The 72,089-nt window shown below is 49.1% G+C and overlaps 2 protein-coding genes and 2 pseudogenes across 2 annotated transcripts; 2 read left to right on the top strand and 2 right to left on the bottom strand.

Annotated features, from left to right (window-relative positions):
• Positions 1–22,360: 22,360 nt before the first annotated feature.
• Positions 22,361–23,637, top strand: LOC123107183 (putative clathrin assembly protein At4g40080). Its single transcript, XM_044529186.1, has one exon. The coding sequence runs from the start codon at positions 22,416–22,418 to the stop codon at positions 23,415–23,417; it is 1,002 nt and encodes a 333-aa protein (XP_044385121.1). The 5' UTR covers positions 22,361–22,415; the 3' UTR covers positions 23,418–23,637.
• Positions 23,638–28,962: 5,325 nt separating this feature from the next.
• LOC123101390 (protein DETOXIFICATION 27-like) lies at positions 28,963–31,363 on the bottom strand (annotated as a pseudogene).
• A 1,297-nt stretch (positions 31,364–32,660) lies between these two features.
• Positions 32,661–52,782, bottom strand: LOC123101389 (uncharacterized). The gene is made up of 16 exons (XM_044522865.1): positions 52,534–52,782; positions 52,421–52,449; positions 52,285–52,292; positions 51,108–51,244; positions 49,283–50,939; positions 48,771–49,205; positions 48,621–48,698; positions 48,135–48,191; positions 47,579–47,793; positions 46,888–47,148; positions 34,479–35,020; positions 34,293–34,379; positions 34,127–34,183; positions 33,800–34,038; positions 33,544–33,662; positions 32,661–33,446 (listed from the first exon to the last, which is right to left on the bottom strand). The coding sequence occupies exons 1-16, from the start codon at positions 52,780–52,782 to the stop codon at positions 33,279–33,281; spliced, it is 4,338 nt and encodes a 1,445-aa protein (XP_044378800.1). The 3' UTR covers positions 32,661–33,278.
• A 5,380-nt stretch (positions 52,783–58,162) lies between these two features.
• LOC123104037 (protein NRT1/ PTR FAMILY 8.2-like) lies at positions 58,163–59,016 on the top strand (annotated as a pseudogene).
• Positions 59,017–72,089: the final 13,073 nt, after the last annotated feature.

Genomic DNA, 72,089 nt, shown 5'->3' with positions numbered 1-72,089 from the left:
CAATCTTAGCATCTCCGGCCGCCATATGGGATATGGAGGGTGCTCTATATGAATCTGGAGGCAGCGATAGTTGTGTGCAAAGACAATGTTATCATAATGTGACCTTCATAAATTTTCCTTTTAGTCATTTTATTCAATTTTATAGTAGCAATTTAAGCTCAAATGTATCTACCAAACACATGTATCAACACGATAACTTAACAACAACTATATTCAGTGGCAAAAATGCATGGCTTTTCACATGTAATTAGCGACTTGAAATGTCATTCAAAGATATTTTGAAATAAGGAATGTCGCTATTCGAGTGACATTGCTACCTAGTACTGCCTACACTAGTTGGTGCGGGCGTCGTCTAGTCGTCGCCCTACTCATCGTTGTCGTCCTCATCCTCGTCCTCGGAAAGACCGTCGAAGTAGGCATAGGGATCGTACTCGGAGGCGGTAGCCATGAGTTGCCATTGCTCCTTGTTGGTGAGTGCAGGGGCGTACTCTCATAGGATGCACTCCTCATTGTGAGTTTTGAGTGCGGAGAGACACAATTAGTAGTCGATCAGGTCCTCGGGTTCCGACATGGGCTTTGGCTGGGCCTTGACACGGACATATTTATTCACTAGGACGAGGGGACAGTGGGGCTAATGGGGACGACGTCCTTCACCTCTTAGCCCGATTGAGGGGGGTTGGATACACTGTGGTTGCGCTGACGCCAAGGGATCCACTATTGCAAGAGGAGGATTCAGCAACTGTCGTGACTAGTACACCGCAGGAAGAGTTCGCGCCAATGCGTGATGTTTTGGCCAGGAGGTTCCGCTCCACCACCAAGTTGAACCAATTGGTTATGTTCTTGCGCGGCGACATCGTGCCAGATGATGGAGGGGATGGGAGGAGAGGAGGCGGCAGGAAGAGGGGGGGGCTAGGGCTTTGGTGTTTGGGACGCCTCGCCGTCATATTTTTTAGCTAGTGATGAAGCCTCGTGTCCATTCGAATGGATGCCTTGGGAGTTGGGGGCGGTGGAGGCCATTAATGGGTAGGTGGTTACCGGTCACGTCGCCCCACTCGTAGTTGATTAATTGAAACACACAGGTTCGTGTGCGGGCGAAGGGTTGCTTCAAATGAAGGAAGAATACACTGAAACTTTCCTCCCACGTTGATGGCCGGGTATGGAGCTAGCTCCATAAATTATGCTGATTGGCATCCATATGGTGAATGTGCTAGAGTGTCATTTTGGCCCCAAATCCTCATATTCATAGTTATTATGGTGATCAGGGTCATATGATGACTCTCCTGGAGTTGCTCTAAGAGCTTGAGAAGAGCTCACATACACACACTCCTTCGTCGTCGTCCTCACCTAGCTTGTGTATTGTGTTTCATGAACGAGTCGGATTATGACTTATGCCATATGTGTACGCTGCCTTATTTTGTCATGCAAGAAAACAAGTTGAAACGTTATTTCACTAGTGATGGATGAATCCGAATCAACATGGATACGTTTAGTTTCTCCCGGTCTCCCTAGTGGAGCCGTTTCACTTTTATCCATTAGAGGCCGCTCCACTTTCATAGATGAAGTCACTTCCTCTCCTATTTGTCTGTCTTCTTGTTCTCAAGCCTTGTGTCGTCTATCGCTTTCCCATCTCTCTTCTAGGCGTGTGCATCGCTAAGTGAGAAAGCAGACCTTTGAGACACCGTCTCTTGTGATTCTGTACGGGGAGAAAGGCAATTAGGTATTTGGATAGCGGCCACGCTCCTCCACCGTGGTTGCGCATGATGACTTCCCCGAGGATGACCTCTTCCCCGACATCAACGACTGTCTCCTCTTGAATTCTCTCTTCTTTCACCGCACCATATGTCATGTGTGTCATTTCTCATTTTTTGTTGAGATGGTAATGAGTTGATTATGATATTGCGTGTGTGAATAATTTTATCTGCAGCCAGCGCGTGATAATGTTGCACAATAAGAGCATCTACAGTCGGGCGCTCTAAACCGGCCTAGAACGCCCGGGCCGTCCGCCCGGTCACGAATTTTTGACCAAGACGGACGCCTCAAACGGGCCTCAAACGTCCGGGATAACCGGCATACCCAACCCAAATATGGGGCGTATATGGGGTGGCCCGGGCACGCCCGAGCGCGTCCGCCTGACAAGGTCGGCCCACCACCGACCCAACGGATGTCCCACAAAAAACCCCATCCGGCTCATCACTCTGAAACCCTAGCCCACTCACTCTCCTCTCTCGCTCCGTCCTCTCCTCTCCCCACAGCGACTCCGATCGAATCCGGCGCAATGTCAAACTCCGGCAGCCGCTCCGACTCCGAGCTGGATCCAGACTATGAGCTTGCCCTCCACATCGCCTTGGAGCGGTCCAAGGTGGAGACCGGGGGCAGCTCCGGTTCTGCGGCCTCGCCGCAGCCGCAGCTTCCCCGTCGACGCAGCTCGAATGCCGGCGCTGGCCCTTCCTAGCCCGGGCACATCTCCGACAGGCGGCCTGCGCAATCCGCGCCTTCCCTACGCCGTCCCCTGCCCCCGCCGGCTACTGCTCCCCCACGTGGGTAGCGGTGGGTGCTTTCATAGATGGGCCAGTCCGGGCGGTGGCCGTCGTTCCTGTCGCGGACCTTCTCGGCGACGTGGGGGTCGAGGTCAACACGGAGGGCCGAGTCGGACGGGTCGAGCAAGGGCGAAAAGCCGGCCGGCGCCAGCGGCAAGTCAGTGGAGTGCAACGACCAGGCGTGCGCGGCTGGGCAACGTGTCTAGTTTGACCGGGCCGTGGTCAAACGGTGCGTGCTTGCGCGCCGCTTGCTGGGAATGGGAAGGAAACGGCCGTTGCTTTCCGTTTGCCCCGGTGGAAATTCTCTGCTCGGTGGTGGATTTTTTGTAGGGTCATTCATTTTTCTTTTTTCTTCTTCATTCAAGAAACATGTACATAAAATGGTGTTTGGTTAAATTAAAGTAGATATTATATCCACAAAAAAAGATGTTAAAGGAGACATTCCTGTCAATTTTATCTGGTTGTGGCACACAGTGCTATATTCGTCGAGAAAAGAGTAGACTAGTGCACAGTGGCGTAGCCAGCCCGATTTGTCAGGGTGGTCCGGTAATAGAAATATTTACACAAGTTTTGTTTTATTTTAAACGAAATGTTTTTTACTACACTATACATAAGCTATGGGGGAATTCCAGGGTGGTCCATGGACCACCCTGGCCACCCCCTAGCTACGCCACTGCTAGTGCATGTGGATCATATCATCACATGGTGCTTGCACTTTTGCTTTGTGCATCTGAGAATCATGTGACATGGACAAGAACCGGTGGACTAATCCAAGTCCACTCACACATGGTTTTCATATCATATTCACACGGTTGAGTTATTGTATCCTATCCTTTTTTTTCTTGGTGCGGGGCAGCATATGTGCGTGGCTTTGCATTTTGCATAGTGCGTCAGACGGTGCATCAGCAGATGCGACTAGCCAGTGGTTTATCACCAGACAGACCTATGAAGTGCCAACGTTGGATATTTTGATGTTGATATCTCTCCATCTGCATATGAGCAAGAATTCGACACGTTCCGGTTGGGCACACCACCGTCTCGGCCTGCCTTGCAAGCAAAAAACGACATATGGTGTTTGCTTCAGGAACAAGGCAAGGAAATGATATGCATGAACCATTGAGTGTCTAGATGAATCAAACATAGGCATGATTGAGAAACACAACTAAATTATGAAGTGCTAGTATAAACTCTGGTGATTTCACATGTTTTCTTTTCTGAATAATTTGGTGTGCGGATCATTCTGGTAGCCGGAAGCGCAATAAATGAACCGAAAACCCCAAATGTGAAGAATCTGGAAAATTTGTGAAGCCATCTTTTTGGAACCGTGGTTGTCGCCTCCGCTTGGTCACCGCTCACCACCGCCTTTCAGTTACAAGTTGCACTTTGGTCGCTCACACGTTGGGCGTCATCGTCGAAAGTGGAACACTTTTTTATTTTATTTAGCTTTATCTTGTTAAACCCCTCAAATTTCTACTGTTGCAAACAAGGTACTAATGATCAAGCAATGATCATTGATCAACCCTTGCTTAAAAAACACAAACAATTTTTTTAGGAGTTAAAAATACAAACAGTTTGGAATACTCTCATGGCGGCCTGGTGGGCCAGATGCACGATTAGAATATGCAACCCTATTTCAGGAACAAGTAACTAGTGGGAAAAAATTCTTCAGTAACAAAATCACCCCACCAACATTAGGTAAAGGACGCCCCATGGTAATCTTGAAAAGGAAGGCGAGCATTTTGCTTCCCCTTCACTCATGAAGGTGATTTACACTCTAATTCGCCTTCGAGCGATCATGCTCTGATCGTTGGCACATGAAACAACCATGAGACTTCCTATACAATGCCTTAAGCACGAGTTTTCTAAGGCACTGCTCATGCGCAAGGTCATTTGGGTCGGCCCATTAAGCACGACCAATCGCTTCCCTCAACAACAACAAAACTCGCTCGCTCGCTCGCAGCTACTATCTCAGTCCTCACTTGAGCATTGGACCATTGACACAAATTTAGGGTGTGCATCATGTACCAGTTGGCCGGAAGCATCCTATCTTTTCTTCTTGGTGCAGGGCAGCATATATGCGTTGCTTTGCATAGTGCGCCAGACGGTGCATCAGCAGACGCGACTGGTCAGTGGTTTATCACCAAACAGACCTATGAAGTGCCAGCGTTGGATATTTTGATGTTGGTATCTCTCCATTTGCATATGAGCAAGAATTTGACACGTTTGGGTTGGGACACCACCGTCTCGGCCTGCCTTGCAAGCAAAAAACGACATATGGTGTTTACTTCAGGAACAAGGCAAGGAAATAATATGCATGCACCATTGAGTGTCTAGATGAACAAACATAGGCATGATTGAGAAACACAACTAAATTATGAAGTGCTATTCTAAACTCTGGTGATTTCACATGTTTTCTTTCCTGAATAAGTTGGTGTGCGGATCATTCTGGTAGCCGGAAGTGCAATAAATGAACCAAAAACCCCAAATGTAGAGAATCTGGAAAATTTGTGAAGTCATCTTTTTGGAATAGTGGTTGTCGCCTCCACTTGGTCACCGCTCACCACCGCCTTTCAGTTACAAGTTGCACTTCGGTCGCTCACACACTGGGCACCATCGTCGAAAATGGAACACTCTTTTGTTATATTCAGTTTTATCTTTTTAAACCCTCAAATTTTTACTATCATAATCACCCCTTGCTTAAAAAATACAAGCGGATTGGAATACTGTCATGGTGGCCTGGTGGGCCAGGTGCATGATTCGAATGTGCAACCCTATTTCAGGAACAAGTAACCAACGGGAAGAAAATTTCTTCAGTAACAAAATCACCCCCACCAACGTGAGGTAAAAGATGGCCCCTGGTAATCTTGAAAAGGAAGGCGAGCCTTTTGCTTCCCCTTCACTCATGAAGGTGATTGACACTCTAATTCGCCTTCGAGCGACCATGCTATGGTCGTTGGCACATGAAACAACTAAGAGACTTCCTATACAGCGCCTTAAGCGCGAGTTTACCAAGGCACTGCTCCTGCACCAGGTCATTTGGGTTGGCCCATTAAGCACGACCAATCGCTTCCCTCAACAACAACAAAACTCGTTCGCTCGCTCGCAGCTACCATCTCGGTCCTCAGTTGACCATTGGACCATTGACCGCTAACCGTTGACCGTAGACTTCTAAAATTATGAAAAAGGTTTACGAACACAAAAAATATTCGTGAATTTGAAAAGAAAGTTCTTGACCCCCAAAAGTTCATGAATTTGAAGAAATCACGATTTCTTTAAAAAAAACAGATTTAAAAAAAATCACAAATTCTTATAAAAGTAATCGAATTAAAAAAATTTCACGTATTTAAAAAAAAGTTCGTGTATTTGAGAAGGTACAGAATTTGGAAAATGTTTAAGGATTTGAAAAGTTCACAAATTTAAGAAAAGTTCACAAATTCGAAAAGAAATAAATTTGAAAAAAGTTCATGCATTGGAAAAAAATAAAAACGAAAAGGAAAGGGAAAAGACAAAAAGAAAACCAGCAAAAAGGACAATAAACCTGTTTGGAAGCTTCTAAAACCATTTGGAAGCTTCCTATAACCAATTAGAGCTTATGTGCACTTCTGTATAAGGGCTACCTGATGGGGTCATATACCTAGGGTAGGGTCACAGACCTGATCTAGGTACCCTACCCAAGGACACCCTTAGAAGAGGACACCTTCCAGTCGACCAACGAGGGACTCACTCGACTGACATGAAGGACTCGACCACGAAGACTCACTCGACTACCAGGAGGTCAAAAGGCACTCTGCACTGCAACGGCCTGTAGTTAAGTAGACTTTATGATAGTAAAGACACTTCATGTGGGACGTTACCAGTAACGCCCCGGACTAAATACACCTTAAACCCTTAATTACGTGGGCTGGCTGGGGTCCTGGCGCACTCTATATAAGCCACCCCCCTGCACAGGCAGAAGGGTTCGGCATCCTGTAACTCATATACACATAATTCACTCGACCGCCTCCGGGCTCCGAGACGTAGGGCTTTTACTTCCTCCGAGAAGGGCCTGAACTCGTACATCTCTTGTGTTTACAACCTCTCCATAGCTAGGACCTTGCCTCTCCATACCTACCCCCACTCTACTGTCAGACTTAGAACCACGACAGTTGGCGCCCACCGTGGGGCCGGTGTTTTAGCGATTTTGTGGAGAAGTTGCGGTTCTTCCGAGTACTTTCATCATGATGACTGCTGGAGTTTTGGTTGAGGGTCGAGAGATCCGTCTCGGTGCTCTCACCTTCGTCGCCGACGACTCCGCCTGGCTCCAGGAGGCTCCACTCGACGTCGATGCGCTCCCCGTCCGCGGTGCGACACATTTTCGCGCATGTGTCCGCGGCGTTCTGCTGCGGCAACCGTCGACTTCGTATCGGTCGACTCCCCCATCGACCACCCTCCCGGTCTCCCACCAGCGCAAGTGCTCGGGCCGGTCAAGGCTTCAGCGGTGGGTGAGGCACGCGGTGGCTCGCCAGACGGCCACCACCCAAGTTGCGGCAATCGAGCCCGACGAATCTCTCTACGGCCTGTTCGATCTGTCGACTGGCTCCGTAGAGACTGCATCCGAGTGCGATAGCAGTGATCCAGCGGCGGAAATCCCGATGGTCGACGGGCCCCGCAGTCCCCCTGGCTTCGCCCGTGGTGGTGGGGCAGGCGACGGAGGCGACCCCGCACGAGATCACGAAGAGTACCAGCCCGAGCCACTCGACTCTCTGCAAAGAGAGGAACTTCGCCGCAGGAACGTGGATGTCCTGCGTACTCCCATCGCAGGAGAAACCCCCGAGGCTCGCGCCTTGGAGGAGGCTCGTTTAGCCAATTTGGCCGAACGCACTCGACTGGAGAATCTTCAGCGAGCACTCGACGAGCGCGCGCGGCAACGAGTTCCCGACACCAGTCGACGTCAACTCTTCCCGCCGACTCAGGTATATCGAACCCCAATCCAGAATTTAGCAGCTGCGACCCGTATAGCAGAGTCCATCCAACCCTCTCAGTCGGAAGCTGGCAGAGGCTTGATGCAGATCAGGGATCTGCTCCGGGCAGCAGGAGATCAGAATTCGGCCGTGTCGCAGTCGCGCAACAGAATTCACAGTCGATCCGTCGCTGCGAATACGGTTCAGTCGGCTCACAGCCCCAGATCGCCTCCCCGGCGTGAAGGGCGCAAGAATCGGCGAGACCAATATGGTGACCGACTCGACCGAGATGATAGGCGTCGAGTGCCCAATTCCCCTCCGAGGGGTGGGTCTTACGCTCCTCGGCAGCAAGATGACAGACGTTAGCTCAGTGCGGGGCAAAGAGTTCCAGTCGACCCCAGAGAACCAGGCTTTGACGCGCGATCCATTATCGTGCAAGTCTTAGTCGACCGAAACAGAGCCCATCGAGGTGGACTCGACAGAGATGCGCCCACAAGCAGTCGAGTGCATGTTTCTGGTCCTGAATGTTTCAGCAGAGCTATCAGAGCCGCAGTTATCCCTCCCAATTTCAGGTTGGCAACAGGAGTCAGCAAGTTCACTGGTGAGTCTAAGCCTGAAACTTGGCTTAAGGACTACCGAGTGGCGGTTCAGATTGGTGGTGGGAACGACGAGGTGGCCATGAAGCATTTGCCCCTCATGCTGGAAGGTTCTGCCAGGGCATGGTTGACTCAATTACCTCCTAGCAGCATTTACACTTGGGAAGATCTGTCCCGAGTGTTCATCAGAACGTTTGAAGGAACTTGCAAGCGACCAGCTGGATTGACGGAGCTGCAAGTCTGCGTGCAGAAGAACAATGAGACTCTCAGGGAGTATATTCAGAGATGGATCACTTTGCACCATACTGTGGAGAATGTGTCTGATCATCAGGCAGTCTGCGCCTTTAAGGATGGTGTCAAGAATAGAGAATTGAGTTTGAAATTTGGTCGAACCGGTGACATGACCTTGAGTTGGATGATGGAGATTGCTACCAAGTACGCCAACGGCGAAGAAGAAGACCGACTCCGAAGCGGCAAGCACAAGCCGAGTCAGTCGGAAAAGGGAAACACCAGTCGGAAACAGAAGCGGAAGGCTGAACCGGCAGCTCCTGGAGAGGCTCTGGCCGTGACTCAGGAAAAGTTTAAAGGGAAACCAAAAGGATCCTGGAACCCTAAGAAGGTAAAGGATAAGGAAGGGAACGACGTGATGGATATGCCGTGTCACATCCACACGAAGAAAGACGAAGAGGGGAATATCATCTACCCGAAGCATACCACTCGCCAATGTCGACTCCTGATCCAGCAGTTTCAGGGAAAACAGTCTAAGGACAAGGAGAAGGAGTCGGACAAGCCCGCAGACAAGGAGGACAGTGAGGAAGGATATCCACATATCAACTCCACTCTGATGATCTTTGCAGATGTGGAAAGCAAGAGTCGATTGAAAGTCATTAACCGAGAGGTGAACATGGTCGCCCCAACAAAAGCAAATTATCTGAGATGGTCCCAAACACCCATCACATTCGACCAATCTGATCACCCGACTCATATTGCCACCCCTGGGAGGCAAGCTTTGGTGGTCGATCCAGTTGTCGAAGGCACTCGACTGACAAAAGTGCTGATGGACGGTGGTAGTGGGCTGAATTTGTTGTATGCAGACACGCTGAAAGGAATGGGCATTCCGATGTCCCGACTGAGCACCAGTAACATGAGCTTTCATGGAGTTATACTAGGGAAGAAAGCCGAGTCACTCGGCCAAATAGCTCTAGACGTGGTGTTCGGTGATTCGAAACATTTTCGCAAAGAGAAGTTGACGTTTGAGGTCGTGGATTTTCAGAGTGCATATCATGACATTTTGGGGAGACCAGCTTATGCACGGTTCATGGCTCGACCATGTTACGTGTACCTCAAATTGAAGATGCCCGGCCCCAAAGGAGTGATCACTGTCACCGGTGATCGGAAAAAGGCAGAAGAGTGCTTTCAGAAGGGCTCAAAGATTGCCGATTCCCAGGTGACAGCGGTCGAGTTCGAAGAATACAAGCAAAACGCAGATCCGAGTGATTTGCTGCGATCCAAGAAACTCGCCACAGAATCTGCATTTCAGTCGTCCGGTGAGACAAAGCCTGTTCACATTCACCCGACCGACCCCGATGCAGCTCTGACCCACATCTCCACAACACTCGACCCGAAATAGGAAGAAACGCTCATCCAGTTCCTCCGTGAGAACCGGGACATTTTTGCATGGAAGCCCGCTGACATGCCAGGTGTTCCCAGGGGACTGGCCGAGCATCGCCTAAGAGTCGACTCATCTGCAAAACCAGTCAAAGAGCATCTTCGGCGGTCCGCCGTCCAGAAGAGAAAAGCCATTGGTGAGGAAGTGGCTCGACTGTTGACGGCAGGGTTTATCCGAGAGATATACCACTCCGAGTGGCTCGCTAATGTTGTCATGGTTCCTAAGAAGGACAAATCGCTCCGAATGTGCATTGATTTCAAGCACATCAACCGGGCCTGCCCAAAAGATCATTTTCCTCTCCCTCGCATAGATCAAATTGTTGACTCGACCGCGAGATGCGAGAGACTGTCTTTTCTAGACGCCTACTCCGGGTACCACCAGATCCGTCTGTACGGACCCGACAAGGTAAAAACAACTTTCATCACTCCATTCGGGTGCTTCTGCTATATCACCATGCCATTCGGCCTCAAGAATGCCGGAGCCACATTTATGCGAATGATTCAGAAGTGTCTTCTCACTCAAATCAGTCGGAATGTGGAAGCGTATATGGATGATATCGTCGTCAAGTCACGAAAAGGTTCCGACCTGCTCGCTGACCTCGCCGAAACATTTGCCAACCTCAGAAGGTATGATATCAAGCTCAATCCATCAAAGTGCACATTTGGAGTTCCTGGTGGCAAGTTACTCGGTTTTCTCGTTTCCGAGCGAGGAATCGACGCTAATCCAGAGAAGATCGGCACTATTCTCCGAATGAAACGCCCTGTGCGAGTGCACGATGTCCAGAAGCTTACTGGATGCTTGGCCGCATTAAGTCGATTCATCTCACGACTCGGTGAAAAGGCATTGCCTCTTTACCGACTGATGAAGAAGGCAGACAAGTTCGAGTGGACTCCAGAAGCTGATGCAGCGTTTGCCGAGCTAAAAGCTCTGCTCTCCACCCAGCCGGTGCTTGCTGCTCCAATCAGCAAAGAGCCTCTGCTGCTCTATATCGCAGCCACAGGAAAAGTCGTCAGTACTGTGCTTACGGTCGAGCGGGAAGAAGAAGGAAAAGCTCTCAAAGTTCAGCGCCCAGTGTATTATTTGTCTGAAGTCTTGACTCCATCCAAGCAGAGATATCCTCATTATCAGAAGCTTGTGTATGGAATATACATGACCACAAAGAAGGTTGCTCATTATTTCTCTGATCATTCCATCACAGTCGTCAGCGACGCTCCACTATCAGAGATTTTGCACAACAGAGATGCAACTGGTCGAGTGGCTAAATGGGCGATTGAACTTCTTCCCCTTGATATCAAGTTTGAGGCAAAGAAAGCCATTAAGTCCCAGGCAATAGCAGATTTCCTCGCCGAGTGGATTGAACAGCAGCAGCCGACTGAAGTTCACTCGGAGCATTGGACCATGTTCTTTGATGGCTCTAAGATGTTGAATGGTTCCGGTGCTGGGGTTGTCCTGGTTTCCCCCAGAGGAGATAAGCTCAGATATGTGCTCCAGATTCACTTTGATTCCTCCAACAATGAGGCAGAATATGAGGCCCTCTTATACGGATTGCGCATGGCCATTTCACTCGGCGTCCGTCGCCTGATGGTCTATGGCGACTCGGATTTAGTGGTCAACCAAGTGATGAAGGAGTGGGACGTGAGAAGCCCAGCCATGACTGGATATTGCAGTGTAGTGAGGAAGCTGGAGAAGAAGTTCGAGGGGTTGGAACTCCATCATATACCCCGACTGAAAAATCAAGCAGCTGATGATCTAGCAAAGATAGGTTCCAAGAGAGAAGCCATTCCGAGTGGTGTGTTCTTGGAGCATATACACACTCCGTCAGTCAAAGAAGATCCTTTCACCGAAGAAGCTCCGCAGCCCAAGAGTGCCACAGATCCGACTGAGGTTGAAGTCCCAGCAGTGGTCGACTTGGTCATGGAGGTCTTGGTGGTCATTCCCGACTGGACAGTTCCATATATCGCGTATATCCTGAGAAAAGAGCTCCCGGAGGATGAGGAAGAGGCTCGACAGATCGTCCGTCGATCTAAGGCCTTTACCGTAATCAAAGGACAATTATACAGAGAAAGCGCGACTGTAGTTGGTCAGAAGTGCATAACACCAGAAGAAGGTCGAATCATCCTCAATGATATCCACTCAGGAATCTGTGGTCATCATGCGTCCTCTCGGACCATCGTGGCCAAAGCATACCGAGCCGGATTTTACTGGCCAAAGGCGAATGAGATGGCAAAGGGAATAGTGGATAAGTGCGAGGGATGTCAGTTCTACTCGAATATGTCGCACAAGCCTGCATCGGCTCTGAAGACCATCCCACTCGTCTGGCCTTGACACCGGTACTGCTGTTAGCTTCATCAGGGAACTAATATTCAGATATGGAGTCCCGCACAGCATCATTACGGATAATGGGTCGAACTTTGACTCGGAGGAATTCAGAGATTTCTGTAACTCTCAAGGCACACGACTCGACTACGCTTCAGTCGCTCATCCGCAGTCGAATGGACAAGCAGAGCGAGCCAATGGCCTGATTCTCAAGGGATTGAAACCCCGACTGATGTGTGATCTCAAGCATGCAGCTGGAGCTTGGGTCGACGAACTTCCCTCGGTGCTTTGGGGACTGCGGACCACACCTAATCGGTCGACCGGAAGAACTCCATTCTTCTTGGTCTACGGAGCTGAAGCAGTCTTACCGAGTGATCTTCTCCACAATGCTCCTCGAGTCAAAATCTACAATGAAGCAGAAGCTGAACAAGCGCGGCAGGACGCAGTCGACCTTTTAGAGGAAGAAAGGGAGATGGCTCTGATCCGGTCGACCATCTACCAACAAGATTTGCGTCGTTTCCACGCCAGAAATGTGAGGGGTCGAGCCTTCCAGGAAGGAGATTTAGTTCTCCGAGTGGATCAGAAGAAACAACACAAGCTTGCCCCTTCTTGGGAAGGACCCTTCATCGTCACCAAGGTTCTCCACAACGGGGCGTACCGCCTTTACAACATCGAGCATAATATCGACGAGCCCCGAGCTTGGAACACGGAACTACTCCGCCCATTTTTCACTTAAGTTTAATCACTCGGATGAGTTGCAATAAAGTACTTCTGTAGTCCATGGACCTCAAGATAATAGTGTCATAGTTCCTCCATAATTTTTGTCACTTTTTATTTTGTCCAATAAAATTTCCCCTCAGTGGGTGACTTAGCCGCGAATCCGTTTCGCCTAAGTTTGTAAAAATCCTCCGAGTGGTGAGTCAGACTCCCACTCGGAGGCTTAGCTGCGAATCCGTTTCGCCTAAGATTAAATAAAATCCTACCGAGTGGTAAGCCAGACTTCCACTCGGAGGCTTAGCTGCGAATCCGTTTCGCCTAAGATTAAATAAAATCCTACCGAGTGGTAAGCCAGACTTCCACTCGGAGGCTTAGCTGCAGTCCAAGTACTCGCCTAAGTTATGAAAAATCCTACCGAGTGGTAACCCAGACTTCCACTCGGAGGCTTAGCTGCAATCCAAGTACTCGCCTAAGTTATGAAAATCCTACCGAGTGAAGAGCAAACCTCTCACTCGGAGGCTTAGCTGCAGTCCAAGTACTCGCCTAAGTTGTCAAAAATCCTACCGAGTGAAGAGCAAACCTTCCACTCGGAGGCTTAGCTGCAGTCCAAGTACTCGCCTAAGTTATGAAAATCCTATCGAGTGAAGAGCAAACCTCTCACTCGGAGGCTTAGCTGCAGTCCAAGTACTCGCCTAAGTTATGAAAAATCCTACCGAGTGGTAAGCCAGACTTCCACTCGGAGGCTTAGCTGCAGTCCAAGTACTCGCCTAAGTTATGAAAATCCTACCGAGTGAAGAGCAAACCTCTCACTCGGAGGCTTAGCTGCAGTCCAAGTACTCGCCTAAGTTGTCAAAAATCCTACCGAGTGAAGAGCAAACCTCTCACTCGGAGGCTTAGCTGCAGTCCAAGTACTCGCCTAAGTTATCAAAAATCCTACCGAGTGAAGAGCAAACCTCTCACTCGGGGGCTTAGCTGCAGCCCAGTGCTCGCCTAAGTTGTCAAAAATCCTACCGAGTGAAGAGCAAACCTCTCACTCGGGGGCTTAGCTGCAGCCCAGCGCTCGCCTAAGTTATCAGAAATCCTACCGAGTGAAGAGCAAACCTCTCACTCGGGGGCTTAGCTGTAGCCCAGCGCTCGCCTAAGTTATCAGAAATCCTACCGAGTGAAGAGCAAACCTCTCACTCGGAGGCTTAGCTGCAGTCCAAGTACTCGCCTAAGTTATCAAAATTCCTACCGAGAGCAAACCTCTCACTCGGGGGCTTAGCTGCAGCCCAGCGCTCGCCTAAGTTATCAGAAATCCTACCGAGTGAAGAGCAAACCTCTCACTCGGAGGCTTAGCTGCAGCCCAGTGCTCGCCTAAGATATAAAAATCCTACCGAGTGAAAAGCAAACCTCTCACTCGGGAGGCTTAGCTACAGCCCAGCGCTCACCTAAGTGGACTAAGGAATAAGTCGATTGCAGTAAGCGCCCCACTTTGAACCTGCAAAAGGCATTTCGAGCCAAAAGCAATCATATTCAAACACCAAATTCAAGTTCGGATCGATACCTAAAGGAACCGAAAGTGCTCAGGCGCTAAGCCCGTTAAGGTTTATCGGTTACAACTCCACTCGGCATACCGAGGCAAATTTAAAGCGTCAAGTTTAGAAGAAGTTTTTTACCCCTCCTGTGGAGGGCTGGAAGGTGCACCAAACTCATCAAGATCAATTCCATCTGCGATCCGAGTGGCAGCCGCAAGGAAAGTTTCCATAAAGGACCTGAAGTCGTGTTTCTTGGTGTTGGCCACCCATAGGGCCGCCAGCTTGTCTTCTCGCGCATCTTTGCAGTGGACTAGGGCCAGACACAGAGCAACATCTGCACCGCACCGAGCCGAGGACTTTTTCCACTCCTGCACTCGACCAGGGATCGTGTTCAAGCGAGCCATCAGTGACTCGAGGTCGTTCTGAAGTGTCTCCCCGGGCCAGAGCGTCGAGTCGATGCGAGATGTGGCGACCTTCAGCCTTGCAAGATAGTCCATGACAGCTGCAACACGGGACTCCAGTCGGAAAACATTCATGGCAACTTCGTCATCCATCAGAGAATTGACGGGGTCAAGGTTTGGTTCCAGCCGGCTAGTTTCTTCTTCAAAGTTTTGACAAAATTCTGCAAGGACGATCACCGAGTCAAGGCGATGGTCGAATGGAAAAACCACGGTTGGAAATGATCGCCGAGCATAGAGATTTACCTTCAAGCATAAGAAACAGCTTCTTGGCAAGACCATTTAGGAAGGCCTCCAGATCTTTTTTCTTCCCAAGAGCAGCTTTCAGATTGGCATTTTCTTGCTCAAGCTTGGCGACTGAAGCTAACTTCTCGTCAACAAGCTTGATCTTCTCAGCTAGTTCAAGGTCCTTCTTCCGTTGGGCCTCCCTCACCTTACCTTCAAGTTACAGCAAGATCAGATTTTGAAACAAATAAAGGGAAAAAGCAGTCGTCAAGGTCTCACCAAACATACCTTCGGTCTCCTCCTTTGCCTTCGTCAGATTCTCCTGAACCAGCTTCAAATTCAGCTCGAGCTGAATGTGCTTGTTTTCCAGCTCAGAGTAGCGAGCCACAAGATCACAGGAGTTCTGCGAAGAACCAATCGACTAAAATGTCAAATATAATTCACTTCCGAGTGAAAAAGGAAAAATCACGCGTTTCTAAGACTACAGCCGAATACAAGCATTCGACCGTAGTCTCGGGGACTATACCCAGTGGGTGCACTCAGCGTGCCCCCACTAATCGACCAGTCGAAGACAGAGTCAACCAGTCGACCGGTTTGCGAAATCCAGTCGCCTTAGTCGAATGACGGAAAGACTGAAATTATAAAGCCTAAGGTCGACTGCCCGTAGTCGACCTTAGCCTTGGGGACTACACCCAGTGGGTGCACTCAGCGTGCCCCCACTGGTTTGCGAAATCCATTCGACATAGTCGAATGACGGAAAGACTGAAATTATAAAGCCTAAGGCCGACTGCCCGCAGTCGACCTTAGCCTTGGGGACTACACCCAGCGGGTGCACTCAGCGTTCCCCCGCTAACACGGAGTTTAACTCGACACACCCAGTGGGTGACTACTATAAATTCTGGAAAGAAAAGTTTCTGATAGCATATCCTAACAGAACAAATGGTGGTCGACTGACCTGAACATTGCGTTGGAGGGCGGAACTGGCGTCGTAAGCTGCCTGGCTCGCATCCCGGATGGTCTTCAACTGCTCCATCATGATCCCTGCCTGGCGTATTGCCTCCTTCGCTGCGCCAGCTTGGTCCTCTGGGACGTGGTGCGTCGTGAAGAGGGAGGGCTGCGGAGCACTCGTCAGTGGATCTGCGAAGGACACGGTGTGTCGAGTGGTGTTCCCCTCCTCCGCGACCAGAGCCTCAGGCACCGTCACATCCTGGGTCACCTTGCTGACAGACGCTTTCCTACTCCTTCTGTACTTCAGCGGTTCCTCATCTTCATCATCATCAGGGAGAGTGATTACAACATTGGATGGAGCTACAGAAAAGAATCAGGATTAGATCATGAGTCAGTCGACTAAAGACAGTGTTAAGAATATAGTACCAGGTTTTGAGGTTGCTGCGTCCTCCATCTCATGGTCGTCAGCCCGGGCCGAGGTCTCAGAAGTAGCAGCACTGCAACTCCAAAGAGTCAGTCGACTAACTCCAGCGCCAACCAGAGATAAAGTTCACACAAAACAAGAAGACTTAAGCAACATGATTACCCTGATATGGTGGGGATGGACACCTTCATCTTCGGCAAGGGCTTGGTCGGCTTCGACGGGGCCGCCCTGGGCTGCTTCGGCGCCTTTTCAGTCGGCGCCGGAGAGGTGGTCCGAGGACGCTTGGTCGACTGTGTAACAGTCGCGACCCCCTCGCCGCGTTCAGTCGCAGGGTCATGGACAAGTTTCGACCGCCTTTCCGAGCGCGGTGGTGCGACCTCCTCCTCCTCCTCCTCTTCCCCGTCCTCATCGTCATCATCATCATCGTCATCGTCATCATCATCGGCCTCGGCGACGTCCGAGTCCCACTCCTCCTCCTGGCTCTCGCCCCCGCTCGCTTCTCCCTCCTCAGTCGGAGCCTGCGCTCCGTTGGGCATCGAGTACAGTTCAGTAAGGGTCTGAGGGACAACAAGACAAAGATCAGTCGACCGATCGGCAGAGAAAGCAGAAATAAAATATGACGAGAATACAACGGGAAGTGGGGCAGACATGCCTTGTTTGGGTCACTGTGGCAGTCGAGTGGAGGAATCCTTCTGGCCCCGCGAGGGTTGTCCTTGTTCCCAGTAACAGCGGCCATCCACCTTTCCAGAGTGGCATCGTCGACTGCTTCTGGATTGACCCGAGTCACATCCTCAGTCCCACAGTACAACCACATGCAATGGCTCCGGAACTGAAGAGGCTGGATTCGGCGCCTAAGGAAAACTTCCAGGAGATCCATGCCCGTCACTCCCTCCCGAACCAACTGAACTACGCGCTCCATCAACATCTTCACGTCAGCTTTCTCCTCCGGAATCAGCTTCAGAGAGGAGGGCTTGTTCACTCGGTCCATGGTAAATGGAGGGAGTCCACTCGACTGCCCCGGTGTCGACTCATCCTGGCAGTAGAACCAGGTCGACTGCCAGCCTCTGACTGACTCGGGAAATGTCATGGCTGGGAAGGTGCTCTTGTTTCTCACCTGGATCCCCAGACCTCCACACATTTGGACCACTCGGGTTCTTTCGTCGCCTGGACTCGCCTTCTTCACAGTTTGAGAGCGACATGTGAATATGTGCTTGAACAAGCCCCAGTGCGGTCGACAGCCCAGAAAACTCTCGCACATGGACACAAACGCGGCAAGATAGGCGATAGAATTCGGGGTGAAGTGGTGGAGTTGCGCTCCAAAAAAGTTCAAGAAACCACGGAAGAAAATGCTCGGCGGCAAAGAGAATCCGCGGTCGACATGGGTAGCCAAAAGCACGCACTCACCCTCTTCCGGCTGGGGCTGCCACTCTTTCCCCGGAAGCCTCGCAGCTCCATGGGGGATCAGGCCCTCGTTGGCCATGTTGAGGAGATCCTTCTCCGTGATGGTCGACTGGATCCAATCTCCCTGGACCCAGCCTTTCGGCAGGCGGGATCTGGACGAAGACCCACCGCGGCTGGTGGATCTCCCCTTCGCCTTCTCCGTCGCCGACGCCTTCTTCGCGCGCTCCAGCGCCGCCGTCTTCTCCTTGACCATGGCTTCCGGCGGGGCGCGTGAGGAGAAGTGGTGCGGAGGCGAGAGCGAGCGCGTTGGGCGGAGACGAAGGAGGCAGAGAGAGAGAGAATGCTGAGGCACTGTTCAAAAAACCCTCACCGGGCGCATTTATAAGATCCCTTCCGAGTGGATGACAGGTGGGCCCAGCAGATCTAATCATATCCTGGAACTGTTACGCGGGCGGGATACGTGGCGAAGAAAGCGGTGCGGGGATCGAGGCGTCTATGTCCCGTCCCATCCGAACGCCGCGGTCCGCTCCGCTTCGCGCGTTTCCCCAAATTTCGCATCCCGCGGAATCCGCGAACGGCAGATCGGTCTGTCAGGCGCGGGATTTCCTGCGATCCGTCGCTCGGAAATCGACGAAGCCCGAAAGATCACTCGACAAATGAAAAGAATGGATCGAGTCGACTGAAGACAAGTTGCTCACTATCAACGAAGAGATTCTCTGGCTCAGAACAACGCACAACCAGTGTGCAAAGGTTAATCGGAAACAACATCAACTCCTCCGTCACTCAAAGCCTCAATCCATCCGGGGGCTAATGATGGGGTCATGTACCTAGGGTAGGGTCACAGACCTGATCTAGGTACCCTACCCAAGGACACCCTTAGAAGAGGTCACCTTCCAGTCGACCAGCGAGGGACTCACTCGACTGACATGAAGGACTCGACCACGAAGACTCACTCGACTACCAGGAGGTCAAAAGGCACTCTGCACTGCAACGGCCTGTAGTTAAGTAGACTTTATGATAGTAAAGACACTTCATGTGGGACGTTACCAGTAACGCCCCGGACTAAATACACCTTAAACCCTTCATTACGTGGGCTGGCTGGGATCCTGGCGCACTCTATATAAGCCACCCCCCTCCACAGGCAGAAGGGTTCGGCATCCTGTAACTCATATACACATAATTCACTCGACCGCCTCCGGGCTCCGAGATGTAGTGCTTTTACTTCCTCCGAGAAGGGCCTGAACTCGTACATCTCTTGTGTTTACAACCTCTCCATAGCTAGGACCTTGCCTCTCCATACCTACCCCCCAATCTACTGTCAGACTTAGAACCACGACACTACCCCCTGATGGGCTGACCCACTACGAAACATACTTATGTTGGGGGTGTGGGTGATGTACCAGTTGACCTTTTAAGTCGTGCGGGTGAAAGAGTGATAACATCGCTGCTCCAGCCCAATTGCAGCATTTTTGGCGAAGTCTTTGAAGTATTTCTTCTAACAGAGATTGATGCAACGAAGAAGATGGTTCCAAGAGATTTCACTGTAATTCTTGGTTATAGGAGTTACTTTGTATTTTCTTGGATTTTATATCCGAATCAGTGTACCTGTAATTGTTATGAGTATGAATAAAATTACGGGTGTTTCTAAAACAATTGGCCTTTAAATAATGCAACAGGCGCCAAATAGAAATTGGCCACTACTAGCAGATACCGTCAACATCGAGGCAGCTAAATTTGCAATTATTAGGTTTAACCTATTTATTACTTTTAATAATTCCGAGAAATCAAAGAGCCTCGTATAGCCCATTAATGCATGCCAAACAAGTGTGGAAATTTTAGTCTTATCCTAGTTGTGCTGAATGTGTTAGACCAAGATACATGTGGGTTAGCATAAAGAAAATATATAGGTGGATTCCTTCACACAACACTAAGAGCAATCTTAGCATCTCTGGCCGCCATATGGGATATGGAGGGTGCTCTATATGAATCTGGAGGCAGCGATAGTTGTGTGCAAAGACAATGTCATCATAATGCGATCTTCATAAATTTTCCTTTTAGTCATTTTATTCAATTTTATAGTGGCAATTTAAGCTCAAATGTATCTACCAAACACATGTATCAACACGATAACTTAACAACAACTATATTCAGTGGCAAAAATGCATGGCTTTTCACATGTAATTAGCGACTTGAAATGTCATTCAAAGACATTTTGAAATAAGGAATGTCGCTATTCGAGTGACATTGCTACCTAGTACTGCCTACACTAGTTGGTGCGGGCGTCGTCTAGTCGTCGCCCTACTCATCGTTGTCGTCCTCATCCTTGTCCTCGGAAAGACCGTCGAAGTAGGCGTAGGGATCGTACTCGGAGGCGGTAGCCATGAGTTGCCATTGCTCCTTGTTGGTGAGTGCAGGGGCGTACTCTCATAGGATGCACTCCTCATTGTGAGTTTTGAGTGCGGAGAGACACAACTAGTAGTCGATCAGGTCCTCGGGTTTCGACATGGGCTTTGGCTGGGCCTTGACACGGACATATTTATTCACTAGGACGAGGGGATAGTGGGGCTAATGGGGACGACGTCCTTCTCCTCTTAGCCCGAATGAGGAGGGTTGGATACACCGCGGCTGCGCTGACGCCAAGGGATCCACTGTTGCAAGAGGAGGATTCAGCGACTGTCGTGACTAGTACACCGCAGGAAGAGTTTTCGCCAATGCGTGATGTTTTAGCCAGGAGGTTCCGCTCCACCACCAAGTTGAACCGTTATGTTCTTGCGCGGCGACATCGTGCCAGATGATGGACGGGATGGGAGGAGAGGAGGCGGCAGGAAGAGGGGGGGAGCGGCTAGGGCTTTGGTGTTTGGGACGCCTCGCCGTCATATTTTTTAGCTAGTGATGAAGCCTCGTGGCCATTCGAATGGATGCCTTGGGAATTGGGGGCGGTGGAGGCCATTAATGGGTAGGTGGTTACCGGTCACGTCGCCCCACTCGTAGTTGATTAATTGAAACACACAGATTTGTGTGCGGGCGAAGGGTTGCTTCAAATGAAGGAAGAATACGCTGAAACGTTCCTCCCACGTTGATGGCCGGGTATGGAGCTAGCTCCATAAATTATGTTGATTGGCATCCATATGGTGAATGTGCTAGAGTGTCATTTTGGCCCCATATCATCATATTGATAGTTATTATGGTGATCAGGGTCATATGATGACTCTCCTGGAGTTGCTCTAAGAGCTCGAGAAGAGCTCACATACACACGCTTCTTCGTCGTCGTCCTCACCTAGCTTGTGTATTGTGTTTCATGAATGAGTCGGATTATGACTTATGCCATATGTGTACGCTGCCTTATTTTGTCATGCAAGAAAACAAGTTGAAACATTTTTTCACTAGTGATGGATGAATCCGAACAAACATGGATACGTTTAGTTTCTCCCGGTCTCCCTAGTGGAGCCGTTTCACTTTTATCCATTAGAGGTCGCTCCACTTTCATAGATGAAGCCACTTCCTCTCCTATTTTGTCTGTCTTCTTGTTCTCAAGCCTTGTTTCGTCTATCGCTTTCCCATCTCGCTTCTAGGGGTGTGCATCGCTAAGTGAGAGAGCATACCTTTGTAACACCTTCTCTTGCGATTCTATACGGGGAGAGAGGCAATTAGGTTTTTGGATAGCGGCCACACTCCTCCATCGTGGTTGCGATGATGACTTCCCCGAGGATGACTTCTTTCCCGACATCAACGACTGTCTCTTCTTGAATTCTCCTTTCACCGCACCATATGTCATATGTGTGTCATTTCTCATTTTTTTTGCTGAGGTGGTAATGACCCGATTGTGATATTGTGCGTGGGAATAATTTTATTTACGGGCACCGTGTCAATAAAGTTATACCACTACAGTAAGTTTACCGTTAATGTTCAGATTAGGACGATCAAATCGCGCCCTATGGAGACCCGTACGGGCTACTGCAGCTTGGGTCAATGAAAACTATATCCACAGGTTCCCGGAGACAGCCATGCCATATTCTGTCAATCTGTCACGGGGCAGATGTTCTGGCAATGGGGATACAGCGCATTAACAATGATAAAATGGACCTCCAGCTACTTTCGCCGAGTGATCTCGTGCGAGGCTGCGAATGCCGACATGACCATTTAATTAACCAACTTTTTTATACCGAAAGCTGATTACGATGTGAGGTTTCCTTGTAGCCCTAGAAGTAAAGAAGGTACTACTAACAATTAGTAGTTGCATTTTTACGCTTGCTTGGTGAAGAGGTGCCACCCCTGCAGAACAACGAGAAATACCGTTGGACCAAAAGTAATCGAGGTGCAACAGAAGAGCTTTCTCGTGCCATTCGGTGCACCTTTCTGCGGTGAAGTGTTGACCTCCTCCGATGAAGAAGAAGAGGCGGACAAGTTGACTCGTCTCTTCCTTCTCCCAGACGGTGCACTGCACTGCACCGTTCCGTACCGCTGGCCTGGGTCATCCAGAGAAGCAAATTGATCGAGTCAAACCGATCCGACGGCCGCGATAGCCCCGCCCGTCGCATCCGACGGCGGCCCCGCCACCAGCAAGGATTATAAACTGACCGCTTCCTGCCAATTTCCGCCCCCCGATCCCCAACCTCCTCGCAGCTATACACATCCCACCACCACCTCCTCGCGCGCCGCCGATCGCCATGGGCCTCAAGCTCCTGCGGCTCGCGGCGACGCTGCTCTCCCCGGGGGCCGCCTCCCCGGCCTCCGGCGCCGACGCGCAGGGCGCGGTGCTGCGGGCGACGGCGCACCACCCGTCCACGGCCCCGCCGTCCGCGCACCACCTGGACGCGCTCCTCGCCTTCGGCCGCGGCTCGCGCCTCTCCGCCGCGGCGCTCGCGTCCGCCTTCACGGACCGCCTGCGCGCCGCGGCCTCCGGCGGCGGCGACGCCGCCGTGGCCCTCAAGTGCCTCGTCGCGCTCAGGGTCCTGCTCGCCCGCGGCGCCTTCATCCTCCGCGACCAGCTCCTCGTCGCCCTCCTCCGCCACCCGGCCTCCGGCCGCAACCCGCTCGCGCTCGCCGCCTTCCCGCTCGGCCGCTCCTTCGCGGCCGCCTCCTGGGTCCGCTTCTCCGCGCGCCTCCTCGAGGTGCTCCTCCTGCTGCCGGACGCCTCCTGCGACCCCGACCACCTCACCGCGCTCCCCAACCCGCGCCTCGTCTCCGAGCTCGCCGCCTTCGCCTCCGTCGCCGCCGCCGTCCGCCAGGCGCCGCCCCCTTCCTGCGCGCCGCAGGCCCACGCCCTCGTCTGGGAGGCCGTCCGGCTCGCCGAGGAGGACCGCGTCACGGCGGAGCGCAACATCGCCGCGAGGGTCCGGGAGATGGGCGAGCGCCTCGACACGCTCGGCCTGGCGGACGCGATGGAGCTGGTGTGCGTGCTGAAGCGGGTGGAGGAGAGCGCGGCGTCCCCGCCGGAGTGGAAGTGGGCGGGGCTGGACGAGGCCGTCGTGGCCGACGCGCGGCGGCTGCGCGAGCGCGCCGAGGAGGTGCTGCTGCGGAGGACGGAGCAGGACAGGCGGCTGCTGCGGAGGGACCCGGCGTGGAGCGCGTCCGCGCGCGTCGCCATGCTGCCGGCCCGCGGCGGCGACGGCCCGGCCGTCCGGTTCGGCTCCTCGCGGTGGTCCGGCGCAGTTCCTTCGTGGCGATAGGACATCGGCGGCGATGCCTGTGCCTGCTCTACTGGTTGCAAGTTTCAAACATTTGTTTGTTGTAGAAATCTGAACATTTGTTCGTTGAAGAAGCTGAGCAGAATGATCCAGGCTGCTTTTTTGACCGTTTGATCGAAGATCGATTCGAAGTAGGAGTACAACTTTTCTTTTCTTGATTAAATTATGTGCTGCTTGCTGGTTTCACGACCAAACATGAGAGCCGTGATGATCCGTGAAGGCGAAAGATCGGCCAGAGCATTGAGTGCTTGACAAGCCCCTTCCGTTCCTGCGCTGGAAAATGACATTTTGCCGCGATTGTTCTCCACAAAGATGCAATCATGCAAATTACAGTACACGCGTTCTCCGGATGTGGTACAAAATTAAGAATCGGATATTTATTACCTATCATATCACGCACGAATTCGTTCTCCAATTTCGCAATCTGATAGCACGCACCCTTCATAAACAATTTGTGTCTTTTGACTTTGCAAGATGTGCAGGTGGTGTAAACAATGAGGTCACTTAGTTGCGTTGGGTGTACGTGCGCATCAAGCCACGTTGGGGGCTTGTGCTTTTGACTTGTTCATTCATGTGCTTGGCATTCTATTAGCGGGTTGCGTTTCGTAATGCTCTCTTTGTTTACAAACTAAAGTCGGCGCCACCACGCATAGATTATCCATCTGCTCGCTCCATTTCCAGGCAAATGCCCGCGCAAAAGCCTGGTTCGTACCTAAAAGAGATACCGCAGAGCACACCGTATGTTCGGCATTTCATAGTAGCAAAAACTAGCAATATATGTTCTTTGTTATCCCGCGGAAAACTAGTTATTGATGTTTAACGCGAGGCGGGAATGTCATGTTCGGCTCCTCGCTGTTCAGGGAAGTTGATTGTCGACGTAAGGGACGGAAATTGACAAAATTTTGTTTGTTGTAGTAATTTGTGAGGCTGTGGCGCAGGGATGAGGGAAAAGTGTGGAAAGTTAAGGCTCAAGGCAAAATGGAGTAGTACTAAGAAACAAGGGGCACAAAAATAAAAATCCCACATTTATTTGTACATCTATATCCATCTACGCCGGCTCTTTGCAGATAGAGCATCAATTCCTCTTCAGCAGCCACATCCAGTGGCGGAGCTAGGCAGGAATCTCTATGGGGTATGGAAGAAAGGCAAAATATGAAGAGGTGTGTTTTTTTTGGGAGGGGGGGGGGGGGGGCATTGCCCCCCTCAGGCTTTTACTAAGCTCTTCTACTGGCCAACCACATGGCATAGGTGGTAAGCAATTATAAGAAAATATGTATCAAAGCTTCGCTACGGGCCACCACTAAATGCACCGAGGAGGTCGTAGTGATCACACGCGAGGAGCGTCAGGCTCTCCCCCTCCATGAAGTCCTCCGGGCATATCTCGGATGCACGTCTGTCAGAATGACCCTCCACCAGGTTTGGCGCCCTGTAGTTCATCCTCCTCAATGCACAACCGTCGCTTCATCGGCACTCTGCGACGATAGAGGGTGCTTGAGCTGCTCGAGAGTCTGCCTCACTACCCGCACCACCGTATGAAGAAGAAGATGACAAGGAGAGGACAGTGGCTACAACGAGTCCTCCTACTATCCTCACATTGGTTGGCCAGAGGGACCGGGACAACTACAGAAACCCTTGTCATGATGCCTACAAAGAAGAATTTTCAAAAAAATAGTATTGTTTTATAGTAATTTTTTGATCACATACTTAATATGACCTATTTGTCAGCGATGAGCAGTACATATGCATATCCTGCTATTTGAAATTCCCTACACGTTTCAAAAAAAAAATTCCCTACACGACTGAAGGTACCGACTGGCCATAGTGAATAATGCAATGCAGGTAGAGCAACATTTGTAAAGAAGACAAACACTGAATATTTTCGATAATGAGCACTTGTATTGACTCAAATTATAGCATCAAGCTGATACAAAGCATGATCAGTAACACCCGACCCCTGCATAACTAAAATACACACAACATGCAATAACAAAAGGACCGTGCTAACGATCAGACGGCAGGATTTTAGCAATAGGCACGGACGAGCACGCAAAGACACATGCATGCACGACGAGCGATGACGACTTTGCATGCGCGCGTGAGCTTGCAACTGCATTGTTAAATATGCATGCATAGAAAAATAAAACTGCTGATGTCATCAAAGATTTCTTTGAAATTCAAACTTTAAAATGTTTTGTAGCACAAAGCATAGCTCGGATTGAAAAACTGTTTTCACATAAAAGATTCGTCGCGACGAGATCTTCGAATCTAGATCCCATGTTGATATGTTTCGACGACTTTTTGTCGGGGTCAAAAGTTATCAGGCCCAGGCTAAGCAAGTTATCACGTCAATGATACGTAAGTTACCATCTTATTTATATAAAATTTACCAGGGCATAAAAGTTGTCCTCGAATTCTCCCCACATGCAATTAGAATACCAAAAATTTGATGTCATCCTTGATTCCCCTTTATTTCGAAACTTCAAAATTTTTGTAGCTCAAACCGTTGGTCCGATCGAAAAGGTTCTCGAAGAAAGCATCAAAACTAGATACTATATTGATTTGTTCAGACAACTTTTATTTCGGATCAAAAGTTACCGCTTCTGAGCTAAGCAAGGTATCATGCCTGAGCTACATATGTTACCACGTTGTTTACAGATATTACCAGGTATAAATTATCATGGTCTGCGATATGTGAGATACCATGCTATTCACACACAAAGTTACCGAGGTGATATTTCGTCAACCCCCCCCCCCCCCCCCCCCCATGCCAAAGTTATCAAGACCGAGGTACATAAGTAATCAGGTCCACATATGTGAGTTGCCATGCGCTATTCACACAAAACTTACCGAGGGGATATTTCATCACCCCCCCCCCCCATGTCAAAGTTATCAGGACATCGATATGTGAATTACCATGCTATTCACACAAAAGTTACCGAGGGGATATTTCATCAACACCCCCCCATCCCCCCATGCCAAAGTTATTAGGACCGAGGTACATAGGTTATCGGGTCTGCGATATGTGAGTTACCATACTATTCACACAAAAGTTACCGAGGGGATATTTCATCAACCCCCTCTCCCCCTCCCCCCATGCCAAAGTTATTAGGACCGAGCTACATAAGTTATCAGGTATGCGATATGTGAGTTACCATGCTATTCACATAAGGGTAGTGCTAACTTCCGACATAGCTCATATCGTTTCCTTTTTATGTGTGTGTTCACTGTCCACTAATAGTTAGTTTAATTAGCAGCTAACCGCATGCATGCATAAAAAAATGATGATGTCAGCCTAGATTCTTTTCAAAACTGAAAATTCAAAATGTTTTGTAGCTCAAACTGTCCATGGGATTAAGAAACTGTCTTCACATAAAGATTCGTCGCGACGAGACCTTTGAAACTAGATCACATGCTGATATGTTTTGATGATTTTTTAGGTCAATACCAGGTATGTGCTATGTAAATTATCACGTCTATAACACATAAGTTATCAAGCCGTTCCTCGGGCGTAGAACGTGCGACGCTGCATGGGTGACGTGGGGACCCGGGGACCCTGATTTCTCGCACGCGGGACGTGCGGAAGGAGTAGTTTACTCGCTCGACCGTGACCATGAGATGCCGATCGGTCGGATACCGAATCGTTCAGATCTATTAGCGAATTTCCAGTCGACTGAAAAATAGCTTTCTCGAGGTGACGAGGGGCATAAATTACCATGCTATTTACATAGTAATTATCATAGGATGTTTTCAACCATTTTTTCTTGGGTCAATGGTGTCATGGTGATGTAGATAAGTTATCAGGTCAACGGGGCTTATGTTATCATGTTATTTACACAGAAGTTATCGAGGGGTATTTTTTTTAATCTTTTTAACAACTTTTTTGCTCAATCAAAGTTACTGCGGTGTTTTTGTGTAAAATATCAGGTGCATGGTGTATATGCTATTTACATAGAATTTACCGGGGTTTTGTTTTTAAGAATTTTTTTGCCGGATCCATATTTTTTTCAATCCGAAGACAAAATGAGCTTAGTTCACACAAACAATCTACTTAGTTTGAGATGGTTAATGGACATCAACTTAGTTAGGTAGGGACCCCATGTACGAATCCTATGCACCATGCTATTTACCCGACGTTCCTTTCTTTGTTATTTTTTGGCTGGATATGTGAAGGTACAAAAGAAAAGAAAACTAGATTTGTTATCAAAGCCGAGCCAGCCCAAGTGGTTTTTGAGTTCATAACTAACCTATAGGGGTATGAGGTTCGACTCCAAGCTCCCCATTTTTTTTGCGAGAAATTGAACCAGATCGAGGGACCCAAAAAAGGAAACTTGTGCGAGGGATTGATGGCCGGAAAAAAAAGGAAACTCCCTCGCGGGAATGATGGCCAAAAAAAGGAAACTCCCGCGCTGAAAAATAAGGAAACTCCCTGGTGGCCGGAAAAAAGGAAACTGCCTCCTAGACATGCGTGGGTAGCCAAAAAAAAGGTGCGAGATGAAACTTGCGTCGGACGTTCGATGCAGATCCAACGGTGAACGAACCGTTCGGATCTGTTGCAAACTGCCAGTCGGCAAGAATTTAGCATTCTCGATAACAAAATGAAAGAAGACAAAACAACAACAGTATGATCATATATATAGGACCAACACTAAGCCTATATCGAAGGAGGTGAAGGCCCAATCCGAAGATTATGTTGTCATCCATATTGGGTAAAAACCACCCAATTCGGTGCTTGTGCTTTAGACTTCTTCGCGCGCTTAACATAATCATGTGGTTTCGTCGCAAAAAAAAAACATAATCATGTGGATGCAATGCGCGCGTAGGTGAGCTACGTAAAATGCACATGTGGCGTTACCGCGGTGCCACAAGATCGACCTGTGTTTCGCTCCACGCCTCGACGGATGGATTACCGGCATCTTTGACGGATCAATTTTGCTGGAGTACCCGGGTTGAGAGCTAGTATAAGTCAATAACGCAACTTGTTACGTGCGTGCGTACACACGGTCGACCATTGATTCCGAGTCGCGAAAGTGAGAGACGCGAACAAGAAGCAAACATCAACCGGCCAAGCACGCTCCGAATATTAAACGGATAGTGAGCTCACCATCCGCGAGCGAGCTGTTTCCCGTCATCTTCCGGCTCGCCACTAGCTCGGGCCCCGTTCTGGACAGCTCCTTTCCCCCTGTGTCCTGTCAGTTTTTTTTTTTCTGAGGCAATGTGTCCTGTCAGCTTAACCGTGTACTCCAGACTATTGGGCCGGAGTAAGCTTCTATGAGCGTGCCTGGGCCTGACGAATTGGACCTGCCTAATGGCCCATGGTTGGCTCAAATAATTTGGTCGGCTGGACCGGGCCGAGCCTGACCAGCTCAATGCAAATGGGGCCTTTAAATAAACGGTAACAAAAGAATAATAAAAAAACGGTAACAAAAGAATGAAAAAAAAACCAGAGTTCGCTCAAAAGAAATACATTCACTTCTAACTACACCATCTACACTTGTTCGATGCATGACTACAGGCTTCTTCGGACTGATCAATCGGAGCTTCACATCAGCCCCATACGGTTACTTGCTTTCAAGGCCTGCAAAAGCATCACGATTTTAGCACATTTGAGTGACCACCCAATGCAAAGGAAGTGGTGCAAAAGCACTGTGTCGTTGTTACAGTAATTTTGGCTTCCACTAAAGAAAATTAGGCAGATATGAAGGGCGAACAACCAAACCTCTTGATCCCAGTCGCATCGCATGGTCATGTAGGCGAGGATCAGCGTCTGGACCGTCGTGCCACCGATCATTCCCGCCCAAATTCCCTGCACAAGTGAAGAATTATGTTCTCTGTTAGCAGCAGTAGCAGTATTAATTTACGATATGAGACAGCGTACCATTTCTCCCAAGTCAAAGGATAAACAAAAAGCTTACATGTACACCAAGATGGAAGGTCCATCCCAGCAGAGCGCCGAGCGGGACACCGATGAGGTAGTAGCTCCCAATGTTCACATACGCAACCAGCGCCTGCCAACCTGACCCAACTGCAACTCCTGCAGATCACAGATGCAACATCAAGCTTATTTCCTATTTTCTGCATATGTGGCTCGAGCTAACTGTTCGTACCTGAAAGGACGGGTTGGACTCCGTTGAGGAGGATGGTGAGGGCCAGCAGGACGGAGATGTCGTCCACGGCGTCGATCACGGCCTTGCTCGACGAGAAGATGAGGGCGAGCCTGCCGTGGAGGCCCAACGCCGCCAAGCAGAAGAAGATGCTGATCGGAAAGGAGGTCGTCGTCGACGCCATCGTCGCGAATCTCGCCCCGCGTCCGTTGCCCGCGCCGAGCTCGTTGGCGACCCGCACCCTTTCAAAACAAAACCAGGGGAGGGTGTCGGGATTCAATATACTGTTTCGGAAGGAGGCAAAGAGTGGTGGAGTGTCAATGTCTGGTGTACTTTGCTTACCCGGTGCCTGCCAAGAACCCCAATGGGATCATCATCTCCAATCCATTCAAACTCAAGCTGTTCATGGCAAAAATATTAGAAATCATCTCAATAGTTGTGTCTAGCCAATGTAAAATGGAGGTAAGAGATTTCTACCAGATAGACAAGGCATCCACGGCAAGCTCCGCGTTCTTCATGTACCCAGTGACGAAGATCAGAACCCTGTAGTACCAACTCTCCAAGCTGCATCCATAAGCAAGAGAAGAAAAGAGAAAAATATATTATAAAGTTGATGTGTCTCCCTGAGAACTAGGCTATAGCCTAGTGGCAAGGGAGCGTAGTGGCGTCTCCAGCAACCAGGGTTCGAGCCACGTCAGAGACGAATTTCTGGTTTCTCACAAGGGATGCTTTCTCCTATATCAATAAACCATGGGTGCTAGTGTCCATGAGTTTCATCTTTTTTTGATGTGTCTCCCTGGTATTATAGTTACTACCTACCAGAAGTTGAAGGCGCCGTGATGAAAAATACAATAAATAAATACCACAACATGACTCCGGATGCGGAGGACAACTTGACGAACCCCCAGATGTCCACGAACGCCAACGACGAGAACCCACCCCACGTCTCCGGGCAGCCGCCGCCGACGGCGTACGCGAGCTGCAGCGCCACGACGAGCGCCCACGAGAAGTTGAGCGCGATGGCGGCGCCGACGACCCCGAGCCCGAGGTAGCTGACCAGCAGCCAGGTCACCGCGGCATGCACCGGGAACGCCACGGCGGTGGTGACCGCGGTGACCGCGTTCTTCCTCTGGCACTGGAGGAACTTGTTGAGCGGCAGGAGGATGGCGTACATGAAGTGCAGCGGGAGCAGGCAGGCGCTGACGGCCCCGGCCTCGCGGGCCAGATTGGCGGGCTGGCCGAGCGCGCGGAGCAGCTGCCCGCTGAAGATGTAGGTCGGGGAAAGGAGCGCCGCGAAAGCCAGGAGGACAAGCCACGAGCGCTGCATGTACACGCCCAGCATCGCGTACTGCTTCGCGCCGTACGCCTGGCCGCACAGCGTCTCCAGCGCGCTTGCCATGCCAAGCTGCGGTTCATCAAGATTAGGAGTGACATTTGTGAAGTCAATGGATGCTTTTCGTCGTAGGAGTCAATGATGCCCGACAGGAGTGTGTGAGCAAACGTAATTTTCGACGCATAAAAAACAGAGATCGATAGGCAGCCGAGACTTGCGAGAGGAGCATTATGTACCAAGAAGCCGAGGTTGAAGCCGGAGACGACGGTGCTGGCGATGGAGAAGGCGGCGAGCTCACGGTCGCCGAGATGGCCGGCGAAGGACTGGCTGATGATGTTCAGGCTGTAGAGGACCAGCCTCATGAACACGGCCGGGCCGACCACCTCCCACAGCTTCATGGACTCTTCCCATACCTCGCTGGCTAGCCTTTGGACCTGGCCCTCCCTCTCCTTCGTCCTCCTCACGAGAAGTGGTGCGTTCTTCTGCCTCTCCATCTCCATTGTATGGCTACTTGACTAGATGTGCAGATTGGAGGTAAACATATATGCTCTTCGTCTGGAAAAACAACTATTGTATGCTTAGCTAGATCTAGCTTGGAATCTGTAGTTTGCAACGGTGATGCAGCACGCTGGAGAATAATTAATCTGCCATGTGGATGTGGCGAGGATTAGTACTGCTATCTAAATTTGTCGGTCTCGGAATCAAAACCGCACTGAACCAATCAGTGTTTTTCTTCCCAAAAAAATGTACTTGGTCTACGCATGTAAAGGCGGGAGTGGTGGAGTCGGTGTATTGCTGGAAACTTAGCCTTCCACCATTTTTTCTTTTCTGATGAACTGGCAATTTTGCTGCCGACATGATAAGGAGGAGTAAACACATACAAGAACTGGCAATTTGCTGCCGATGTATTAACAAGGAGTAAATAAATACACAGTCTAGCCGTCTAGGTCTTACAAGAGGTTGGGGTTATGGTGACCCAGGCCAAGCTAAGTTAAAAAGACCTAGTTTCTGGCTCGTTTTGGACGTCGGCAACCCAGCCGATGGTGACCGCCGGTTGCAAGATATCTAGCTTAGAGCAACTCTAGCCGATCCCTAAAAAATAGAGAAGTATCCGACCTAGTAAAGTTTAGTGGAGTATTTTTACTTCACTAAATTTTGGCGGGACCTAGCCAATTTCCTAAATATAACGGAGTAATTTTGTTTAGCACACATATGAAAACTAAACATAATAGTGAAGACAAATTGATGGCGCTCTTTTCAGTGAAAAAGCTACAATCACTAAAGCATAAACATAAAATGATAATGACAAATAAGTCAATAACATCTGAGTAGCTCTCGGCAAAAAAGACAAATTTAGGGTTTGTAAAAAAGTTTACCGTTCATGTATTGTTTTGACTTAATTTGTCTTTTCTGCCGAGAGCTACTCATATGTCCAAATGTCTGAATTTAAAGCGCATCTCACGCATCAAATTATCTACCATGCAAAAAAATTGGATTTTTTTTTGATTTTTTTGTGAACTTTTTTTTGACCGGGTGCAGATGAGGCTGGGCTCAGAAATGGATATTCACTTCTTTTGGCCTTTTCTTGTCTCAAAGTTTCCCGCTAATCTCGTGTTTCATGTAAACTACTTTGTGAGGTGACGAGGTACTTGTGTCATGCCCATCTTGGTAGTACATTTTTTCTTAAAGGAGGATTACCCCATTCTCTGTATCATTTTGATGCACACAAGACACAACTTTGTTAAAGTTGAAGTACGAAGTTCAAGTACTAAAGTACAACAAGTGCAAATAACGTGAAAATAGAAACATATGCCTATACACACATAGCCTAATATTTGAACCGCCATACAAGCCGGTTGTACGTGTCCCATACTACCATCTCTCATTGGTTGCACCCATAGTCCATAAGCTGCCGCACTTTCGCATGCTGTAGTAAGGATCACGTACGGATCCATCTTGATACTACATGACAAAAATTCAACTAAAACTTCCATTCAGAAAATGGCCATCTAGGATAATCTTGATAAACCGCTCCTTGAGATGAGGGCATTGGCACTCCAACTCATTTGGAACCTGCCCATCTTTGGATGTGTTTAGGGCCTCTTTGATTCGCAGGATTTTGAAAATGTAGGAATAGGAAAAGTATAGGATTGGAGTGACATGTCAATTTGAATCCTATAAGATTAGCAAGGAGCGTTTGATGCCACATGAAAAATAAAGGAATTGTAAAGAAAGGTTGGAGTGAATGTTAGATTTCCTATGAAATGTAGTGCAAAAGATTTCATAGAAAAAATTCCTATGGGATCTAATCCTATGAATCAAAGGGCTAACATAGAAAAAATTCCTAAGGATTTCAATCCTTCAAAAATCCTATAGAATTACTTTGAATCAAAGGAGCCCTTACTTGCTTTAGAAGCCTGCATAATTCCAACAAGTCAATGTTATGATGACTGATTGACTATAAAACTGAGGGCCGGACAAAGAAATGACCTCTTCGTCCCAATCACATCTCATGGTAATATACGCCAGAATTATTGTCTGAACTGCAGTGCCACCGATCATCCCTGCCCAAATCCCCTGCAAAGAAAGATGATCTAGTAAGGGTGTGTATGGAGACATGTATGTATCTTCACAAGTACAAATACTATTAAAGTATGGCTTGTATGGAATGTACAAGAACTCCAAGATTGAAGAGCCAACTCAGCAGGAGTCCAACAGGAACTCCAATGATGTAGTAGCTTCCTACGTTTATATAAGCCACTAGTGTTTGCCACCCTGATCCAACAGCAACTCCTGCAAATTGCGTCACACGCACGCACATACAGAGCATCAATTAACCTTCAGTTCTGCATTATTTCATTTCTTATTCTGATCTGATTCATCGCAAGTTCAGTGTCATCACTGTGTGCAGGGTGGAGAAGACAGAGTACCTGAAAGGACAGGTTGGACGCCATTTAGGAGGATGCTAATGGCCAGCAGAACGCAGAGGTTGTCCACCGCGTCGATCACAGCTTTGCTTGATGAAACGACGAGCGCGATCTTGTCGTGGAAGGCGAGTGCAAGCAAGCTAAAGAAGAGGCCGATCAGAAAGGAGTTCGCCGTCGAGACGATGGTCGCGAACCGCGCGCCTTTCCCGTTGCCCGCGCCAAGCTCATTAGAAACTCTCACCCTTTGAATCCACAATGAAAATTTTCAGCCATCTGGTGGTAAATTGGCAACTGAAGTGCAGAGTATATGGTGCAAGAGTCTGTATTTACCCAGTGCCTGCTAAGAAGGCCATGTGAATCATCATCTCCCATCCCTGAAAACTCATGCTGGATACAGATAGTTAGCAACCGGTCGTGACATGAGAATATACTTCTAAACCTGCGTACTCGTAGGAAACATGAGTGGCGGGGCAGAGAGAGGTAGAAGATGTAGTACCAGATAGAAAGGGCATCCACAGCAAGCTGAGAGTTCTTGAGGTGTCCTGTGAGCAAGAGCAGCACTTTGTAGTATGAATTCTCCAAGCTGCACGCGAGATGCAAGTATATAAGCATTTGTATCTAGAAGAGCATGCACTGCCGATGCACACAACGGAATCCCGTACGTATTCCTTCCAATACATACCATACCATGACACCAGATGACAGGGACAGCTTGATAAACCCGGAGAGGTCAGCGAACGCCAACCTCGAGAAGCCGGTCCACGTCAAGGGGCACCCGCCGCCGACGACGTACGCGAGCTGCACCACCAGGCTGAGCCCCCAGGAGACGTTGAGGGCCATGGCGGCGCCGTGCACCCCGAAGCGGAAGCGGACCACGAGCAGCCAGGTGGTGGCCACGTGCACGGGGAAGGACGCCAGCGCCGTGGCCGCCATGACCCAGTTCTTTCCCTGGCTCTGCAGGAACCTGTTGATGGGCAGGAGGACGGCGAACCCGAAGTGCATCGGGAGCATGCACACGCCGAGCTGGCCCGCCAGGCCCGCCACCTCGGCCGGCTGGCCCATGGCGGCCAGCAGCGGGGCCGCGAAGACGTACATCGGGAGGAGGAGCGCGGCGGAGAGCAGGAGGACGATCCACGAGCGCTGCAGGTAGATGCCGAGCATGGCGTACTGCTTGGCGCCGAAGGCCTGGCCGGCCAGCGTTTCCAGAGCGCTCGCCATTCCGAGCTGCATGCCGAGCATTGGTGAACGAGTCAGTCGATTTGTCCCACTAATCCGTTGCTTGCTCGTTGAAACTATAATTAAATTGTTCTTCTTCTCGCAAAGAGAGCGAGATGAGCATGATCGTGGCACGTTCACGCACGCACGCATGCAGAATATATAGCAGAGTTGGCATGCCAAGGTTTGACTAGACCCTCTCCCAATGCTGACACCCGGCAAACTGGATCTCAAAGCACCCCCTCACTCTCTTCCACCTCTGACTTCTCTCTCTATCCTCTCGCCGAGCAGCACCAGCGCGAGCACCGGGAAGGGTTCAGCAATGAGGAGCGTAGCCAGGCGGTATAAGGTTATCTTTTCTGTGAGGAGAGGATTAACCGAACGAGCTACAAGAGGGGATTATCACACGTAACAAAAAATAATTTATGAGTTATGATTTCAAACGTAGAAAATCAACCGTGGGAACCAACTTCTCTTCTTCTTTTCACAGCAAAACTAAGTTCTTTTTTAGAAAATGAGGATGACCCCGGCTTCTGCATCTGAAAGATGCATGCGGTCATTTTATTGATTATTCACAAAGATCTTACAAAGAAATATATCAATAAGTTTAAAGTCACCATCTTTACAACATCTGTCGCTACTCCTATCTAACTGATGAAGGAGGTGCCGAGAATCCGGGCCAAATACCAAACAAACCTCGCACGAATGCCTAACATCTAAAACTTGAGGCGCCAACTAAGCCATCAGGGCACTCATCGGTTCGGCACCCTCTCAGAGGCTGCCGACGCATCTTCCACCGATTCATCTTCAGAGCATGTACCGACGCATCAATTGTCAAGCCCGCAGTCGACGCCACCACGACACTAAACAACGCCATCTCCCTACGCGTGCCCATCATCACACATCCGTTGCTGAGACCCTGCCGCACCACGCCGCCGAGACTCCACATCACCGATGTGAACAAGAAACGCCGCTCCACCAGTAAAACCGTCCACTTATCCCTCGATCCAATGCACACCTTCAAGAATGACTCCCCCAAATAGGAAACGACACGAGAGCGCCGCCATCATCCGATCAATTGATCAAGGGTTTCCCCCAAGGTATCGGGAGGAGCTGGGAGCTTCACCTCGTTGATGTCTTCAAGAAGGAAACGCTATAATTAAATTGTTCTTCTTCTCTCAAAGAGAGCGAGATGAGCATGATCGTGGCACGTTCACGCTCGCACGCACGCAGAATATATAGCAGAGTTGGCATGCCAAGGTTTGACTAGACCCTCTCCCAATGCTGACACCCGGCAAACTGGATCTCAAAGCACCCCCTCACTCTCTTCCACCTCTGACTTCTCTCTCTATCCTCTCGCCGAGCAGCACCAGCGCGAGCACCGGGAAGGGTTCAGCAATGAGGAGCGTAGCCAGGCGGTATAAGGTTATCTTTTCTGTGAGGAGAGGATTAACCGAACGAGCTACAAGAGGGGATTATCACACGTAACAAAAAATAATTTATGAGTTATGATTTCAAACGTAGAAAATCAACCGTGGGAACCAACTTCTCTTCTTCTTTTCACAGCAAAACTAAGTTCTTTTTTAGAAAATGAGGATGACCCCGGCTTCTGCATCTGAAAGATGCATGCGACCATTTTATTGATTATTCACAAAGATCTTACAAAGAAATATATCAATAAGTCTAAAGCCACCATCTTTGCAACATCTGTCGCTACTCCTATCTAACTGATGAAGGAGGTGCCGAGAATCCGGGCCAAATACCAAACAAACCTCGCACGAATGCCTAACATCTAAAACTTGAGGCGCCAACTAAGCCATCAGGGCACTCATCGGTTCGGCACCCTCTCAGAGGCTGCCGACGCATCTTCCACCGATTCATCTTCAGAGCATGTACCGACGCATCAATTGTCAAGCCCGCAGTCGACGCCACCACGACACTAAACAACGCCATCTCCCTACGCGTGCCCATCATCACACATCCGTTGCTGAGACCCTGCCGCACCACACCGCCGAGACTCCACATCACCGATGTGAACAAGAAACGCCGCTCCACCAGTAAAACCGTCCACTTATCCCTCGATCCAATGCACACCTTCAAGAATGACTCCCCCAAATAGGAAACGACACGAGAGCGCCGCCATCATCCGATCAATTGATCAAGGGTTTCCCCCAAGGTATCGGGAGGAGCTGGGAGCTTCACCTCGTTGATGTCTTCAAGAAGGAAACGCTATAATTAAATTGTTCTTCTTCTCTCAAAGAGAGCGAGATGAGCATGATCGTGGCACGTTCACGCTCGCACGCACGCAGAATATATAGCAGAGTTGGCATGCCAAGGTTTGACTAGACCCTCTCCCAATGCTGACACCCGGCAAACTGGATCTCAAAGCACCCCCTCACTCTCTTCCACCTCTGACTTCTCTCTCTATCCTCTCGCCGAGCAGCACCAGCGCGAGCACCGGGAAGGGTTCAACAATGAGGAGCGTAGCCAGGCGGTATAAGGTTATCTTTTCTGTGAGGAGAGGATTAACCGAACGAGCTACAAGAGGGGATTATCACACGTAACAAAAAATAATTTATGAGTTATGATTTCAAACGTAGAAAATCAACCGTGGGAACCAACTTCTCTTCTTCTTTTCACAGCAAAACTAAGTTCTTTTTTAGAAAATGAGGATGACCCCGGCTTCTGCATCTGAAAGATGCATGCGGCCATTTTATTGATTATTCACAAAGATCTTACAAAGAAATATATCAATAAGTCTAAAGCCACCATCTTTGCAACATCTGTCGCTACTCCTATCTAACTGATGAAGGAGGTGCCGAGAATCCGGGCCAAATACCAAACAAACCTCGCACGAATGCCTAACATCTAAAACTTAAGGCGCCAACTAAGCCATCAGGGCACTCATCGGTTCGGCACCCTCTCAGAGGCTGCCGACGCATCTTCCACCGATTCATCTTCAGAGCATGTACCGACGCATCAATTGTCAAGCCCGCAGTCGACGCCACCACGACACTAAACAACGCCATCTCCCTACGCGTGCCCATCATCACACATCCGTTGCTGAGACCCTGCCGCACCACGCCGCCGAGACTCCACATCACCGATGTGAACAAGAAACGCCGCTCCACCAGTAAAACCGTCCACTTATCCCTCGATCCAATGCACACCTTCAAGAATGACTCCCCCAAATAGGAAACGACACGAGAGCGCCGCCATCATCCGATCAATTGATCAAGGGTTTCCCCCAAGGTATCGGGAGGAGCTGGGAGCTTCACCTCGTTGATGTCTTCAAGAAGGAAACGCTATAATTAAATTGTTCTTCTTCTCTCAAAGAGAGCGAGATGAGCATGATCGTGGCACGTTCACGCTCGCACGCACGCAGAATATATAGCAGAGTTGGCATGCCAAGGTTTGACTAGACCCTCTCCCAATGCTGACACCCGGCAAACTGGATCTCAAAGCACCCCCTCACTCTCTTCCACCTCTGACTTCTCTCTCTATCCTCTCGCCGAGCAGCACCAGCGCGAGCACCGGGAAGGGTTCAGCAATGAGGAGCGTAGCCAGGCGGTATAAGGTTATCTTTTCTGTGAGGAGAGGATTAACCGAACGAGCTACAAGAGGGGATTATCACACGTAACAAAAAATAATTTATGAGTTATGATTTCAAACGTAGAAAATCAACCGTGGGAACCAACTTCTCTTCTTCTTTTCACAGCAAAACTAAGTTCTTTTTTAGAAAATGAGGATGACCCCGGCTTCTGCATCTGAAAGATGCATGCGGCCATTTTATTGATTATTCACAAAGATCTTACAAAGAAATATATCAATAAGTCTAAAGCCACCATCTTTGCAACATCTGTCGCTACTCCTATCTAACTGATGAAGGAGGTGCCGAGAATCCGGGCCAAATACCAAACAAACCTCGCACGAATGCCTAACATCTAAAACTTGAGGCGCCAACTAAGCCATCAGGGCACTCATCGGTTCGGCACCCTCTCAGAGGCTGCCGACGCATCTTCCACCGATTCATCTTCAGAGCATGTACCGACGCATCAATTGTCAAGCCCGCAGTCGACGCCACCACGACACTAAACAACGCCATCTCCCTACGCGTGCCCATCATCACACATCCGTTGCTGAGACCCTGCCGCACCACGCCGCCGAGACTCCACATCACCGATGTGAACAAGAAACGCCGCTCCACCAGTAAAACCGTCCACTTATCCCTCGATCCAATGCACACCTTCAAGAATGACTCCCCCAAATAGGAAACGACACGAGAGCGCCGCCATCATCCGATCAATTGATCAAGGGTTTCCCCCAAGGTATCGGGAGGAGCTGGGAGCTTCACCTCGTTGATGTCTTCAAGAAGGAAACGCTATAATTAAATTGTTCTTCTTCTCTCAAAGAGAGCGAGATGAGCATGATCGTGGCACGTTCACGCTCGCACGCACGCAGAATATATAGCAGAGTTGGCATGCCAAGGTTTGACTAGACCCTCTCCCAATGCTGACACCCGGCAAACTGGATCTCAAAGCACCCCCTCACTCTCTTCCACCTCTGACTTCTCTCTCTATCCTCTCGCCGAGCAGCACCAGCGCGAGCACCGGGAAGGGTTCAGCAATGAGGAGCGTAGCCAGGCGGTATAAGGTTATCTTTTCTGTGAGGAGAGGATTAACCGAACGAGCTACAAGAGGGGATTATCACACGTAACAAAAAATAATTTATGAGTTATGATTTCAAACGTAGAAAATCAACCGTGGGAACCAACTTCTCTTCTTCTTTTCATAGCAAAACTAAGTTCTTTTTTAGAAAATGAGGATGACCCCGGCTTCTGCATCTGAAAGATGCATGCGGCCATTTTATTGATTATTCACAAAGATCTTACAAAGAAATATATCAATAAGTCTAAAGCCACCATCTTTGCAACATCTGTCGCTACTCCTATCTAACTGATGAAGGAGGTGCCGAGAATCCGGGCCAAATACCAAACAAACCTCGCACGAATGCCTAACATCTAAAACTTGAGGCGCCAACTAAGCCATCAGGGCACTCATCGGTTCGGCACCCTCTCAGAGGCTGCCGACGCATCTTCCACCGATTCATCTTCAGAGCATGTACCGACGCATCAATTGTCAAGCCCGCAGTCGACGCCACCACGACACTAAACAACGCCATCTCCCTACGCGTGCCCATCATCACACATCCGTTGCTGAGACCCTGCCGCACCACGCCGCCGAGACTCCACATCACCGATGTGAACAAGAAACGCCGCTCCACCAGTAAAACCGTCCACTTATCCCTCGATCCAATGCACACCTTCAAGAATGACTCCCCCAAATAGGAAACGACACGAGAGCGCCGCCATCATCCGATCAATTGATCAAGGGTTTCCCCCAAGGTATCGGGAGGAGCTGGGAGCTTCACCTCGTTGATGTCTTCAAGAAGGAAACGCTATAATTAAATTGTTCTTCTTCTCTCAAAGAGAGTGAGATGAGCATGATCGTGGCACGTTCACGCTCGCACGCACGCAGAATATATAGCAGAGTTGGCATGCCAAGGTTTGACTAGACCCTCTCCCAATGCTGACACCCGGCAAACTGGATCTCAAAGCACCCCTCACTCTCTTCCACCTCTGACTTCTCTCTCTATCCTCTCGCCGAGCAGCACCAGCGCGAGCACCGGGAAGGGTTCAGCAATGAGGAGCGTAGCCAGGCGGTATAAGGTTATCTTTTCTGTGAGGAGAGGATTAACCGAACGAGCTACAAGAGGGGATTATCACAAGTAACAAAAAATAATTTATGAGTTATGATTTCAAACGTAGAAAATCAACCGTGGGAACCAACTTCTCTTCTTCTTTTCACAGCAAAACTAAGTTCTTTTTTAGAAAATGAGGATGACCCCGGCTTCTGCATCTGAAAGATGCATGCGGCCATTTTATTGATTATTCACAAAGATCTTACAAAGAAATATATCAATAAGTCTAAAGCCACCATCTTTGCAACATCTGTCGCTACTCCTATCTAACTGATGAAGGAGGTGCCGAGAATCCGGGCCAAATACCAAACAAACCTCGCACGAATGCCTAACATCTAAAACTTGAGGCGCCAACTAAGCCATCAGGGCACTCATCGGTTCGGCACCCTCTCAGAGGCTGCCGACGCATCTTCCACCGATTCATCTTCAGAGCATGTACCGACGCATCAATTGTCAAGCCCGCAGTCGACGCCACCACGACACTAAACAACGCCATCTCCCTACGCGTGCCCATCATCACACATCCGTTGCTGAGACCCTGCCGCACCACGCCGCCGAGACTCCACATCACCGATGTGAACAAGAAACGCCGCTCCACCAGTAAAACCGTCCACTTATTCCTCGATCCAATGCACACCTTCAAGAATGACTCCCCCAAATAGGAAACGTCACGAGAGCGCCGCCATCATCCGATCAATTGATCAAGGGTTTCCCCCAAGGTATCGGGAGGAGCTGGGAGCTTCACCTCGTTGATGTCTTCAAGAAGGAAACGCTATAATTAAATTGTTCTTCTTCTCTCAAAGAGAGCGAGATGAGCATGATCGTGGCACGTTCACGCTCGCACGCACGCAGAATATATAGCAGAGTTGGCATGCCAAGGTTTGACTAGACCCTCTCCCAATGCTGACACCCGGCAAACTGGATCTCAAAGCACCCCCTCACTCTCTTCCACCTCTGACTTCTCTCTCTATCCTCTCGCCGAGCAGCACCAGCGCGAGCACCGGGAAGGGTTCAGCAATGAGGAGCGTAGCCAGGCGGTATAAGGTTATCTTTTCTGTGAGGAGAGGATTAACCGAACGAGCTACAAGAGGGGATTATCACACGTAACAAAAAATAATTTATGAGTTATGATTTCAAACGTAGAAAATCAACCGTGGGAACCAACTTCTCTTCTTCTTTTCACAGCAAAACTAAGTTCTTTTTTAGAAAATGAGGATGACCCCGGCTTCTGCATCTGAAAGATGCATGCGGCCATTTTATTGATTATTCACAAAGATCTTACAAAGAAATATATCAATAAGTCTAAAGCCACCATCTTTGCAACATCTGTCGCTACTCCTATCTAACTGATGAAGGAGGTGCCGAGAATCCGGGCCAAATACCAAACAAACCTCGCACGAATGCCTAACATCTAAAACTTGAGGCGCCAACTAAGCCATCAGGGCACTCATCGGTTCGGCACCCTCTCAGAGGCTGCCGACGCATCTTCCACCGATTCATCTTCAGAGCATCTACCGACGCATCAATTGTCAAGCCCGCAGTCGACGCCACCACGACACTAAACAACGCCATCTCCCTACGCGTGCCCATCATCACACATCCGTTGCTGAGACCCTGCCGCACCACGCCGCCGAGACTCCACATCACCGATGTGAACAAGAAACGCCGCTCCACCAGTAAAACCGTCCACTTATTCCTCGATCCAATGCACACCTTCAAGAATGACTCCCCCAAATAGGAAACGTCACGAGAGCGCCGCCATCATCCGATCAATTGATCAAGGGTTTCCCCCAAGGTATCGGGAGGAGCTGGGAGCTTCACCTTGTTGATGTCTTCAAGAAGGAAACGCTATAATTAAATTGTTCTTCTTCTCTCAAAGAGAGCGAGATGAGCATGATCGTGGCACGTTCACGCTCGCACGCACGCAGAATATATAGCAGAGTTGGCATGCCAAGGTTTGACTAGACCCTCTCCCAATGCTGACACCCGGCAAACTGGATCTCAAAGCACCCCCTCACTCTCTTCCACCTCTGACTTCTCTCTCTATCCTCTCGCCGAGCAGCACCAGCGCGAGCACCGGGAAGGGTTCAGCAATGAGGAGCGTAGCCAGGCGGTATAAGGTTATCTTTTCTGTGAGGAGAGGATTAACCGAACGAGCTACAAGAGGGGATTATCACACGTAACAAAAAATAATTTATGAGTTATGATTTCAAACGTAGAAAATCAACCTTGGGAACCAACTTCTCTTCTTCTTTTCACAGCAAAACTAAGTTCTTTTTTAGAAAATGAGGATGACCCCGGCTTCTGCATCTGAAAGATGCATGCGGCCATTTTATTGATTATTCACAAAGATCTTACAAAGAAATATATCAATAAGTCTAAAGCCACCATCTTTGCAACATCTGTCGCTACTCCTATCTAACTGATGAAGGAGGTGCCGAGAATCCGGGCCAAATACCAAACAAACCTCGCACGAATGCCTAACATCTAAAACTTGAGGTGCCAACTAAGCCATCAGGGCACTCATCGGTTCGGCACCCTCTCAGAGGCTGCCGACGCATCTTCCACCGATTCATCTTCAGAGCATGTACCGACGCATCAATTGTCAAGCCCGCAGTCGACGCCACCACGACACTAAACAACGCCATCTCCCTACGCGTGCCCATCATCACACATCCGTTGCTGAGACCCTGCCGCACCACGCCGCCGAGACTCCACATCACCGATGTGAACAAGAAACGCCGCTCCACCAGTAAAACCGTCCACTTATCCCTTGATCCAATGCACACCTTCAAGAATGACTCCCCAAATAGGAAACGACACGAGAGCGCCGCCATCATCCGATCAATTGATCAAGGGTTTCCCCCAAGGTATCGGGAGGAGCTAGGAGCTTCACCTCGTTGATGTCTTCAAGAAGGAAACGCTATAATTAAATTGTTCTTCTTCTCTCAAAGAGAGCGAGATGAGCATGATCGTGGCACGTTCACGCTCGCACGCACGCAGAATATATAGCAGAGTTGGCATGCCAAGGTTTGACTAGACCCTCTCCCAATGCTGACACCCGGCAAACTGGATCTCAAAGCACCCCCTCACTCTCTTCCACCTCTGACTTCTCTCTCTATCCTCTCGCCGAGCAGCACCAGCGCGAGCACCGGGAAGGGTTCAGCAATGAGGAGCGTAGCCAGGCGGTATAAGGTTATCTTTTCTGTGAGGAGAGGATTAACCGAACGAGCTACAAGAGGGGATTATCACACGTAACAAAAAATAATTTATGAGTTATGATTTCAAACGTAGAAAATCAACCGTGGGAACCAACTTCTCTTCTTCTTTTCACAGCAAAACTAAGTTCTTTTTTAGAAAATGAGGATGACCCCGGCTTCTGCATCTGAAAGATGCATGCGGCCATTTTATTGATTATTCACAAAGATCTTACAAAGAAATATATCAATAAGTCTAAAGCCACCATCTTTGCAACATCTGTCGCTACTCCTATCTAACTGATGAAGGAGGTGCCGAGAATCCGGGCCAAATACCAAACAAACCTCGCACGAATGCCTAACATCTAAAACTTGAGGCGCCAACTAAGCCATCAGGGCACTCATCGGTTCGGCACCCTCTCAGAGGCTGCCGACGCATCTTCCACCGATTCATCTTCAGAGCATGTACCGACGCATCAATTGTCAAGCCCGCAGTCGACGCCACCACGACACTAAACAACGCCATCTCCCTACGCGTGCCCATCATCACACATCCGTTGCTGAGACCCTGCCGCACCACGCCGCCGAGACTCCACATCACCGATGTGAACAAGAAACGCCGCTCCACCAGTAAAACCGTCCACTTATCCCTCGATCCAATGCACACCTTCAAGAATGACTCCCCAAATAGGAAACGACACGAGAGCGCCGCCATCATCCGATCAATTGATCAAGGGTTTCCCCAAGGTATCGGGAGGAGCTGGGAGCTTCACCTCGTTGATGTCTTCAAGAAGGAAACGCTATAATTAAATTGTTCTTCTTCTCTCAAAGAGAGCGAGATGAGCATGATCGTGGCACGTTCACGCTGGCACGCATGCAGAATATATAGCAGAGTTGGCATGCCAAGGTTTGACTAGACCCTCTCCCAATGCTGACACCCGGCAAACTGGATCTCAAAGCACCCCCTCACTCTCTTCCACCTCTGACTTCTCTCTCTATCCTCTCGCCGAGCAGCACCAGCGCGAGCACCGGGAAGGGTTCAGCAATGAGGAGCGTAGCCAGGCGGTATAAGATTATCTTTTCTGTGAGGAGAGGATTAACCGAACAAGCTACAAGAGGGGATTATCACACGTAACAAAAAATAATTTATGAGTTATGATTTCAAACGTAGAAAATCAACCGTGGGAACCAACTTCTCTTCTTCTTTTCACAGCAAAACTAATTTCTTTTTTAGAAAACGAGGATGACCCCGGCTTCTGCATCTGAAAGATGCATGCGGCCATTTTATTGATTATTCACAAAGATCTTACAAAGAAATATATCAATAAGTCTAAAGCCACCATCTTTGCAACATCTGTCGCTACTCCTATCTAACTGATGAAGGAGGTGCCGAGAATCCGGGCCAAATACCAAACAAACCTCGCACGAATGCCTAACATCTAAAACTTGAGGCGCCAACTAAGCCATCAGGGCACTCATCGGTTCGGCACCCTCTCAGAGGCTGCCGACGCATCTTCCACCGATTCATCTTCAGAGCATGTACCGACGCATCAATTGTCAAGCCCGCAGTCGACGCCACCACGACACTAAACAACGCCATCTCCCTACGCGTGCCCATCATCACACATCCGTTGCTGAGACCCTGCCGCACCACGCCGCCGAGACTCCACATCACCGATGTGAACAAGAAACGCCGCTCCACCAGTAAAACCGTCCACTTATCCCTCGATCCAATGCACACCTTCAAGAATGACTCCCCCAAGTAGGAAACGACACGAGAGCGCCGCCATCATCCGATCAATTGATCAAGGGTTTCCCCCAAGGTATCGGGAGGAGCTGGGAGCTTCACCTCGTTGATGTCTTCAAGAAGGAAACGCTGCAAGGGCGTCGCCATCATCGACTCCGGCCACCGGCCGAAGACTAGATTCTCACCCGGATCTGTCTCAAGTAATTCAGCCGACAACCTGTGCACAGTCTCGACCGCCATCAAAGCCCTAGATCTAGACGCCTAGGTCCGGCGATCATCCGCAACAACACTGCCACCGTGGGAGCCCTTGGAACACCGGCCACTGCCTGTGGGTGCCATCACTGGAGCCTGCGAGGAGGGCTGCCATCCACCTCTCCAAACCGTGAGAGCCGTCGAGAGGGATCCCGCGTGCTCGTCACCGTCTCTGATCCGAACAAATCCGGAGACCAAGCCATCAGATCACCGGTGCAGATTCGCTTTGGACAGAAACATCCCCATGCTATGCCGCCACGGGCAGCACGAGCTTCACCTGCCGCCACCTTCCAAGGCCGCCGCCCTAGGATCCAGGCTGAACGTCGCCGCCGCCACCGTCCACGTTCCGCCGCCGCCAGATTGACGAGCCGCCGGCCACTGCAACCATGGCCGTCGTGACCACGCGGACACGCCCAGCGGCCCGCACCACCCGGACTTCCACGTCGCGTGCAGCTCCGCCACCATGCCATCGCCTTGCGTCGTCGCCGGAGGCGAGTCGCCGCGCCGTCGATGGATGACCTCCCTCACCCGATCTAGACATGGGAGGGAAGTGCTCCTCCGCCACCGCCGTCAGCCGGCCGGGGCTTCGCCCGGCGGCTTCCTCCGGCAGCGACGGAGGGAGGAAACGGGGGAGATAGACCCTCGTCTAGGCTTGTTCAAGATCTTTCGCTCTTGATTGATTTTTGCTAGCCTTGTAAACCATATGAATCAATCTGTACTTCCATCTAATGGTTCTTCAATCTGAACCCACAACTTGTTAAAAACTTGTACTAAGTAACAATGCATTTAGCATGCATGCTATCTAATGGTAGTGACCCACATCCAAAATATCACTGTAATTAGTATTTGCAAGTCAGATACAATCTGATAAGAAACACTTCAAGCTCAAGTGCTCAACCACATTAGCACATGCAACATACCAGCAAGCCGAAGGTGAGTCCAGAGACGACGGTGCTGGCGATGGAGAAGGCGGCGAGCTCGAGCTCGCCGATGTGGCCTGCGAAGGCCTGGCTAACGATGTCGAAGCTGTAGAGCACCAGCCTCATGAACATGGCAGGGCCGACGATCCCCCACAGCTTCTTGGACTCCTCCGCCACTTCCCTCGCCAATGCTCGCTTCTTCCCGGGCCTATACGCCAGCAATGGAACGCTCTCCATGGCAAAGTGATTGATATTCTGTCGCTGCAGATAGCAGTTCGCACAGGGAAGGCTGAGCAATGTGTATATGTACTGTTTGAAGGCAGGCTGCAGAGTAATTTGCAGCCTCGCTTCACGGCTCCAGCACGTCGTGTATAAGTTATTCGGGCGAGATTCCACACAGCAATCCATCATGTAATTTGGTGATCGACTTTGCACATGCTCTGCATCGAGGGAATTGCATGTGTTGACGCTCTGCATCGAAAGAAATGCATATGTTGGCTCTATTTTATTTTTCTTGCTTAGAAATTGCAACTGCTGGGTGGGCTGGCGAGGGAAGAAAATCCTATGCGACCCGGGTCGTACGCCCACGTTGTGAGACCCTCTCGAGAGGAGGACACTTGGCAAAGCGAACCACATATGTCAGCTCCGACATTTATGCTCCGTTTCACTAAAAAAAATCCTGAATCCTAACCTCCACCACGAAAACCCAATTTCCCTTATCTTCTTCCGCTCGCTCGCCGCGGCAGCCAGAGCCGCCCCGCCGCCTTCGCCCTCGCTGCCTCGGCTGCTCTCCCTTGAGGCGCTTCTCGAGCTCGCTCGCGGCGGCTGAGGCGCTTCTCGAGCTCGCTCGCCGCGGCCGCAACTGTGGCCGCTGCCCCCGGTGCTCTCCCCCGCGGCTGGACTGACCTGACAGTGTGCAAAGAAGACAGCCCCAACAGTGACGACCAAGGGTACATCTTGCCAACGATTTGAGCTGCTCATGTTGCCAGTGATGACCAAGGATAAATGTGCGAAAGGAAGGAACTTTGTAGTTTGTACAAAATTCTGTAGTTTGTTCATCTTGTCAATGATTTGATGAGGTACTGATACATGTACAACTTTTTGTAGTTGGCACATCTTGCCAGTGATTGAGCTGCTGTTGTATAAAATAATTTGATGTACACTGTGAATAGAAATTTGTGGTAATTGACAAAAGAGATTTTTTGTAAGGCAAGAATACAAGCTGTTGTGTGTAATGTTGCTTGTACATGACTCTTTTGCAAAATATGACTGCACTTTAGGATTGACCATCCTGATGAATATAGCTACAAAATAAGATTGCATATAGTCATTACTTTCAGAGAAATAAGATTGACCATCCTGATGAGTATAGCTACAAAATAAGAGAATAGAACATTCCAGTTTTGCCAAAGAGACAAATGCACAAGGTTTGAAAATATTTGTTCACCAATATTCAGGTAACAACACAAGCACATAGTTAATAACACCATTTAGCTGACATGCCCAGCTAACTAGCTTTAAGGAAACAACAAGAATCAGCGTATGATACATACGTCACTGCTGAAACCTTGATGTGCTAGCATCTTCGCTGAAATCTAATTGACGAGCAGCCGGCAATGTTGTGCCATCTCCATGAGCTTCAAGCAATAATTTTGTAAATTCTCCTTGAATAGGTGGAACAGAAACTGGTGGGCACTCTCCAAATGCCATGGCTACATGCGGACATATAGTACTGGCACCGGCGAATTCTGAAGGGCCAATTGTAGGTGGAACAAGCACGGACTCCTTTGCTGGATGGTTTGTACCTTTTCCTGCACATTATGTGAATATAAGAAATAGAAGTAAAACTTTGCTACTTATTCACACATAAGAATTAAATGTACCTTTCTTTTTCCCTTTCTTTGCTCCCTCTAGAACATCTTTTGATCTTTTTTTCATTGGACCTTTTATTCGTTCAGGAGCTTTGAATGGCACCATTGTCTTGGCAACATATTCATTCATTTCGGAGGAACTTTCAGAATCCTCATCCTCATCTAAGTTTAGATTGCCAAGTAATTCATGTGCTTCCAAAGCCAACTTATCAATACCAACGTTCAGATATGTAAGAACCTCCTTCGAAGTTTTACACTTCAATGCAAGTGACATCATTTTTCGAGAACTATGTGCAAACATAGAGTCTAGGCTATCATCGGTATTCGGTTTGGAAGTAAAAATTTCTTGTTTTGCATGTTTTGTCCATCTGTTCAATATGAACTGACTTGGCAGGGTGATGATATTGCAGCAGGTCAAAACCTTATGAGTGTGCTTGCATAATATACCTACAACATTCAAAACTATTTTAGAAAGTAATTTCAAAGGCTATCATATTAAGGAAGTGAGGAAGCATGTTGCGTACCTATACAGCAATACAACTTGCATGAACACCATATCTCCAAAGTAGTTGGATTAAAAGCCACTATGGCTTCATCATTCTTGTATTCAAAAGATGTCAACTTGTAAGTGCTAACTGTGTAATCAGTGCTCAGCAAAATACATGACAAACTAAATTGCTTCTTGAATTCTTCTTCGAACTCGGAATAGAGCGTCCTGGTATATGATTCCGCTGCAGTCTTCAACAAAGGTAGGCTAGGTAGGCAGAGTACTGGGTTGGTATGGCGTGACTTGTAGTCTTCGTATTTTTCTTTCCGGCGAAGACGAGCAATGCACTTCTCATATGCTTGTATCAATTCTGAAAGGCATAATCTTTTGCGGAAAGTTTTCTTGAACACATTGTTCATTCCTTCACTCCTTTGTGTTGATGTCATGTCTGCACTAAAAGACTCCCGACGATAAATAGTAGCCCACTTCTCACGCAACTTGTACAGATTGTTTATCCAAGAATTTCCCCCAATCTGGTACTTAACCAAGAGCTCATGCCATCTATTCTCAAAATGTGCCACTGATCTATCTTCATACACACATCTTTTGAATTCTTTAAGGAACAAAGGATGGTCGCTAATTACATGGCTTAGATGTTTAGCGGCATTCTGGTACAAATGCCATAAACAAAGACGATGTCGTGTTTCCGGAAAAACCCTTCCAATAGCATTTATAATGGCAGCACATTGATCGGTGAATATTGTTTCAGGCTGCTTACCAGACATAGCTTGTAGGAAGGTTCTAAAAACCCACTCAAAGGTATCTGCAGTTTCATTATATAAGAGTGCTGCACCAAAAAGAATAGTCTGTTTGTGATGATTAACACCAATAAACGGAGCGAATGGCATTTGAAACTTATTTGTTGAAAATGTGGTGTCAAAGGAAATGGCATCTCCAAAGACAGAGTAATCCATGATAGCTTGTCCATCGGTCCAGAAGATATTCATTATTGTGCCATCATCATCATCTAGTTGCATGGCGTAGAAAAACGAAGGGTCCTCAGCTTGCTTGTTCTTTAGATACTCTGTTAATGTTTGAGCATCTTTGGTTTCCAAATACTTTGAGCGCTCACTTCGTAAAAAATTGTTGCAATCCATTTGCAAGAAGGGTACTGCATCTTTACCATACCAAAGCTCACAGAAATCATATATTTCAGCTTGTTTAATTCCCGATGTCCTCATCTGCTTAATCATATGGCGATCGGCATCTAAGAGTTGACGCTGCGATCTAAGCATGTGCCTCTTATCTGGACTTACAAGCTGATGATTGTGATCGAGCATGACTTTCTGCACATTCCAAATACCCTCCCGAGTGATGCTGAATTGAACACGAGCCATGCAATCAGTTCTCGAATTAGCTTGTTCTTTCTTGGCTACATGTGTCGGATGAGTGCCCTTCACACCTGCCTTGCTACAAACAAAATATCTAGAACTTAAAGTCCCATCTCCTCTATGCTTAAGGTGGCACTTCCTAATGCTGAATCCTTTGGTTTGAGCATAAGAATTGTAAAACTGATATGCCTCTTCCTCACACTGAAAGGTCTTCCCAACTCTTGGAACAATATTTTCATCTTGCAAATCCTGATCGTTCCTTGCTGTGCTGCTCATCCTCGGTGGAATTGTGTTCTGCGATTGCTGCGAGGGTAATGTAATCATTCAAACATGGTTCAGAAATAAATAATTATACAAAGGATTGATGCTATTAATCTGTTCTTTACCAAAACTTAGATGCGTGCTTCTGAAGAAAGACATGTTTGTGTTAAATCTGCTCACTATATATTGTTTGCAACAAGTTGTACTCACCATCAGTGGAGGAGGTGTGGGTAGAGGAGGTTCCGATGGATGGGCTGCCATATTTCCATCTTGAAACTCCTGATCGTTTCTTGTTGCGCTGCTCGTCCATGGTGGAACTGTGTTCCATGGCAACTGCTGCGAGAGTACTGAAATCAATCGAACGTGGTTCAGAAGGATATAATTTCTCGTGCAGAAGGTTGTACTCACCATGAGTGGAGATGTGGGCAGAGGAGGTCCCGATGGATGTGCTGCCATATATGTTGATTGCTCTGGTGCCTCGTCGCCGTCGTCCGGCTGCACCATGGTGCGGCCTCGTCGCTGGCGAGATGGAAGAGACAGAGAAGATGAATAGGAGTAGAAGCTGAAAGGACTAGGAGGCGTGGGGAATAGAGTGGGACGGACGGAACGTGATTAGCGATTTGTTGCTGAAATTAATTAGAGAATTAATTACTTGCGTTGAAAAGCTTTTGCCAAGTGTCCTCCTCTCGAGAGGGTCTCACGACGTGGGCGTACGACCCGGGAATAGAGTGGGACGGACGGAACGTAGGTGTACGACCCAGACGCGCGTTCATGGCGGATACGCTCACATGCATGCATCATAACTATATACGTACACCTTCATCTTGGATTCTTGATCGCGCATGCATGCATGCAGGGGTACGGGGTGGTGGCGGCGAGCGCGTGGGCGGCGCTGGAGGGCGCGGCGTTCTACGCGCTACGCGGGGCTGTACCTGGTGGCCTGCAGTCGGTCGTGGCTAGACCTGGCCATCCTCCAGGCCGGGCCGGGCCTGACCAAGCCCGAGGTAGAAAACTCAGGCCCGAGCCCCGCCTGGCCCGGCCGTCGGGCCTAGTTTTCAGGCCCGAGCCCGGCCCATCACAGCAAAAAACATGTCGGGCCTCGGGCCTCGGGCCGGACCTCTTCAGTAAATGGCATAAACAGCGGGCTCAGGCCCGGCCCGACCTAGTCTTCGGGCTCAAAACCTAGGCCCAAGCCCGGCCCAGGAGCAGCGTCGGGCCGGGCTTTTTCGGGCCGGGCTGTTCGGGCCGGGCGGCCCATGGCCAGGACTAGTCGTGGCGTCGTTCGGCGCGGAGCAGTTCTGTTAACATGTACTCCCCTCGTTCCAAATTACTTGTCTTAGATTTGTCTAGATACGGAGGTATCTAGCATTAAAATGAGTCTAAATACATTTATATCTAGACAAATTCAAAACAAGTAATTCAGAACGAAGGGAATAACTCTTTTGTTGTAACAGTCTGGCACGTCTAGCACGTCCAGCCCTACTTTGTAGAATCTTAACCGCAGCCCAGGCATGCGTGCCTACCTTTCCAGGTTCTTCTCTATGTAAAGTTGCTGTACCATGTTATAATTGTGTGTTGAGAATCAATCCACTCTTCTACTTGGTATCAGACACTAGGTCCTCGTCATGGCCTATACCCAAGGCTCCTCCTCCTCCACTACAACCAGCTTCGCCTCCTCCCCCAGCTCCCACTCCGGCACCTCGGCTGCCCCCGCTGCCGGCACCACCCCGGCCACCGGCCCCGCCACCTCGGCTCTTCGTCTTTGGCACCCTCTCATCCTCCTTCTCTCGTAGTCTGGTACCTCCCCCCACACCGGCTCCCAATTCGCCCCCATCTTCTCCTCATTTGTGCCCTCGCCGCCGGCGCCCCCTGCCAAAAACCCCATCTTTCAGGATCACATCTCGAACCACACAAAATTACTTCTCAATCCTGCCGAACACAACTACCACAAGTGGAAGACTTTCTTCCTCATGGTTCTTGTCCGCTACGACGTCACCTACCTCATTGAGCACCCCCCTCCCCCCAACGCCGACACCCAGTACCTCGAACTCGACACGCATATCTTTCTCTGGATGTATTCCACCCTCGCGGACACTCTCGTTGATCATGTGATCGGCGCCACCAACACCCACGCGCTCTGGACGCGGATCCGCGACTACTTTCTCTCCAACCACGCCGCCCATTACATGATGCTCAACAGGCAGTACCGCAACCTCAAACAGGGGGATCTCTCGGTTGACGAGTACGCGCGCCGCATGAAGCTGCTCACCGCCGGTCTCGCCGACATTGACCACGCGGTCACCGAGGTCGACCTCACCATCTAGTTCCTGCACGGCCTCGACCAACGCCTCGACAACATTCGCGTCGTATTGGGTGACACCGTCCCTTTGCCGCCGTTCGAGACGGTCTTCTCGCAAGTCAAACTCGCCGAGGAGAATCTCGCCCAACGCGCCGCCAAGGCGGGCGCCATGGTTCTCGCTGTCCAGGGGAGTGGTGCTCCCCCGGGCGGTTCCTCCAGGGCCAGCGGCTCTGGCTCTCGCTCCGGTGATCGTGGTGATCGTCCCCAGGAGCGCTCCAACGACCGCGGCAACGATCGCGGCAACGGGCGTGACTCCAACCCATGTCAGCCTGATGGTGGTGATCGTGGTGAGCGCGGTCGCGGACGCGGCCGTGGACGTGGCCGCGGGCGCGGCGACCAGGGGCGCGGCGCTGCCCTGCCCTTCTCTCCGTACACGGGCTTCTTCGCTCCTTATGAGATGGCCCTGCCGCCGGCTCGCCCTGGCTAGGTACCTCCAAACGCCGCGGGAGTCCCCGGTCCCCGGCCTGGCTCCCACGCCTAGGCCTACCCCATGCAGTATCAACCCTACTCCGGCCCGGCGCCGTACCAGCCGCCTCAACTCTCCTAGGATCATCTCGCCATGTTGAACGCCGCCTACAGCGCCCACGGCTTCCCCAACTACGGTGCCACGCCGAACGAATGGTACCTCGATAGTGGCGCCTCCAACCACGTGACTGGCAACTCTGGTAACCTCACCACCTCGTCTTCTTCTTTACAACATAATTTGTCAAGCATTCTTGTAGGCAACGGTTCACACATGCCCATCCATTCCATCGGCTCCACCACTCTCTCACCACATAACTTTCACTTACGCAACATTCTCTTTTCTCCTAATGTCACCACTAGCCTCATCTCTGTTCGTCAGTTTACCAAAGATAATTCTTGCTCTATCAAACGGGCATGTTTCACATCATTTTCCTTGCTTTCGCTTTTTTATCAACAATTTTGCTTCCTTTTTAGTTCTTTATTATCAATAATTTTCCTCCCTTTTGAGTTCTTTATCAATTTCCCCCTCCTTTTGCTTTACTGGATGTAGAGGCCATTTCCACAAGCCGTCCTGAAAAAATCTCAAGATTTCATGCAAGACACTGCCGTTTGGATTTTGGTCGCTTGAGTGCATTAGACCATTAGTCATGACATCTTTTACTGTTGGTTGGTTTTGAGTTGCTTATCACGCTTGCCTCGAGATGACATCTTTTACTGAACTTGAGAATGACAATAATCCAGCAAGCCTTACCTCAAATAAAATAGAAAAACATCTTATATTATGCGATAGAGGGATACTAAAATAATTTAGCACGCCTCAGGAAGCCGAGTAAAAATACATGGTGCCAGGAGAATTAGGACTGAGCAAAGAATGCACTACCGAATTTCAAAATCTAAAGTACAGAGTCCTAGGAATGCATTCCATGTCACTATATCGGTAAATTAATCCATTCACGGTTTGGTTGTTATCGATCACTCAGGTTCTTGGACAAGGCAGCGGTGGAGACCGGGGCGACAAGGCACGGCCGGCGAGCCCGTGGCGGCTGTGCACGGTGACGCAGGTGAAGGAGCTCAAGTGCGTGCTCCGTCTGCTGCCGGTGTGGGCGTGCGGCATCATCTTCGCGGCCGCCTACCCGCAGATGAGCACGACCTTCATCCTCCAGGGGGCACGTTGGACCCGCGCGTCGGCAGCTTCCGCGTCCCCGCCGCCGTGCTCACTGTGGGCCCAACCCTGTCTCCGATGCATGCATGGCTAGATGCATGTGTGGCTACAGCGGCGGCAGCAGCACAAGCGGTCACTTAGCTAGCATGCAGAAGGTGCAGGTCGGCAACAACAGCTTTTGCATTCCTTACTAGTTAAGGCAGTAGTAGTAGTAGAAACGAAGCTTACTAGATAAGCTAGTATGTGACGCAAGTGCTTACTTCATAGCTAGCAGATATTTTGCTTAGGTCGGTTCGTGACCACTATATAAGGAGCTGTGCTCCATCGATGTAACTCATTCCATTCAAAATCCATTTGAGCTTCACAACAGCTAGTGTGTCCGTGAGCTTCTCTCTTCCATGTGCGTGTGTGTGTAAGCAGCACTAGTGAGTGTGTGTGCTTTGCTAGTGTGCTGAGCGCAGGCAGTAGTAGCACTTGGCTCTTCCGCCGGTCGTGTATCAGTGTACTCGAGTGCTAGCGAGTAGTTCTGGGCTAACAATTGGTATCAGAGCCTCTGGTTGTGGTAGCCATGGCCGGTGGTAAAGGAGTGCAGCAACGCACCACCTCGGGTGGTTCCCAGTCGCCGGCTCCAGAGGAGCGGCGAGGGCGCAACCGCTCCAGGCGCGGCCATCGCGGTGAGGTCGTGGTTAGGGAGATCGTGCGCGAGACCGCAATCAGCGGTAGCGTGCCCATCACCTTCCCGATGCTCACGCGCTCGAACTACAGCGAGTGGGCGTTGATCATGGAGTGCAACCTTCATGCGGCAAGCCTCTGGGCTCCCATGGAGGACGACCTGATCGAGAGAAAGGAGGACAGGAAAGCCGTGGCAGCCCTCATGCGCGCCACGCCACCGGAGATGCACGGCATGCTCGCGGCGAAGGCAAGCACCAAGGAGGCGTGGGAAGCCATCCGTACCCAGCGCCTCGGCAGCAACTGCGTGCGCGAGGCGAACCCGCAGAAGCTGCGGGCGGACTTCGAGAACATCGCCTTCAAGGAGGGCGAGCTCGTCGACGAATTCGCCATGCGGATCTCCAGCCTTGCGTCACAGCTCCGCGCGCTCGGCGACACCATGGACGACACGAGAGTCGTGCGGAAATTTCTCCGCGTCGTGCCATCTCGCTTCGCTCAGGTAGCGGTCTCCATCGAGACCTTGCTTGATCTGAGTGAGCTCTCCGTCGAGGAGCTCACGGGCCGGTTGCGGGTGGTCGAGGACCGTCTTGACGACGGCCGCGAGAGCTTCGGCGGCGGACAACTCCTATTCTCAAAGAAGTGGGAGGCGAGGAAGCGTCAAGGACGTGGTGGCGGTGCCCAGAGTAGCAGAGGCGGCGGTCGCACCCAGGGTGGAGCCGGGCGAGGTGCCGGCAACGACGACCGGGACAAGTGCCGATATTGTAGCATCAAGGGCCACTGGGCCCGTGAGTGCCGCAAGAGGATGGCTGATGAGGATGCCGCGGCCGCGGCGAACCTCGTCGAGGCTGAAGAGGACGGTGGGCCAGCAATGATGATGGCTTGCGTCGAGACCATGCAGGAGGGCACAGCGCCTCCGGCAACCATGGTCCCGACAAGCATCGAAGCCGTGCAGGAGGGCGCAGCACCTCCGGCGACCACGGTGCCGGCAACCGTCAAGTCTGTGCGGGAGGCACGGAGCTCTTCAAATAATCCCCTCCCCACATCGGTAGCGCTCTCCCCGACAACAACGTTCTCGGGAGATTTCGATTGGGAGGAGATGAAGACCCGGGTGTGGGGGAGCCACACCCCGGCAACCACGTCCCTTGTGACGCTGGTCAAGCCCGTGCAAGTTGGCACGGCAATCGCGGCCCCGACATCCTCGGGACCCGACAAGCCCGTGCAAGTTGGCACGGCAAAGGCGTACCCGACATCTTCGGGACCCAATAAGCCCGTGTCAGGAGGCACGGCAACGACGCATATGGTGGGCCATGTCCCAACCATGATGCTGGTGACCAGTGAGACCGTGCAAGAGGCATGACACTCTCAGGTCGGCCATACCCCGACAACCAGGTTCTCGGGGTTCTGCAAGCCCGTGTGGGCAACACGGCACTCTTCGACGGGCCTCAACAGCTGGGAGGCCATGAAGAGACGGTCATGGGGCGGCAAGGCCTCGACCGTGACTCTGGCGACCATCGAGGCTGTGTAGGAGGCGTGGTGCTCTATGGTCAGCCACGCAGCAACCCTGACGCGCTCGGGGTCCATCGAGTCCGTGCGGAAGGCACGACTCACAACTGTCGGAGGAGACCCGACAAGCAAGTCTGATGGGAAGAACACCAAGGACTTCGCTACCCTGAGAGGAGCCACTCCGGGCAGTGCGGCGTCCGGCACAACGACCCCAGGAAGGGAGTTCCTGGGTAGTGCGATGTCCGACAAGTCATCCCCGGGAAGGGAGTTCCCGGGCAGTGCGGCGTCCGGCACGACGACCCCGGGAAGGGAGTTCCCGGGCAGTGTGACATCAGGAACTACGACCCCAGGAACACTGACGCCCACGAGCGAGGTGGTTCCCGGGCAGTTCATGTCCCCGTCAACAGCGCGGTCGGACTTGTTCGATGCCAACAAAAATGGTGGCGATCCACATAGGTTCCGAAGCCTAGGGGGACCTTCTCGAGCCCGCGAGACGATCGCAGCACCCGAGATCAAGAAGCACGAACAGGGCATACGGGCCGCCGAGAAGGCGGACATCCCAACGAAGGTACTTGGTTGCGTCGAGTTCCAAGAACCGCGCAACAAGATCGGGATCATCGACATCAAGACCCTCCGACATGGTTGAGGGGGAGATTGTGGGCCCAACCCTGTCTCCGATGCATGCATGGCTAGATGCATGCGTGGCTACAGCGGCGGCAGCAGCACAGGCGGTCACTTAGCTAGCATGCAGAAGGTGCAGGTCGGCAACAACAGCTTTTGCATTCCTTACTAGTTAAGGCAGTAGTAGTAGTAGAAACGAAGCTTACTAGATAAGCTAGTATGTGACGCAAGTGCTTACTTCATAGCTAGCAGATATTTTGCTTAGGTCGGTTCGTGACCACTATATAAGGAGCTGTGCTCCATCGATGTAACTCATTCCATTCAAAATCCATTTGAGCTTCACAACAGCTAGTGTGTCCGTGAGCTTCTCTCTTCCATGTGCGTGTGTGTGTAAGCAGCACTAGTGAGTGTGTGTGCTTTGCTAGTGTGCTGAGCGCAGGCAGTAGTAGCACTTGGCTCTTCCGCCGGTCGTGTATTAGTGTATTCGAGTGCTAGCGAGTAGTTCTGGGCTAACACTCACCACTTCGGCTACCTCAGCGTCATGCTCTGGGTAGCGCTCTACGACCGCGCCATCGTCCTGCTTGCGCGCCGCCTCACAGGGCACCACCGCAGGTTCACCCAACTGGCGCGCATGGGCATCGGCTTCGTCATACTCATGGTCGCCATGCTTGCCGCCGGCATGCTCGGCGCCGCGTCGTCGCGCGCCATGGCATACACGTCATCAGCGCCGACGGGGCGGAGTACGTGCCGATGTCGATCTTCTGGTAGGTGCCACAGTACGTGGTGTTGGGGGCGGCGGAGGTGTTCACGTTCATCGGGCAGATGGAGTTCTTCTATGACCAGGCGCCAGACGCCATGCGCAGCGTCTGCTCAGGGCTCTGCACCGCGTTCGCGATGGGCAACTACGCGAGCTCGGCGCTCATCAGCGTGGTGGTGCGTGCCACCATGAGGGGCGGACGGCCCGGGTGGATTCCCGACGACATCAACGAGGGCCACCTAGAATACTTCTGTTAAGTTGGGAAGCGTTCCTACTCCTCGATGAGGAGCCGCATTTGGTTTATATTGATGTGTGGCAAATAGCCATGCCTTGGCGTACAAGACGAGAGACCCATCGTATGAGATCAGGTCGGTATAGAGAATAACTACAAGAGGGGGAAAGAGAGGATATGTTGGTTGAGATTACAAAGTAGAGATAAGCATAACTTAAACATAACTTTCTAATACCCTCCTTTAATCTCAACTATCCTAGGTTCAAATTCCTCTTGAATTCTTCAAACGGTTTTGTTGGTAGCGCCTTGATGAATCCATCAGCTACTTGATCTTTGGATGGAATGAATCGTATCTCAAGTTTCTTGTCTGCAACCCTTTCACGCACAAAATGAAAATCAATTTCAATATGTTTTGTTCTAGCATGAAATACATGATTTGCAGATAAGTATGTTGCACCCAAGTTGTCACACCAAAGACATGAGACACGATTCAGCTTAACTCCCAGTTCCTCAAGTAGTGATTCCAGCCAAATGATTTCTGCAGTGGCATTAGCCAAAGATTTATACTCAGCCTCTGTACTTGACCTTGATATTGTTGCCTGTTTTCTTGCACACCAAGATATGAGATTGGATCCAAAGAACACTTCAAAGCCTCCAGTTGATTTTCTGTCATCACTACAGCCTGCCCAATCAGCATCAGAGAATGCACCGACAAGTGTAGAATTGGAACATCTGAAGTTAAGGCCTAAGCTTACAGTATGCTTTACACATCTCACAATTCTCTTGACAGCCGACCAATGTGCAGTGGTAGGAGCATGTAAATACTGACAAACTTTGTTAACAGCAAACGAAATATCTGGACATGTAAGTGTCAAGTATTGTAATGCTCCAACAGTGCTTCTGTACCTTGCGCTTTCCACCTCTTGAAGGGGCTCTCCTTCATAAGCTGAAAGTTTTTCTGAAGAGGACAATGGAGTAAGCGCAGGTTTACAGTTCTTCATTCCCATACGAGCCAGAAGCTCATTGGCATATTTCTCTTGATTCAACACTATACCATCTTGAGCTTTATTAACCTCAATACCTAGAAAGAAGTGCAAATCTCCTAGATCCTTTAAGGCAAATTCTGAGCTCAGATCATGTAGAAGGGCATTAGTAGGATCTTGTGATGAACTTGCAACAATAATATCATCAACATAGATGAGCAGAAAAATGACTACTCTTGCCTTGTTGTAAATAAACAATGATGTATCAGCCCTTGATGTAAAGAAACCAAGACATCTTAACTAAGTGCTCAACCTAGAGTACCATGCTCTAGGTGCCTGTTTTAATCCATAAAGTGACTTGTCAAGTTTGCATACATAATGTGGTGTTTTCTTACTCACATACTCAGGTGGCTGTCTCATGTAGACTTTCTCTTCCAAAACACCATGCAAAAACATTACATCCAGCTGACGCAAACTCCATCCCCTGGATACAGCAATAGCTAGAACAAGTCTTATTGTAGCAGCTTTTACAACAGGGCTAAAGGTATCTTCATAATCTATACCATAGCGTTGTTTAAATCCTTTTGCAACCAGACGTGCCTTATACCTGTCAATGGTTTCATCTGCCTTCTTTTTAACTCTGTACACCCATTTACAATCAATAATATTTTTACCTCTCTGATCTGGTACAAGATGCCAAGTTTTATTTTTCATGAGTGCTGAGTATTCTTCATCCATGGATTTCTTCCACCTTGGATCATCAAGTGCCTCATTCAACGTTGTTGGTTCACCTAAGATACACAACATGCCATATGGTATTGTGCCATCAGTACGTATTTTTGGATTTTTAATACCTTTCTGTAGACGCGTCATGACACGTGTAGACACCGCCGGCTGTTCATGTTGCACCAGAGAATCGACTATAGAAGATCCCAAAGGCGTTGATGCAGATGATCCTGTAGAGTCCGGTGTGGCCCCATCTCCACGAATCACTCGAGTATCCGCAGGATCTACGGATGCAGAAGATCCCGCTCCACCTGGTGCATGCATGCAGGGGAATCGCGGCGCGGAGCACCAGGGCGATGTGGCGCCTGCCTGCTGATGACGTGGCGATGCGAGGCTGGCTGGGCGAGACGTGGGACCGCGACGTGGAGCACGAGGGCGATACGCCCCCGCCTACCTGTGATGTGGCGGCGCAAGGCTGGCTGGATGAGGAAGTGCGCCCGCGCCCGCCAGGACCGTGATCCGAGGACGATTGCGTCCCGCGATCCGAGGCTGACAGGCGCACAGGAGTTGCTGGCGCCGCCGGATCAGCTCCGTTTTCAGCGTCAATTTCGTCTTCTTGCGGCACATGAAATAATCCCTCGTTTTGATCATCATGTTCATCATTTTGTGCACCGTTTTCACTGCCAACCTGCACAGGAACAAGATCAGAACTGGTGCTAGCAATATTATCATCATATTGATTAGTGCAATTGTCTCCCCCTTGATCAAAACTCCGGAGATTTTCAGGAAGGAGGAGAATTTCCTTTCGAAGCAGGGCACCGGCGTTGGGATGTAAAGATGCAAAAGGAAAGATGGACTCATTAAATACAACATCTCGCGAGATATAGACTCGTCCTGTAGGAACATCCAAGCACTTGACTCCTTTGTGCATGGGACTATACCCTAAGAAAACGCACCTCTTTGAACGAAAGGCGAGTTTGCGTGTATTGTAAGGTCGAAGATTCGGCCAACATGCACAACCAAAGATGCGAAGTGATGCGTAATCTGGTGTTATGCCAAGGAGTCGTGTGATAGGTGTTTCAAGCTTGATGACTTTGCTAGGGAGCAAATTGATGAGATATGTAGCAGTTAAGAAAGCTTCATCCCAGAACTTAAGTGGCATGGATGCATTAGCTAGTAACGCAAGCCCTACGTCAACAATGTGACGGTGCTTTCTTTCAGCAGACCCATTTTGTTGGTGAGCGTGAGGGCAAGAAACATGATGAGAGATGCCAAGTTTTTGGAAGAATGAGTTGAGTTTCTCATACTCACCTCCCCAGTCTGTTTGCATAGCAATAATTTTGGAGCTCAGTTTGCGTTCAACAAGGTTTTGGAAATTGATGAAAACTTGGAATACATCAGATCTTTTCTTTAACAAGTAAATCCAAGTAAATTTACTATAGTCATCAATAAAACTTACATAATAGGAAAATCTACCAACAGAAGTAGGGGCTGGCCCCCATACATCTGAAAATATGAGTTGCAAAGGTGCGGTGGACACACTGGTAGAGACAGGGTAAGGCAATTGATGACTTTTTGCTTGTTGACACGGATCGCAAACTGACTCAACACTAGGCTCATAGGGGAGCTTATTTTTGCTAAGGACATGTCTAACAACTACTGAGGACGGATGACCCAAGCGACTGTGCCACTTTGCTGAAGATGGCTTGACGACGAGGTACGCTTGTTTATTTGACGCGGATGATGATGATGATGATGATGATATGAGTGGGTAGAGACCTCCCACACACCGTCCTCTAAGAATGATTCTCTGGGTGGCCAGATCCTTAACCAAGAAAAAATAGGGATGAAACTCTATGAGAACATGATTATGACGAGTGAATGGATGAACATAAAGAAGGCTTTTTGCTGCTTCAGGAACATGTAGAATATTTTTCAGATGCAAGTTTTTAATGGGGTTTTTAACAATTGAACTACCAATATGTTTTATTGCCATACCAGAACCGTTTGCCGTGTGGATTTGATCGCCTCCGTTGTACTTCTCCCGCATCGTCAGCTGATCAAGTTCTCCTGTGATATGGTTTGTGGCTCCCATGTCGGTGTACCAGTTGGTATCTATGCCGTAGGTGGCTGCATGCGCCGCCTTCTCTTCTGGCTCTCCATCTTCATAGCGCCACCAACAGAGCCGCGCCCCCGGATGATACTTGAGGCATATCTGGCACTCGGGGTTGTCGCGCTGCTGCTGATCACGCGCCTGTTGAGGTTGGTTCTGTCGTTGGCGTCCTCTGTAGCTGTTCCCACCGCGAGCAGGAGACGACTGCCGATCTCCACGGCCGCGGCCCCTTGTGCCTCGCCCACGGTAGGGTTTCCCTCGGACTTGGCCGCAGCCTCTGTAGGCAGCATTTGCAGAAGTGTGAAAGCCACCAGAGGAAGCATCGCCCAACATCTCCATTCTCTGATCAAACACAAAGATTTGGGCAAAGAGATCATCGGGGGTGATTGTGTTCTTGATGGCACCGATCGCCGCAACTACAGGATCATAGTCACGGTCTAGCCCTGCCAGGATATAGTCCACCATCTCCGGATCAGAGACGGGACGTCCGGCGGCTGCTAGCTTGTCACCGAGACTCTTCATCTTGGCTATGAAGGCAGAGCTTGACATGGTGCCTTTCTTGGTGTTGGTGATCGCAATTCTCAGATTTGTGATCCGAGACTACGATTGGGAGGCGAAGATGGCTGTCACCGCAGTCCACAGCTCGAAGGTGGAGTCCTTCCCGATGACCTGCGCAAGTATTTCTGGAGTCATGGAGTTCAATAGATATGAGAGCACCTGTTGATCTTTGGCGATCCAGGTCGCATACTGGGGGTTCGGTGCCATGGCCGTAGTCTTGTCTGCCTGCGTGGCATCCACCATTTTGGGCGGAGCTGCGTCGGTGTTGTCCAGTAGACCCATCACCTGCGCGCCTCGCAGGGCTGGGAGGACTTGTGCCTTCCAGAGGATGAAGTTTCCTCTCGCAAGCTTCTCCGTCGGTGGCGACCCGAGGTTGAGGGAGGCGGACGACGAGGAAGACATGGCGACGGCGGCGGCGGTTGTGGTTTGTGATTTTGTTGTGGCTAGATGTATTTGGAAGAGGTGGCTCTGATACCATGTTAAGTTGGGAAGCGTTCCTACTCCTCGATGAGGAGCCGCATTTGGTTTATATTGATGTGTGGCAAATAGCCATGCCTTGGCGTACAAGACGAGAGACCCATCGTATGAGATCAGGTCGGTACAAAGGATAACTACAAGAGGGAGAAAGAGAGGATATGTTGGTTGAGATTACAAAGTAGAGATAAGCATAACTTAAACATAACTTTCTAACAACTTCTTCTGGCTGCTTGCCATGCTCTGCATCGGCAACTTCGGCGTGTACCTGCTGGTCGCACGATGGTACAACTACAAGAAGACCGCTGACTGAACCTTACGTACTAGGGGAACTTCTCTAACAGATGACCCTGTTGCTGCCAACTAGCGCAGTTCCGATTCAGATTAAGAAATGTTTGCAAATAAAGGATTAACGTCATATTTAGTGCTTTTAAACTATTTGTAGCTGCATGAATGAAAGTAAAAATATGCATTGGTGTTCTTCATATTGTCCCACTTAGACTAACTCTAGCCAATCCCCTATAAAACTTAGTGTAGTATATTTACTCCACTAATTTTAGCCGGAACTAGATAATCCCTTGAATATAATGTGGTATAATTTTCTCTAACCTTATGCAATTCTAGTTTACATTGCAGCTACATATTAGCACACATATATAAACTAAACATAAATATGAAGGTTCAAGCAAATCACGAATATAGTTTGCAAATCAAATTATTCAAATTTAAATACACTGAATGGTTCAAATGTACTTCCTCCGTCTCAAAATAAGTGACTCAACTTTGTACTAACTTTAGTACAAAATTAGTACAAACTCGAGTCACTTATTTTGGGACGGAGGAAGTAGCAAATAACATGTAAAAGCACAACTTTTTTTACAGGGGGTGTAAAAGCACAACTAAGAAGTGTTACGAAGTTGCGAGTGATTTCTGTTTTGAGAAACTTTTCTTTTTTGAGTAACATGAAGTTTGCCAGTGATGCTCAGCCCGGTGGAGAGGGGCGGTCGCCCCGGGCCCCTGAACACGCAAGGGGGCCCCAGCCTGCATATTGCTTTGTACTGGGCTGGACCAAACTAGCGATCACAACGATACAACAAACACCGCCGAGATCGCCCCTTGCTTTTCTGAAAACGAAAAAAGGATCGCTCCTTCCAACTGACTGTGGCGCTTCTTCAGGATTGTGCGCGGTTCCTTAAGCGGCGGCGGCGGTGTGATCTAAGCGGCGGCGGCCGGCGGCGTCAGAGACTGGCTCACTGGCAGACTGTACAGGGTTCTGCGACAACCAGCTAGCGGGTGCGCCATCGTTACTGCCTAATCGGCTGACTGGGTTCTGCTGGGTCGACAACCAGGTAACAACGTGGGGTTCTGCCGTGCTTTCTTTTCCGCTGATTCTGCGTATGATTCAGGTCATGACCATGTTGATTCTAGCTAGGCGAATTTTATGTTGAGTTGATGCCGAAAATCCATGGTTAGTCCTCTGCCTGTATTTATATCAGCTTCCCACGTTGCCCTGATTTCGTCAGATTGGTCAAGTCTGAATGTCGGATCGTGCCTGTAGAAATACTTCAAACTTGTACTAGAACTAAGGGAAAACGATTTCGGCAAAAGATAAGTTATTGGCTGCCATCTGTCCAATTTAAACAAAAAAATAAAAATGGAAACGCCATAAGATAGCATACCACTGTTCTTCTTTACATGAATTTCAATCACATGGAGTACCTATTATTTGATTCGTCTGACCCCTATGTGTGAGGACACATGCCTAATTCGGTCGTATTTATTTCTCAAAAAAGCATACAAAGCAGTCTGTCTGTACATTAAAATTTATTTTGAGAAGATGAACTAATAGTTTACAAATACACTGACTAACTATGTGGTGTACCTCTAATTGCGAAGCTACTTTTCATCTCCGCAAAATTAAGATACATCCTTGTCATGGAGTATCACGTGAACAAAATGATTGATGCAACGAATGTGTATACATTAATCATTGTAGACAGTAAACAATATGAATGACTTGTAGTTTCTTATTTGAATGTCAAATTCAGGCGCCCTTCAAGCTTCTACTAGAGATAGAAACCTCAATCAAACCCCATTTATTGATCCAATTATTAAACATGAAAGTTGCTTCTGAGTTGAAAATACCATTATTCTTATCCCGGGGTCCTCTAAACTAAATTAAAATCACCACCCAAAAGTGAGGGGTATGAGGAAGATTCCATGGCATCATGCAATTCAGTAATAATTCAAGCTTATGTTTAGGGTAAGCAGTCCCATACAAAATCACAAGATGCCATAAGAAACCATTACGTTTGGTCTTGACAGTAGCAATAATGCAACAATACCTAGTAGAGAAACAAAATATATCAAACACATCATTTTTAAGCTCAGGTAAATCCCTCGAGGAGTGTTCCTAGCAGGCAAAAAAAGAAAGAAACATGCATCATCGCATCTACCAGATGAGGTCATAACAAAACCATCAGATAGTATCTCTCTTTTATTCTCTTGAAAACCTACAGAATAAGCATTATACTTGGGCAATGATATCACACAGGCAGTACATTTTTTTGGTTATGCCGAAGCGTACACTGAAAACCCCCACATTCTATGACCAGCTGAAAAACAGTCGAGGCCATTTCAGAAGATCAAACAAAATGGTAAAAACTGCCCGACACCCGCCCAGTTTGCTGTACGATAGTTCTCCTGTTTTGGGAACCTTTCGGAAAATTTAGGCTTGGTTTTTACCTGTTTTCCCTATTTCCTGCTGTTTCTATTTTTTGTTTTCTTCAGGGTTTTATATTTTCTATTTTTAAAAGAGTATTTTTAAATGTTTGGAAATTATTTTAAAAACTATATAATTTGAAAAAATATTCATGTTTTCAGAAATTTTTCATTTTTCCAAATATTTTCTAGAATTTTAAAAAAGGTTCCTATTTTCAAAAATTGTTCATAAAATTAGAAAATGTTCACACTTTTTCAAAATTTGTTTGGGAATTAAAAAAATTGTTCATATTTTATTAAAAATTTGATATCAATTTTTAAAAATGTTCTAGTATTTTAAAAATAATATCAAATTCAAAAACTATTTGGGAATTTAAAAAATGTTCCGGTTTTAAAAATTATCACAAAAAATGACTGAGTTTTCTAGAAAATTGTTTTTTTAAATCTTTGTATTTTCCACCAAATATGCAGATATTTAAAAAAATTCACATTAAAAAATATTCGAGTTTTAATATGTACAAAAACAAGTTGCTATGGTGATAGGTTGCTAGAGTACGCAATCGCTACAGTGCCTGGTTCGGTATGGTGCCTAATCACTATAGTGCTTCGATTTTCTTCGGTGTGCTACTGACTACAATAGTTAGATACAAAGCATTGCCTTCTTGAGGCAACGTGCGTCAAATAGGTGCTCCCAACTGGTAATGCTCACTCCATAACTTTGTACAGGCCAACATGAACACCATACACTTTTTTAAGAGGGTCACCATATACATTGTTGTTTGTAGGAATTGACTAATTGAGCAGTTAGAGTATCTACAACTACACTTACCAAATATGGCCTCAATGTATATCTGGACACGTCCGCGGACTCAATAGGACCTGATCTCCCTGTTTGCCATCGCCATTGCAACCACACTCGCCATTTCAACACCCTTATTTTCATAGTAATCCATGCAACATTCATTACATCTATGTACTGCATAATACATGAAGAAAGCAAGCTACATTTGAAAAGGAAATTACTCTAATCCTACTCATCATCAATCGGAGATATTGATGACCCCATTGCTGGAGCCGCCCACAACGCGGTCGTTCGCGCTGTGTACGGTTTCCCAGCAGGCTCCCTAAAATTCAACAGTTTTGGCAGTCCGGACTACCCCAAATTTAGATCATATGTGGTGGAGAAATGTGGTTGTCTGGACTGTCAACCATGTTATCTTCAACACGCGGGCTCTACACAAAAACCCCATTCTACGACGCACCCTTCCCCTTTTCAGCCGAACTCTTCCCTTTCCACTCAGTTTCCCGCCATAGCAGGACATTTCTCGCTGGAGCTCCTTTAAAACCAGATGACTCTCATCTCATCTTCACCATGGGTCTACAGTGGCAAAGAAATGCCCGTGTGTTACTATGGACAGAAAGAGAGAAATGCACAAGCACGTTACAACAAGTGCTAAAGTTCCTCTCCCATATCCCACATTTTCATTGACCATTGTGATTCCCTGACATGCTTAAGTTTTGACGATCAAATGGGAAGGCCAAACTAAAGCACTTCCAAAGAGAAAGACAAGCAAATCATATGATGCAAGACTAACCCTCTTAAATAGCATGTCCGCCAGCGCGCAGGACCTTGGACGCCACCACCCGTTGGTCCGCGACGCCGTGGTCGCCGCCTCCATCACAAGGAACGACCGAGAAGCTTGGGCATGACTGAATAGAGCAGATCCAGACGCCGACTGTGAGGAGCATCTCCGCCCACACACTGGCTCAGTGCCGCTGACACCTACCGCTCTGAGATGTTGCGGTCGCTGCCATCTCCACCTGCTGCTCCGTGATGCCGCTATGGCCGACACCATTGCAAGGAATTTCCGAGAAGTTATCCTTTATTTTATTATTGCTCGTCAGATTATTTTCAGTTCAACAGCCGCCATAATCAAATTTTATATTCTATGGCAAACCATTTAATTTCAAGAAACATAAATTGGTCTAAATTGACAACAATTCTATTGCTACCATACATAAAATTTCATATTCGTCAGCTGCCGCTTCCATGAAGACTACTGCGACACATCAACAACAGAAGCAACAAGTGTGGAGGATCAGAATCAAGCTGGTGCCGCAAGGCAGATGACTTTAAATCATCGAGGGAGTGTGACGCCACAACTCTTCCACCTCCTCCTTCCCGCCTAGTCCTCGAGCTGCCGCAGAGCGGGCACACATCACTGTCAGGGGTCGAGGTGGCTCACTATGGTGGAAGAAGGGTGACATCCATAGGTAGGTCGCCGCCTCTGTCACAAGGAACACGTGAGAAGCTCGGGCACGACTGAATGGAGCGGATCCAGACACTAGATGTGACAAGCATCTCCGCCCACGTGCTGGTCTAGGACCGCCGTCGCGACCTACTGTCTGAGATGTTGCGGTCGCCGCCATCGCCACCCACTGCTACGTGATGCCGCTATATCTTCCACCACCACGAGGAATGTTCGGGAAGCTATTCTTCATTTTATTATTGCTCACCATATTATTTTCAGCTCAACAGCCATCATAGTCAAATTTCACATTCTATGATAAACCACTTAATTTCAAGAAACACAAGTGGTGTAATCCAAACAATTCTATTGCCCTCATACATCAAATTTCATATTCTCTGCCTGCCGCCTCCGTGGAGGCTCCTATGACACATCAACAACATAAGGTGTGTGGAGGAGCTGAATCAAGCGGGTGCTGTAGGACAGGCGATTTTCAATCGCGCGCGCGAGGCCGGGAGGGGGGGGGGAGCGTGACACCACAACTTCTCCACCTCCTCCTTCTTGCCTAGTCCTCGAGCTATCGCAGAACGGGCACAAATCATCGTCGAGGGTCGAGGTCGCTCACCATGGCGTAAGATGGGTAGGTAGGTGCGCATAGTGGTGCATGCAGCTTGATATAGAAACCCTAGCCAAGGGGAGAGTAGGAGTCGAGCGGCGGAGGCGCAACCTCATTCAGCAGGAGGATCCTACACGGAGGGGAAACCGCCGCTGGAGAGAGAGAGAGGGAGGGAGATGGAGAGAGAGAGGGGGAGGGAGATGAAGAGGGAGATGGAGGGAGAGAGAGAGAGAGAGAGAGGAGATTTTGGTAAAACCGATGGGAGGGGACGATAAAAAAATCTGTGAGGTATCCCTTCGACCGATGGGAGTCATGGGTACCAACGAAGACTAGTACAGATTGCCATTTTATAATAGATTGCTCTTTGTAGGATCGAAAGTATGTCTAGAGGGGGGGGGGGGTGATTAGACTACTTGACCAAATAAAAATCTAACCTTTTCCCAATTTTAAGTCTTGGTATATTTTAACAACTTAGCACAAGTCAAGTAATCAACCTACACATGCAATTCTAAGAGTATAGCAGCGGAATGTAAAACAATTGCATATGAAGGTAAAGGGATGAGTTTGGAGGAGCAAATGCAATGTAGACACGGAGATTTTTGGCGTGGTTCCGATAGGTGGTGCTATCGTACATCCACGTTGATGGAGACTTCAACCCACGAAGGGTAATGGTTGCGTGAGTCCACGGAGGGCTCACCCACGAAGGGTCCATGAAGAAGCAACCTTGTCTATCCCACCATGGCCATCGCCCATGAAGGACTTGCCTCACTAGGGTAGATCTTCACGAAGTAGGCGATCTCCTTGCCCGTACAAACTTCTTGGTTCAACTCCACAATCTTGACGGAGACTCCCAAGTGACACCTAACCAATCTAGGAGACACCACTCTCCAAAAGGTAATAGACGGTGTGTTGATGATGAACTCCTTGCTCTTGTGCTTCAAATGATAGTCTCCCCAACATTCAGCTCTCTCTCATAGGATTGGATTTGGTGAAAAGAGGATTTGAGTGGAAAGCAACTTGGGGAAGGCTAGAGATCAAGATTTATGTGGTTGGAATGGAATATCTTGATCTCAACACAAGTGTAGGTGGTTCTCTCTCAGAAAATGTATGTTGGAAGTGTAGGCATGTTCTGATGGCTCTCTCCATTAATGAAGAGTGGGTGGAGGGGTATATATAACCTCCACACAAAATCTAACCGTTACACACAAATCACCAAACTCGGTGGGACCAAATCATGAAACTCAGTCAGACCGATTTAGTTCAAAATGTGAACGTTAGGATTTTCGGTGGGACCGACATGTCAACTCGGTAGGACCGATTTCATTAGGGTTAGGGCATAACGTTATCTCGGTGAGACCGATTACACAAATTCAGTGGGACCGATTTTGGTAATAGGTAAACAGAGAGTTGGTCAGGCAAACTCGGTGGGACCGATTCGCTCATCTCGGTTAGACCGAAACGTTATGAAGGGGAAACAGAGAGTTTGCACTGCAATCTCGGTGGGACCGATCGCTCATCTCGGTTGGACCGAAACGTTACAAAGGGAAACAGAGAGGTTGCAATCCCATCTCGGTGAGATCGAGATCCCTATCGGTGAGACCGAGATCCCTATCGGTGAGACCGAAATGACTAGGGTTTGTGGCAGTGGCTATGTCAAATGAACTCGATGGCGCCGGGTAGGAAATTTCGGTGGGTCCGAGTTTGACTTTTGGTTTGGGACATGTGGATATGAGAAAGTAATTGAGGGTTTTGAAGCATATCACTAAGCACTTTGAGCAAGCAAGCCATTAAGCAACACCTCATCCCCTTTTAATAGTATTGACTTTCTTATGGACTCAATGTGATCTTGGATCACTAAAATAGAAAATGTAGAGTCCCGAGCTTTAAGCTTGAGCCAACATGTATTCTTAGTATTTTGAGGGGTCCACTTTCTAATCCTTGCCATGCCAAACATTGAGCTTTCCTGAAATATTTATCTTGAAATAGCATTAGCTCAATGGGCTATATGTTGTTAGGAATTACCAAAACCACCCAGGGATAGTTACACTTTTAATCTCCCCCTTTTTGGTAATTGATGACAATATATAGATCAAAGCTTCGACAAATGATAATAAGATTGAAAAACATCGTCGCTTTGAGAAGTATGTGATAAGCAAGAGCTCCCCCTAAGTTTTTGCATTATTTAAAATTTGCTTTTGAATGCAAATGCACAATCAATTAGGATCATGGGTTACTCTTCCATGTCACATACATCTTGGTGGAGCGCTCAAAATGATAAATATTAAAAGCATGCACTCATCACCAAGCAAGTGAATGAACATATATGGATATAAAAGATAGTATCATCTAAACAAGCATCAAGGTAGCAAATGATCAATCACATGATCACACAAGTATCTCACACAAGGACATAAAGTATCTCACACAATAAAAAGGGTCAACCAAAGGCAAAGAAGCAAAACACTCTCTCGAAGCCTATGATCTATACATATTTCTCCCTCTTTGGCAACAAGTTACCAAAAAGTTCAAATATGCATAGTACTATGCGTCTCTCAAGCTTGGTCTTGGAGAGGTGGTGTAGAGAGAACTCCAAGGACGAAGGCCTCCGATGATGTAGTTGGAGCTGGTGGAGTGGTTGCTGGAGGTGGTACTGAGGTTGTAGCTACTGGTGCTGATGTTGTAGCACTAGAATCTGTCACTGGTACGGTAGCAAACCTCTGTCCTCTAGGCACTCGCTGAAATGCATCTGTGGTTGTCTTGCCTCTCCTCTCTTATGCTTCCTCCTGGAACTGCTCAACTGCTATTTGAATCTCAGTTACCTTCAGATCAAGATCATAAAATTTAGTTTCTACGATCCTCTCCAAGCTCTCCTGATTTTGAGTCAGGGTGGCCAAGCCCTTCTCAATCCTCAGTGTAGACTGGATCAGACATGCAAGTTGATCTTGCTTGCTCTTCAAGAAAACCTAAGATGCCTCCTCAACACT

The sequence above is a fragment of the Triticum aestivum genome, chromosome 5A (assembly GCF_018294505.1).
Source record: "Triticum aestivum cultivar Chinese Spring chromosome 5A, IWGSC CS RefSeq v2.1, whole genome shotgun sequence".
Taxonomy (NCBI): Eukaryota; Viridiplantae; Streptophyta; class Magnoliopsida; order Poales; family Poaceae; genus Triticum; species Triticum aestivum.
Note: the sequence above shows the minus strand (reverse complement) of the source record. Positions and strands in the feature narration are given on the sequence as shown.

What these genes read in the sequence shown, in the direction of transcription:
- LOC123107183 (XM_044529186.1), top strand. Translation starts at nt 22,416, where the DNA reads ATGGGCCTCAAGCTCCTGCGGCTCGCGGCGACGCTGCTCTCCCCGGGG.
- LOC123101389 (XM_044522865.1), bottom strand. Translation starts at nt 52,782, where the DNA reads ATGGGGTTTTTGGCAGGGGGCGCCGGCGGCGAGGGCACAAATGAGGAG. An exon ending in TGGAGGAGGAGGAGCCTTGG is followed by an intron (nt 52,450 to 52,533) that starts GTATAGGCCATG and finishes AACATGGTACAG; the next exon opens with CAACTTTACATAGAGAAGAA. An exon ending in GACTCACCTTCGGCTTGCTG is followed by an intron (nt 35,021 to 46,887) that starts GTATGTTGCATG and finishes CTCGGCATGCAG; the next exon opens with CTCGGAATGGCGAGCGCTCT.